Here is a 72089-nt window from a genome sequence, read left to right on the forward strand (position 1 = left end):
GCTTTACAAAGCTGTTATGAAGACCAAGATAAATCTGAAATATTGATTTTTTTTTCGAGAAAGACAAAGAAAACAACCAATTTACCACAGGAGGCCTACTGAAAAGTTTTAAATTCAAATAAATGATTAGTGAGAGAAACCATGTGAGCTTCATTTTCTTCCTTATTCTGATCAATGAATGTATACAAATCACATTTAACCTAAAGATTTGAAATTCTTTTTTTTAAAAGATTTTATTTATTTATTTGATAGACAGAGATCACAAGTAGGCAGAGAGGCAGGCAGAGAGAGAGAGAAAGGAAGGGAAGCAGGTTCCCTGCTGAACAGAGAGCCCGATGTGGGGCTGGATCCCAGGACCCTGGGATCATGACCTAAGCCAAAGGCAGAGGCTTTAACCCACTGAGCCACCCAGGTGCCCCTAAAATTCTTTTTTAAGAGTTAAAAATTTAAACCTTCATCACCAGACTTATTAGCTTTCTATTAAATGAAATGCCACTTTAAAATCATGTCCTTAATGCCTTTCATTACCTATCTCACTAAATGTCTCTTCTTTTATTTTCTCCCTCCAACAGGGGATAGAACATGTGAATCCCTTTCTAGCAGCTGTACTCCACTTTCACTAACCTTTGAAACTGTGGTTACGGAGTAGAAGTGGGTTTCATTACACCATGCGTTAGTAGGAACCCTTCTAGGTATAAATGGTAGAAAGTCAACTCAAACTGTTTTTTAAAAGCGGGAAGTGGTAGCGGTGGGAATTTATGGCTTCTGTAACTGGATTTGATACTGTAACGTGGCCACCAGGCTGAACTTCAGGAACCAAAGATTTACTCCCCCGCTGTCAGCAGCTACAGCACGGACTGTTTCAATGAAGACAACCATCTTGTCCAAGAGCATTTGGAGTCATCCTGGCTTCAGATCTCCCCACAGGGCTGCTGAGGGCTTACTGGGACCACACACTGATCTTTCAACTTCCCCTTCTGCCCACTCCCGCTTTCTTATTTTTCCTTCCTTTCCATGGGTGTTTACCTCCAGAGGCATTCTCTAATAAAAGTCCTGCATGTTCATCTCCAGCCCCAAAAAACCCAATCTTTTAGGAATAACAAAGATGTCCAAGTGTCTTGGGCAGATAAGACTGGAGGATTCAAACGACTCCTTCCTTAGGCAGGGAACTCTAAACAGCCTTCTTTGGATCCAGTGCCCACCCCTGGGACAAATACTGTGTTCAGGGAGGTAAAGTCCCCTCACGGGTCATCCTTAGGCAAAGAAAGTAGGGCCACATAACTCATAGAAGCATCCAGAGTGGGAGCATGTCAGTTCTTGAAAGTACAGCATAGGCAACCGAGAAAAAAGGAACAGAAGTCAAGGTACCTGGGTGGCTCAGTTGGTTAAACACCGAATTTTGGCTCAGGTCATGGTCTCAGGGTTCTGAGACCGAGCCCTGCCTCTGGCTCCACACTGGGCTGGGAGTCCAACCTGCTTAGGATTCTCTCTCTCTCTCTCTGTGTCTCCCTCTGCCCCTCCCCACCCTGTGCCCCACCACCCCTGCCGCCCCCTCCCTGCACCTGTTCTTTCTCAAAAAACAAACAAACAAAAAAGGAATAGAAATCCATTTCTCCCATCACCAGGAACAAAACACATTGGGAATCTTGGTGTGGTAACACACATCCCTTTCTCCAGCAATTTCACACTTACTTCTGGGAATAAATAAGGAGCCTAATTTAATTTGAAAAATCAGGAAGGAATTATATTTGGGATGCACAGTCAGGGAATTTCCTGGAGACTTGGGTCTGCTTATCTCCTTTTTTTCTCAGCCAGAGGTGTCTAGGATTTCAGTCACATCTGAGGGTGTTACTCCTAACTGCCTACTGGGACGGTGAGTACTGCCTTCTTTTCGCCACAGTCTGGCTTGATACTAAGAGCTTAGGAAACAGTGGAAGCCAAAACGGCTGGGAGAAGATACAGGGGTTCAGTTTTCTTTATTCTTCAGGTCCAGTCAATCCCAGTCAACCATTCCCTGTTGCTTTTTATCAAACCCTCTGTCTTTCCAAGAGCGGTGCACATTGCAATTTGCTTGAACAGTGTTCTCAGAAGGGAAGGAACTTTCCATAAAAGAAAGCTTTTACTCCCCCCTCCCCCCCCTTTTTTTTGCAACTGATCTGTCTTCTTCCAGCTGTGAAACTGATTGAGGTCCTTAAGGCCCTCCAGAAATCTCTACTCACAGCCCTGTGATTACTTTTACAAAGGGGGAAAAAGCAATGGGAGGGAATGGTTGATTACCCACGGAAAATATCCTTTCTCTTTTGCATTTTCTTTCAACTCATGGAGGGAGGGGAAGGGAGTTGGAAAACATTCAGGAAAGAGGTTTTTGTGAAACAAAGAGCATTATTTCTTAGCACATGTGCATTCATGGTCCTCTTGCCACGGCCTCCCCAGCAGAGCAGAGGCATCAGGAGGCCGAAGAGAAAATGTGGGAGCCGCTTAAAGATTTCGATGAAATAAAGGAAGATGGAGCAGCAGGCTGGGGAAGAGAAGCCGTGGGGCGGGGCAGGGGAGAGGAGGAGATTTTGGTAACTTTCACACAGCTTGAAGGAGCTGCAGTTTGCAGGACCCACCCCACCCCTGTGGAGGAGCCTGAGCGGGGGAGAGAGCAAGAGAGCAGATGTTTAAGCTGGTGTATCCCTCCTTGCCTCACTTCTTTAATTATATAAGAAAATGAGTACATGCCTCAGTTACATTTTGTGTATCAGGCAAAGTCCAGCCAGGAAAAGAAGACTGCATTTTATTTTATTTATTTTAAAGATTTTACTTATTTATTTGAGAGAGAGTGTATGTGTGTGTGTGTGTGTGTGTGTGTGTGTGTGTGTGTATACATATACACAAGCAGAAGGGAGGGGGCCATGGGAGAGGGAGAAGCAGGCTCCCCGCTGAGCAGGGACCGGATGCGGGACTCCGTCCCAGGACCCCAGGATCATGACCTGAGCCGAAGGCAGGCGCTTCCCCAACTGAACCCCCCAGGTGCCCCCAAAGCACTACATTTTAACACAGGGAATTTCATGCTAGGAATTTGTTGCACGGATGATGGGAAAATGCAGAATCCCCACATGGGTGTGGAGGCAACACAAAGATGAACAACTATAGGAAGTGGTTACTACCCTGGGGGTACACCAAGAGGAGGGGGTATAACTCAAGCCCAGAAGGCAGGGCCATCTGGCAGGAGCCAGAACTCATGTTCTTTTCTTTCTTTTTTTTTTTTTAAGATTTTTATTTATTTATTATTTGACAGAGAGAGACACAGCAGTGGGAACACAAGCAGGGGGAGTGGGAGAGGGAGAAGCAGGCTCCCCGCTGAGCAGACAGCCCGATGTGGGGCTCGATCCCAAGACCCTGAGATCATGACCTGAGCCGAAGGCAGACGCTTAACAACGGAGCCACCCAGGCGCCCCCAGACTCATGTTCTAGAGGGAAAAGCTGGCAGAAGCTGGAGCCTTGGTGGAAATGCAGCCGCTTCAGAAATGCTACTTGAAGCAGAGAGCTGGGGGGAGAAACAAGCGGGTTTCTCTCCTGCTCCTCCTCCTCCCGGTTGGCTGACCACACCAGAAGCGAGAGGGCCAAGGAGCCCGGCACATGCAATTCTCCCTGAGACGGAGCAGCGCAAGGAAAGGGTGGGGAGTAGAGCTCAGCACAAAGAGGTGAATAACGGGCACATGTTTTCGTTGTCTGTGTTTCTTCAAATTCAGCTCTGTGTGGAACGGAACCATGAAGCCGGCTGTCCTTTACGTGGGTTGCGCATGATCCAAGAGCAATGGAGAAGGTCACAGTTTAATACCTTTCCTAAAATATTTAAGTGCAAAATAATGTTACTTTACTAATTGTCCTAATTCTGTAGGCTATCTCAAGTGGTTCATGAATAAACAACCACCAAAACGGTCCATGCTTCTCTTGCTGATTCTCTCATTCGCCCTTTGGCCCTGCTGTTTCTGCTTTTACCTCTTCATTAACTGGATCTGTTGTACAACCGCCCTTGTGTAATTTGTCAGCTTTCATCTCATACTGGGGTTACCATCCTATCCTCCTGTATCTTTCATGTCCTGAAGACAGAGTAGTAGTCAGGAAAAAAAAAATGCTAAATCTGGCTTTTGGCATCGGCCACATCTGATGTACCTTTATACTGACCCTGTGTACATATCTAGCCTAGAGGATGTCATGTCTTCCTAGGAATCCTATGGTCATCCAAACATTTTGCTGTATTTGTTATATTTTTATTTCCTGTAGTTGTATTTGGAGTGATTTTGGATGGGTTTGACACAGTTAGGCCTTTTTTTTTTTTTTTGGTATCTGCTTAGAAGTATAGCCAAAGTGCTTGGATTTCAAATCCCAGCTTTACTCTTTCCTAGTTGCATGACCATGGCCAAGTAACTTAAGTGCTCTGGGTTTCAATTTCTTCACCTGTTAAGTGTAATCATAGTAATAGAAACTAGTTTAGGGGCTCCTGGCTGGCTCAGTCAGTAGACCGTGTGACTCTTGATCTCAGGATTGTGAGTTCAAGCCCCACATTGGGTGTAGAGATTATTTAAAAATAAGATCTTTACGAATCGCTAAATTCTACTCCAGAAACCAATATTGCACTGTGTGTTAACTAACAAATTTAAATGAAAAATCAAAAAATCTTCTGAAAAACTACTTTATAAGGGTTGAATTGTTAGAATCAAGTGAATTTACTTGTATACTAAGTTTAATACATGTGTGTATGTGTTTACACAGACATATGTATCAATTATTATGTAGCTATGTTTGTATATGTACGCATGTGTGTATATATGTGTATGCACGCACATGTGTCTTAGAAAACTGGCATGATGTAAGCATGCTATAAATATCAACAATCATTATTGTTATTATTTTTCTCAACAAGACTGTAAAGTGCTGCTCAGCCTGTCAAAAGATATTTATTTAATGACTTTTAACCAGTACGAAGTCATGGCTAGTTGAGTGACTTTTTCAAAGTGGCTACTTAAAAACTGATTAGTCAAAAAGTTAAGTCCATGTGTAAAATACATCCCATCATTCGTCTGTTGTCTCTCAGTTGTAGAAATTGGTTTCATTTCCTACTATGTTTAGTTAGGATTGAATTATTATGGACCCTTTTTCCGCAGCTTTTTTGTGGTTTAAAGATTTAAAGTTCTTATGGAAACAAGATTTTCAGTTGACCAATGATTAGCTAATTTCTGATAATAGAAAAGGAAACTGATTGCCCCAGGCTGCTGTTTTCATTTCCTCATGGGAAGAAGAAGCAGAGCAAAGAAGAGAAGCAGGCGCAAAGCATTGAACGTCTGTCACCATGGGGAACTGGATTGAGAATGAAGGGCTCTCCATCTTTGTCGTCGTAAGTACCAATGAGAGAGAAATGATAAATTCTCAAACTTGTCTGGGTTCTCTGGGAAACTAAAAGAGGGCAATGTTTCTTGTTTGTTTTGCTTCTTTGTGAAATTGCACTGAAGCTGATTTACCATGTGAACATACGTCTATCTGTAAGCGGGACCGAGGGCAGTCTTCCAAACTTATAAATGAAAAGAATATATCTAGGGTCTCACTTCACCTACTTTATTTCTTGAGACTTTGGGGGTACTAAATCAGCCAGCATTTCACAGAGGGGGTAGAAGACATTTCATGCTAATGACCTCTGAGTCTAAGTTGTTTATCAATATTTACTCAGAGGCAAATTCTCTACTTTTTATGTGCTTATACCATTAAAAATAGACAATTGTAATTTTACAACATTTTCCAAATAACAGGTACAAGATCGGCTCATGTATGGGAGATGGCCTTTATTTCAGTGATTACAGCAAAAATAATTGAATTTGTCAACTTTCTTTTTTAAAAAGTACCTTTTCTTCCTCTGAGGTAAACTTGAGTTATTTATGAGGTTTATAAAAATTCAAGAGGAGGAAATTGAAATAAACTAGACTCATATATACAGTGGATATATTATATTTATTATATGTGACTATATAAATCAATCTAATCTACCTTGAGAAATAATTTTTGTAAGTAAAGGTAGGGCTAATTTTCAAATAGACATGCTAATCTCTTCAGTTTTTTTTTTTTTTTTTACCATAACAAGGACCAACTATTATTTTAAGATGGCAGTCTCAGCAAAGCAATCACAGACAATTGGGAAAATAGAAATGTGATTTTTAAATAGCCTTTCCTAATAGCCAATGAAAGTATTGTACTGATGTTAAAAAGAACACTTGTCAGTGGAATTTGAAAGAATTTATCATGAAGTAAATATTGAGTCTTTGAGTTGTAGACACAGAGAGGAAGGGGGGGCACAAATAAAAGAAAAACAAGAAAAATTGTGCATTAAAAAATTATGCCAAACCAACATGCTAATGCAATATAGAATTCTTCTGAGGACTCAGAGCTGTAAACTTGATTTCTTATCACCGTTTAGAAAACAGACTACTCCCATAGAAAACAAGTTCATATTATACTTTTGGCTCCTACCACAGTTTTTCCCAGGAGATGACCTCCTCCTAAATTGCACACTCATACGTTTGACAATAAAGACAGTCTGGAAAGCAAGAGTAAGAATGACAAGGTTAGAGAATGGAGAAGTTGTTTAAATAGCTTCTTCATAAAGTGATCGTTCTCAGGCATCTATGGACCTTTAATGGCATTAAAGCACAGGTAAGAAAAGATCACTATGAAGCTGAAGGTTCGAGACTGAGCAGTGCCTCACTCAGTGCAGTCAGTGCTTGGGATGAAATGAGCAGTCAAAAGGTAGGAGGGTCGCTTTAAAAAAAAAATCCCATGCCCCTCACCCCCTCATTCATGTTCAATAGTCCCTCTTTGAAAAGTTAAGCTAAAGTTACCAAATAGAATTAAAGGCTTGACATTTTAGCTGATGTGACTCCCACTAGCTGGGGTGGGGTGCTGTGTGCTGGAGGGAGGTGATGGCATCCCTGAGAGTAGAACACAGTGTCTTGTGGGCACAGGGGACCACACAGTAACCTATTCCTTTCCCTTCTCTTTTCGAAAAGACTCACCCGCTACTCATTAAGAAGAAAAGAGGAATAAAACAACAGAGATGAGATAGATTGATAATAACCTGGCATCCTGGCCCGTAGTAAAACCATCACAGGGAATGCCACCAGGTGGAAAGGTCACAATCACGAAGTGTAGGGGCACTGTTGTAGGAAAGAGCTGACCCGCAGGTGGTCACACCCAGATGTGCAACTCCCTTTGTTGAAGGCTAGACTGGGGAAGTCCTGACCCTACTCTGACTCCAATCTTACGTGAAATCTATCCATTGAAATGTGGAAACGTCACACAACTATTTCTCTTTTTGCAGCTGGTATGGCTGGGGATGAACGTCTTCCTCTTTATCCGGTTCTACAGGTTTTATGACATTGAACCTCAGTACCATTACACTCGCAAACTTCTTGGGGTAAGTATGGGTTCCATCTCACGCAATATTGACTGGCCTACATTTCTAATCAAAGATTCTGGTTCATACTCCTTTCAACACTTTAAATAAATGTTCTCACCAACCCAGACGGCACCATTACCTTGCTCCCTCCACTGCCACCACCTGGGCTAGAGTCTTTAGGCCTTCCAGTGTGAGACAAACTAAAGTGTGTCAGAGAATCCCAGAGGCACCCCTCCCCTCCCAAGAACTACTGTGCCACTGTTTAGCTTAAAGAAGAAATCTAATGCCAACCCTGGAATGGGCAGGCAGATTTGGAGAGATTGATCCAAGGGTGACACAGGTGGGACAAGTGAGACTTTCCATATCCTTTAAATCATCTGATTCCTGACAACTTTTGTGCACGGAGAGCCCTGCGTCTTGTGACATGTTGTGAAATGACCTTCAGGAAATAAGACTCTCCCTCCAGATGGAGCCTTTGAGGAACCTGCCCAAGGGTCACATTCATTGACTAGGCCAGCAGCGTGAAGGCCCCCAGCTTTCCTTGGGTCCATTAGCATTCTTGTTTTCCTTGAACTGCCAGGACTCTTCTTCATGACAAATGGCAACAATTACAATGACAGCTGGCCCCCACGGGATACCATTTTTTACATCATGCTGAAACCCGTGAATTCATGACGTAACGCTAATTATAATATGTATTATATATCGTATGTATACATAATTATACTACATAATAATACTGTGCTATTATCATTGTTGTTAACTAATTCAGGCTGATACTGAGAAGGATGATTTCCCTTTGTTTTCCCCTCCAAAGTATGCAACTTCTTTAGGCGTTACAAAGAACAATTATAATGCCAAAGCATTACAGCAGACCAACCTAAGTTACTGCTGAAGTGAGTCTAAGAACTAAGAAAATCTTCTTTAGAAAGCCCCAGTTTCTATACTGAACTCTAACAAATGATACACATGCTTAAGTATTTAGGAGGAAGTAAACTGATATCTGCAATGCATCAAAAAAAAAAAAAGATGTATTGACAGATGGCTGGAGGGATGGGCAGATGGATGGACAGCTATGTGATGGGGGACCCTGGGAGATGGGAAACGGGTGTTCATTGTGAAAATATTTCAGATTCTCTTTACGTTTGAAAATTTTCGTAGTAAAATGTTGGGGTGGGAGAGAAGGGCCAGGTTAAAACAAAGGATCCCAGCAGGCCCTCCAGGTAGACTCTTGGTTCTGAAGGACCTTCCTTCTCAAATAACTTGCTGTCTCTGGTGGGCCTCACGCTAGGAACCCTGGAGAAGTGGTGGTGGGGGGGGGGTGTTCTGTGCTCACAGGAGTTACCTGTTTCCTATCCCACATCTTCCAGTTTGCGCTGCCATTGGCCAGGGCCCCTGCAGCCTGCCTGAATTTCAACTGCATGCTGATTCTGCTGCCAGTCTGTCGAAATCTGCTCTCCTTCCTCAGGGGTTCCAGCGCGGTAAGAGCAAACATTTACAAAGTTGACGCTTCTCAAAATTTTCAAAGGCCATTACACTAAGTGTCCTTTCTGAGGAAAAGCAGGCTAATGGTTTGCGAGGATTCCAACCTCTCTCCAGTATTTGCAAGCTGAACTAAGCTTGATTCTCCATTTTATTTGTATATCAGTTGTTGATGGAGTTCCCTGGGACAATCATTTAACTTGGAACAGACATTTAAAAAAAAAAAAAAAACAATCAACCTACAGCTCAAGAAGAGCCGTAAAACACTTGTGCATGCACACACACACACACACACCAGACATACGTAATATAATATATTATGGACTTTATGAGGCTGACATGGGATTTGGGAATTAATCCTACAGCACCATGTTTTTCAAAATTTTTAAGTCAGAGAAAATCTCTTCGTAGATAACATCCCAAGCAGGTAGAATCAAGGAGTGATGAGTCACAGTATACCGAGGGTGACTAAGAGGTACTGAGTCCATGGAATTGAGGAGTTTGGTGCTTTCCAAATGTCCAGGGCGTTTTTTTTTTAACCCTCATTTCAACAATTTGGTGAACCCCTAAATGTACTATGTTAGAAGAAAGAAAAGATTATGTAAGAAGAAATTTTGTGACCTATAAAATAGTATATGAATTTCTTTTTTAATTTAATTTAACTTTTTTTATAATTTTAGAATTTCTTTTTTTAAATAGGCTTCTTTTTCTTTTTTTTATCGTGTTATGTTAGTCACCAAATAGTACATCATTAGTTTTTGATGTAGTGTTCCAAGATTGTTTACATATAACACCCAGTGCACATGAATTTCTTATAGCTGTTATCACACAAAGATGAGAAACAAGGAACTTAGAATCTACTTAATCTGTGTACTACAAAGCCAAATCTGATGGGTTCCACAGAACATTAGAAATAAGGAGCTCTGGGGAATCAAAGAAGGCGGGATTAGGAATGAAGTTGGGGCAGGGAATGAAAAAAGTCTTCTTTGAAAAGGTGGCATCAAATACGGGCATATAAGGAGGATCAGACAAGCCACTAGGAGATATAAATGAGAAAGACATTCTACCTGGAGAAAATGGAATGGGCCAATGCAAAGAAAATAGCGAGGAAATTACATTCGTGAAAGCCCCATAGAAGCACGACACGTGGCTTCTCTTTGGATTTGTTTGCGGTTCCTGATCCCACCAAAGAGGGTAGCTTGGAAAAGCTAGGGATTGATGTCTTGGTGAGACCCATTCTACTGGATCAGGAGTAACTACTAGCCTCTGTTTTTCATCTTAGTAAAATGCATGTGTTTTATATTAACCAGCTTTAAAAAATCTATTTAGTGGAGATAATTTATAGAGGAGAGAAGTGAGCAATGTACTTTGATGGGGATGTAGGGATTGTAAAGGCCACGTGTCTGAACTAAGGCTGCAGAGGACAGCTGGAACTTTCCTGGTAAACTAGGACCTTAAATGTAGATCTGAGAAGTCAATACTTAATTTGGCAATCGTGGACTATTGGGAGGAAGGAAAGTGATCTAAACTGTCAATATCAAGTAGAATTTGCCTTGAACTCTGCCTTGTTTTTCCTAATCTTAGTAAATTTACTAGTTGATTAACGAATATAGGATTAGTGGGATACAATTAACAGTAGACACTGATTACAAGGGTTTCTAAATAATTTTCCCCATCTAAGAAACCACAGAGGTAAAATTCCATTCAATTTCAAGTTGTAGCAGTGAGCCACCTCTTAAGTCCAAAGCCTGGCATACTGTAGGTGCCCAATGAACATTTGCTAAATGAAGCTCATGTATTGTAGCTTTTTGTTTTTAGGAAGGCACGATTCATTTTTTTGGCCTTCCTCCCTATGCCCTGTTTGAATACTTTCTATTTAGAGGAAGTAAACCCTGAGAAACAGGCAGCGTTTTCACCAGGAGGGCCCGTTAAGAAATCCTTGTTACCGCCCAGGCCCAAATTTCACTGCTATTGAGCTGCCCTGCCTCGTGAAATGCACATGTTGTAATGGCCGCTTTCAGGCTTCCTGTGGCCCAGGAGGGAAGATCTTCATGAGCGTCTTCAAAGACAGGGACGAAATAAGTCTGCTTTTCAAATTGCAGGGATGCTCTGCTAATATGGAGAGATCTGTATGTAAGAGAATATATTTTATAAAATTAGGAGCAAGCAACATTCTTTTAGAGACCGGGAGCGTCCCTCCTTCCGGGTTTCCCAACCTGAAGTGGCAAACGAAACTTCTTTTCTGATTGGGATTAAAATGAGTGACCATCCTGTGACCAGTGTTGGAACTCCTAATAGCTGCCCCCTACCGAGTCTTCGTAGAGCGCGCCTCATAGAAGCTGCACGTCAAGTCAGCGACACGGGGATGAAATGAGATGGCGACGTCGGAATTGAAACCTGGTTCTTTGTGCCCCGAGAGCCCATTCACTTTCCTATGTGCCACCGAAACTCAAAACCGCCTTCGCGTCATATGACGGTCTTCAAAAGTCCGTCATATATGTGAATGCTGGAGCATGCTGAATAGCACAGGCCAGAAATGACAAGGTTGTTGCCACTTCAAGGATTTGCCAGTAGGACGTCCCGCAGACTGCACAGTCACAGAACTTCCATTCAGTTTCTAGTGATCTTAACCAGTTAGACTTTGCTTTATAACCCTTCTGATTATTTGAAGAAATAAAGCCCCAGTATTGGCCCACCCTGGAGAAGGTAAAGGCAAAGTCTCTCAACCTGCTTTGTTGCGCGGAGTGGGGAATGATGGGGCTTAGCACCCCGAAGTCCCTAAGGAACACTTAATAATCCCTACCTTGCCATGTAGAAACTGCATTCTAATCGATTGGAGTCCCAGTCTTCAGATCAGAAAGAAAAAGGAAGGTGAGAGAGTCAGCTCTTATCTGTAACCTTATATAGTCTGACAGTCAGAGGCCTTCAGTGGGGCTCTGTACAGCCACCTGGTGTAGGGAAGTCTCTTGGACTTCCTGTTGCACAGGTTTGGTTTTTTGTTGTTTTTGGTTTTGTGTGTGTGTGTGTGTGTGTTTAGCTGAAAAGCAGGTGAGACAATGCAACTGTAAGAATGAATATAATATTCCAAAAGTATATTAATTGACTAAGCGGTCAACTGTTGAATTGTCAGTCAACAAACATTTGTTGACTGCCAGCTGTGTGCTAGGTACTGGTGACACATGGTGAGTAAAGAGTAAAATTCAAGGAGCTTAGAGTTTTATGGAAGAGATAGAGAAGAAACATGCGACTTCAAAGCTATCAACAGTGCTATACAAGTAAACTGAGGTTCTTACTCATCTCATACCCTACTGCCACCAGGTTTGGACATCATTGGCAACTTCTTTGCCTGAGTTCTATAGACTCAAGGGTGGATTTTGTAATTTCCCCCAAACTGCTTATAAACATCAAATTTAAGTGAATTTGTGGCATGTGTGGTGAGACCAGGTGTACATAAAATAGAACTTTTAAGTTTCTGTAATGGTCATGTTACAGAAACTCATGTTATACCCCATTAAATATGCACTCCTTTTTGGTTCCATTTCTCACTTGAAAAAAAAAAAAAGTATTTTTTCGGTGCACCTGGGTAGCTCAGTGGATTGAGTGTCCAACTCTTGGTTTCAGCTCAGGTCATGATCCTGGGGTCCTCAGATGGAGCCCTACATTGGGCTCACTGCTCAGCAAGGAGTCTGCTTCTCCCTCTCCCTCTGACCTTTTCCCCACTCTCCCTCTCTCACGTTCTCAAATAAATAAAATCTTTATCTTCAAAAATTTTTTTTTTCTCTTGTGGTTTGAACACAGCATAGAAATTTGCTGAGATGATGCAATAATCTCCCTTACACTTGAATGTTAGCCTAGTGAGTTCAGGCTAGGCTCTAGGTGACAGTAAAAGAGAAACTTCCCTTTAGAAGTCAATGGCAAAGGGGTAGTTCAGTGAGGAAGCTATGGGACATCATGGCAACTTGCGTAATTAGGAGGTAGCTGGCAATAATTCAGAAGCGACTGAAAAGCATAAAAATGGTATCTGTGTGATGAGGAGGAACAAACAGGCAGCAAAGCTCTTCCTTCCCACCCCACCAACCACCTGCCTTACTCCCATTTTAGGAAATGGTGAGGAAATTGTATTTGGAAGCCCCACATAAACATGACTTGTGACTTCTCTTTGGATTTTTTTTTTTTTTGGCAGCGGGGGGCATCCTGAGCATATCATAGAGGGCAGCTGGGAAAAACTAAGGATTTGTGCCTCAGTGAGATCTGTTCCAATGACCCATTGGTTACTAGTGGCCTATATTTTTTCATTTTTTGAGATGTATGAGTTTCATATCAATTAGCTTTTTAAAAAATTACCTATTATGATCAGAGGATTACCAATGGACCTTTTATTTCTCAAGCATTCAATTCAATTTCTGATGGTTGCATCAGAATCTGTTGTTCCGCATTTTTGATGATCTATATTGATGATGATAAAGGTAGAACTATAGAGACACTGTAGAGGCCACATTAAAACCATATTCTTTTCTTCAAATTCAGCATGCAGAAGCCAGTGTATTACCCCCCACTTCCAAAATTTCAAAACAGTTTGTCAGAAAGTAGAAAAGAAAACCGTGTGGCAATTATAGATATATGGGTAAATACATCACTATAGATTTAGAATAATCATCTTAGGTTCTAGAACAGTGAAAATGTAATTCATTTAACCAAATAATTATCAAGGGACTTAAAAAAAAATTTATTTATTTATTTTGGAGAAAGAGAAAGAGAGAGAGAGAGGGCATGTAGAGGGGGGTGGAGGGGCAGAGGGAGAGGGTGGGAGAAACTTAAGCAGACTCTGTACTGAGTGTGGAACCTGATGTGGGGCTTGATCTCACGACTCTGAGAGCAGGACCTGAGCCACACCAAGAGCCGGACACCTAACCGACTGTGCCACCCAGGTGCCCTAAGAGATATTTTTTTGAAGCATATGATACATTGCTCTGAATATAGGAAGCTTAATTTCTAGCTGGGGAGCCAAGCCATACGAGCTGAAAAGTTAAATAATGATACCAAAAAAAACCCTCAAATATTTATTAAACACCTCTTTTTGAATCTAGGAAACAGACTTATGAGAGAAGAACTATGATAAATACATAGTTGAGGAAGTTAGAAACTGAGCATATTGGTGGTAGGACTGAGATCCAACACATGTATATCTGATGGCAAGTTTTGCAGAACTTGCCCTCTGAACTTTAATTCAGTACTGATTTCTGATCCTACTGTTCCCATTCTCTCCGTCTTAAGACTCCAAGTGTGTTCCATCACTCCAGTAAGGACTATATTAATTATATGTTGCTGTGTAAAAGATTTCCACAAATTCAGTGACTTAAAACAACCACAATTTATTAGCCAACAGTTCTGCCAGTGAGAAGTGCAGCCTCCTGTGTTTGGTTGGGTTCTCTGCTCAGCATGTTACAAGGCTGAAGTCAAGGTGCCAAGTGGGCTGAATTCTCAAATGGAAACCCTGGGTAAAAATCTTCCAAACTCATTCTTGTTGGCAAAATTCAGTTCCTTGCAGTTGTGGGACTGAGGTTCCTGTCTCCTTGCTGAGAGCCATTCAGGGCCTGCTCTCAGATCGTGAAAGTCTCTGTATTCCTTCCATCTGGCCTCCTCCATGTTCAAGCCAGCAACGTTGCACCAAATACTTCTTGTGCCTTGAATCTCTGAGTTCTTCAGTCTCTGAGTTCTGGACCCAGATTTGAAGGGCCAAGTGATTGGCTCAGGCCCACCCAGATAATTTTCTCTTAAGGTCAACTTGGAACTTTCATTACCTCTGCAAAGTTCCTTTTGCCATATAATGTAACAAACTCACAGGAGTGACATCCCATCATATTCACAGTTCAGGTCCCAGCCCCACTCAAAGGGAAGATATTATATAATGTCATTGGGGATCATCTTTGAATTCTGCCTGCTACAAGGAACTCCAAGAAACTATGGAGGAACCTAGCAATTGGGAAACAGGAAAAAGATATTTCTTTAAAATTGTAAAGAACATAAAGTAGTAAAACAATGTACAGCATTTGAAATAAACAGAAAAGATGACAAGGCTATATAAAAAACCAAAGACAATTTTTCACCAACAGAAATGTGAACTAAGTGATTTCAAACAGGAAACCCTTGTTTTGAGAGCCTGAGTCATGGCCCACCTTCAGCCATGGACACTTAGTTGTAGCTGATGCTGTTGGTTTTTCAGTCATGTTCCCTCCACACTCTTGGTTCTATAGTGCATGGGCTCACTGCCTCCTGCAAGCCCCACTCGTTCTCTGCCTGAGGATTTTCTTTCGGCCTTCTCCTGGGGCAAGCCTGAAATGCCCGGGAATCTATGCCCTGGGACCAGCCCTTGGCCTGTGATGATTGGAAGTTGAGGGATGAATTCCTAAGCTTTCTAATGCCTCAGGTTAAAAGAAAAAAAGAAAAAAAGAAAAGAAAACCTCTGGAGCATTTTCTATAGCTCTCAGAATCCTCTAATCAAAGAGACCATGGTATGATATGATATATGATATGGTAGGATATATGGCAGTGGTAGCTGATCTGATAATATGCCCTTCTTTGGCTGCCTTGTCTTCCTAGTCTCACTTCCCCTGACCTTGTTTTCTGTGATCACCTTGCGGCTGAGTACTTACACTTAAAGTCTTGTCTTGGGTTTTTTTTTTAGACTTGTAAAGTAATAGTGACTATATCATTGCATCTGGTTTGGTGGAAAAGGGTGTGAACCTTAAAGACAAAGAGACTTGCATCCCAGCCAATGTGAGATTTAACTTTAATTTTTTTTAATCTTAAAATGAGGACAATCATTCTTATCTCGTTGCCACTGAATGAGATAATGATTATGGGTAAACTGCCTGGCTCACAGAAAGCATTCAGTGAAGCCTAATTCTTTCTTCCTTTCTCTGGAATCCTGTGTCTTCCTCCCTAGTAGTATTGCTGTGGTCCCAGGAATCTGCTCTCATGGTGCCATGCTCTCTGTAGATGTAGTTAACTGAGAGATAGTGGAGTAAGCACAATTTCCCACACAATTACATTTTTTTCTATAAAATCAGAACATTTTATTAAAAATAACTAAGCCACCAGGCGCCAGGGTGGCTCAGTCAGTTAAGTGTCTGACTCTTGATTTCAACCCAGGTCTCCATCTCAGGGTCGTGAGTTCAAGCCCCGTACTGGGCTTCATGCTGGCCGTGGAGCCTACTTAAAAAAAATAATAAGTCAAATATTAAACAACTCTAGATTAAATATAATATGTTTAGAACCAGATATACTTAGATTACTTATACTAAGTACTTATACTAAGATTTTTTTTTCTTTTGTTTTGCACTTGGCTCTCCTTAACAATTCTCTGTATCTCTATGGCAGTACATTTAGACTTGGGAACAAAGCAGCCAAAGCAAGCATTTGACCAGTTTTCAGAAGGACAAAGTTTGGATTCAATCATAAGGCAGAGTTTGTTTTTTTCTACTTTGGGCATTGACCTGAATCAAGATTCAAATCCACATCTTCTAACACATATCAGGAGGATAGTCACACTTGAGTACTGACCAAAATAGTATTTTTAATGTGAAGGTAATCATACAAGGTATGAAAAATCAGAATATTGATACTCTGGCATCTGATAGATTTAAATCCCAGCTCTACCACTTATTAACTATGTGACCTAAGGCTACCTCCCCACAGGTTTTTCCCTAACCTGTTATACAGTGATAATAATGGTCCCTCCCTGCTAGGGCTGATGCAAAAATGAAGAGTCAGAATGCATATAAAACATTTAAAACAGCTCCTTGCACAAGCTCTTTGTAAATACTACCTATTGTTCTTTTTGCTATTAGTATTTGGTTAATGATATCTCCTTGTGATATTGTCTCTGTCAACAGAGGTGGGTGGATATTTTTTTTCCTCCCACAGTATATGTCTTCGAAGGGTGTTGTTCTAAAACTATTCACTTATTCTAGAGCTGTTCACTAGTCTGTGTCCCCATTAGACTTTCAGGGCCATGTGAAATGCATACACTTTTCCTATGACGCCGCCGGTATTCCAGGGAGAGCTGACTCTTGAATCTCTCACCTAACTAACACTTAACTTACTGGTTGACACCTTCACAAGGATGAGCCTTTGCTACCTGCCGTGAGGAACTGTAGGGGAGCTCACAAACATTCTGGGGTGGGAAAAAGTGATGGAGAAGACACAGAGACAGAGAGTTTCTCCTTCAGGTCCAGACAAAATATGCAGAGACTGGTTGTAGGGACCTAACACTTATTGTTCAACGAACTTCTCCAGGCTTCTGGGGCTGAGCTGGTTGTGCTTGTGTGTGGTTGCTCAGGAACCTGTCAGGTAGGCTACTCACTGGCTGGTTGACCTTGGGAAGATGACTGCAAGTATCTGAGCCTCTGTTTTCTCATCTATCAAATGCATAGAATGACAGTGTTTTCAGGGTGGTTATGACAATTAAGTGAGATGATCTGTATCTACTGTCTGGCACACAGAAAACCTTCTTGATAACAATTACTGTTTTGTTCTTTTCCCCTTAATCCAAAGTGCTGTTCCACGAGAATTCGAAGACAACTGGACAGGAACCTCACTTTCCATAAAATGGTGGCATGGATGATTGCGCTTCATACTGGTGAGCTGATTAAGATATGTGAGATTGCAAAGAAAACTTGAAACCAGACAGTTCCCTCTTCTCCTAGATACCTTTCATTTTAGAAGAGGTCAGCCTTTTTAGGTAGATCAAGTGGTGATTGGCTATGTTGTATTTTTTTTAATTTTTTAACTTAAGTATACTTAACATACAGCATCCTGTTTGTTTCGAGTGTATGACATAGTGATTCGACAATGACATACATTATAAAATGCTCACCATGATATACGAAGTTATCGTCTGCCACCACACAAAGTTAGTACACTATTATTGACTACATTCCCTGCGCTATACTTTACCCCACTGTGAATTATTTGTTTTATAACTAGAAGTTTATATCTCTTAATCTTCTTCACCTATTTTGCCCATCCCCTCACTCCCAACCCCTCTGGCAACCACCCGTTTGCTATCTGTATTTATAAGTCTGTTTCGGTTCGTTTGGTTTGGTTGATTTGGTTTTTAGATTCTACATATAAGTGAAACCACACGGTATTTGTCTTTCTCTGTCTGATTTATTTCACATAGCATAATACCCTCTAGGTCCATCCATGTTGTTGCAAATGGCAAGGTTTTCATTCTTTTTTATGGCTGAGTATATTATGATATATATATTATATACCACTTCTTCTTTATCCATTCACCTATAGATGGACACTTAGGTTGCTTCCATATCTTGGCTATTGTAAATAATGCTGCTATAAACATGGGGGTGCATATATCTTTTTTTCAAATTAGTGTTTCCATTTTCTTTGGGTATAATTACTAGATTATTTGGTATTTCTTTTTTTAGTTTTTTTTTGAGGCAACTCCGTAGTGTTTTCCATGGTGGCTGCACCAATTTACATTCCCACCAAGATATGTTGTACTTTTTGAATGAATTCTGTTAAAAAATATTCACCACTCTTTCTTCCATTGCCATATTAGGATTTATTACTTCAACTCTTTTTTTTAAGGATTTTATTTATTTATTTGACACACAGAGAGAAAGAGAGAACAAGAAGGGGGAGCAGCAGAGGGAGAGGGAGAAGCAGGCTCCCCGCAGAGCAGGACCCTGTTATGGAACTCGATCCCAGGACCCCGGGATCATGACCTGAGCCAAAGGCAGACGCTTAACAGACTGAGCCACCCAGGCACCCTATTCTTTCAAGTCTTAAAACTTTTTTATCTTGGGGTCTTCTGACAAAATCCCAGTGTCCTCACCCTTCCCCATGCTTTTTAATATAAAAAAAAAGTCCACAACTGAGAGCTTTTATTTATCCATTAACAAAAATACTAGGGTTGAACATGTAGATTTGTGGATTTCTTGCACAAACCCTATGGGGGCCACAACCCATAAGCTGAGAAGATATCTTATCTTAAGGGTAAGATAGCCCTTATCAGCCAAGCGTCTCCTTTATTATTATTGTTATTATATATCTACTAGGTATACATATGTATATATGTATTCTTTATTATGTGTTGTTATTATAATTACTAAAGTGGCAGTGTTGGCAGAAGGGATGTATTTGGGACCCTAATCAGATCTTCACTAATTCACTTAACAAATAAGTGATGTGCTGGGCAATTGGCAAGCACACATGAACAGTGATGAACAAAAGAGACTTTTACTCTGCCGTTAAAGAGTTTCCCCATAATTTGAGTAAAATAGGCTTCCATTGCAAGTGTTTAACTGGGTTTCTCTTCTATTAGTAGATCATGCAGGTTTTCTGAGCTTTGGTGAATAAGATGGTTCAAAAGCAAAATGCATGATAAAATCTTATTAGAAAGCAACATAGTGTAATGGTGAGGAGCAAAAATTTGAATACCAGATTGCTCGGATTAGATTCTTAATTCTGCTGCTTCCTAGCTTGGTGATCTTGGGCAGGATATTAAAGCAATCTATGCCCCAGTTTCCTCATCCGTAAGTTGAGATGGTACTAACAGTACCTACATCATTGCCTCCACATAAGGATTAAGTAATTATAAAGCACTTATAACAGTTCTTGGCACCCAGGAAGTTGTATGTAAGCGCTTGTTAAGTAAGGAATGCAATATTCAAGAAGATATTCACTCTTGTGGCCATTGGTTTATATCAGTTCAATAAAATGTTGTTGTCTCTCTGGAGTAATATCAGAATCAGGTGAATGGGCCAGCCAAAGGCATACATTGCACGAGAGTCTTCTTGTTTGAGCATAAACATATCAGGGGGAGAGAGACAATGAGAGCACACCTAAATATTCTCAGAGACCACGGTTATTTTGTAGAATCTCAGAACTTGATTGGATCTTTAGGATAGTGTCATTTAACATCTTCATTTTACAAACGAGGAAACCAAGACCAGAGAGGTCAAGTGATTTGCGTATGATCACACAACTAGAGAATAGCTTACCCACTAGAGTTCTAGTCTTGCCTATCTGGCCTGGAGACCCAGTTCTTGTTTCTAAGTGTCCTGGTCCATCCTTGTGTCTCCCTGTATCTTATCATAGAGTCAGGGGCTATAGCCAGAAACCCAGCTTACACAAAAATTGACTGCACCCTTCTCTTCTCTGTCCTCTTCAGCGATTCATACCATTGCCCATCTGTTTAATGTGGAGTGGTGTGTGAATGCCCGAGTCAACAAATCTGATAGCTATTCAATAGCACTCTCTAGACTTGGAGATAAACCTGATGAAACTTACCTCAATTTTGCTCGAGAGGAAATCCCGGTAAGTCTATTTCTGGATTCAGACTAGGCCGTTAAAACTGAGGACTAGATTTCAGTGAGTGAAGAACTCTACTTGGGCAGAACACCAACAATGATAAAAGTTGACCATCAGTGGGCGAAGTTTGTAGTTTCTAAGAATGTGGGTACAGAGAAAATGCCTTCCCCACTCCTGATCCCATGTGTGGAGGGCCTCTAGATGTTTTCCAGTTCATTATGCTCACCTGTAGAATCTGGAGTAACTCGGGCTCACCCATGACAAAGAAAAACAAGAACACACATCTAGTCAAACAAAGTTGAGTTTATTACTTACTGCAGCAAAAGAGGCCTTGCACCATGAGAAAGTCTGGGACATTCCAGGAAGGTGCTCATGGAGGCTTGTTATAGGACATGGACTTCCATCAGGTGGTTTTAGAGGGTTTTTTTTTAAACATTTTATTTATTTATTTGACAGACAGAGATCACAAGTAGGCAGAGAGGCAGGCAGAGAGAGAGGAGGAAGCAGGCTCCCCGCAGAGCAGAGAGCCTGATGCGGGGCTCGATCCCAGGACCCTGAGACCATGACCTGAGCCAAAGGCAGAGGCTTTAACCCACTGGGCCCCCCAGGTGCCCCGGTTTTAGAGGGGTTTAGGGAAGCAAGGATTTGCTCTGCATCAGGTATGGTCAGGAACTGGGGGTCTTTCTAGGATTGGGTATCTTAGCAACAATCACTTGTGTTGTTGTCTTGGCTCTGACAAAGTTCCGGAGTGGTCTTGTTTTTGTCCCACTCCCTCACAGTCACACACCGACCTCGTCTGATGTGGGTGTTCTATGAGATTCTTTATGTGAATTAGGGAACACTCTGGCCTCGGGGTTCATACCAGGCTAGCCACCAGCTGACAGCCGACAGAGGTGCTTTTCTTCCTTCTTGCCTACAACATCCGAGGGGTGGCCTATGTCTGCTGATTATCATCCCATGGGAAGCACAGTGAACTGGGAGTAACTCCAAGGTCTTCCAGGCGAAGCCATTTGAGGTATCCACAGCAAGGACTGCTTCCCTTCCAGCAGTTGTTAGAGCTTCCTACACTCAGACGGAGAAGCTCTGAGTCATCTTCATATGCCCAGTGGCTTGGGAAGATGGCCAAGTCACATAATTATACACTGAATTCCAAACATGTTTCCTCGTGTTTAGAAAAGATGAGAAAAAATGTCCCTTAATGTTGCAGAAATAATTCTCCTCAGACCAACATGGAAACAACTTGCCTAAGAGAAAACAGAAATTCCTTTTCTGTAGCTTCTGGGATAATTTTTCTTTCATATTGCTCATTGTTGGTACAATGATATAGAAGGAAGGCAACATGAACATACTAGGTGAGCCGACGCTGTCATGCTCTTTGGACCTCTTGTACTATGTCTGTGCTCCCCCTACCTTTCCATGTGTTTTCACTTCCAATTGCTGATACCTGCCTTTCTTCCTCAGAGGACGACCCTGGGGCTACAGAAGTTCCTTGGCCCACAAGCTCAGAGATCTGGAACGGCCTGGATGGCCACCTCTTTGTGGGCAGCCATTAGCCAATACCTGTGGGGTGCAGGCCATGAAAGGCCAGATTCCTTGCCTTGAGTCAGGATGAACTTTGAAGCTACCTTCACTAAAGACTTGGCCTGAGCTCACCCTCTTGTTTGACTTCTTCCTCTTTCCTGTCCTGTTGCCCATCTTCTTACCAGTGTCTTTTGGAGCGCACCTTTTTAAAATCACTTACTCATGAATCCTCATCTCAAGGTCTGTCTGCTTCAGGGGAACCCAGCCTAAGATGGGGGGCATGTCCAGAATACATTTGCCCACTAAGCACTGTGGCCCTTTCCAAACCAAAGGGAGAAAGAGCCTCAGGCTCTTTTAGGACATCTTACAGTTGGCTTCCTTAGAACTATTTGTTCAGTACTCCCTTAGAACTATTTCAGCCTATCAGTTAGTACTTCCTATGACACCTCGACCACATAAGACAGTTTTAAATGGAGAAATATCTATTCCAAATCTATTTCACTCTGTGAAGGGTGGTTAGGATTATTGAAAGGGAGGAATGAAAATACCTATTGGCCTATACACCAGACACTTCATAAATAGGTAGTCTTGCATTTGAGAGCCTATGGATAATGTGCGTGTGTGTGTGTGTGTGTGTGTGTGTATTTGTATTTTGCAGAATCCTGAGGGAGGCCTGTATGTGGCTGTGACCCGCGTGGCTGGAATCACTGGTATCGTGATCACCCTGTGTCTCATACTAATTATCACCTCCTCTGCCAAAACCATCCGGAGGTCTTACTTTGAAGTGTTTTGGTACACGCACCATCTTTTTGTGATCTTCTTCATTGGCCTCGCCATCCATGGAGTTGAGTGAGTGTTTAAATCCTTTAATTTCCAGTCGCGATGCTGTCAGAGGCACCGTGACCTAGTCTGTGTGTGGCGAGTCTGTCTGCTGAGGGAATATGAGGGGACACCAGAGGTCAGCTGGACAGAGACCACTCAGCAGCATTTCAGTTTCTTGCACCCGATGAATAGCTATTATTTCTGCGGTAATTTAACAATAGCTATTATTAAGGCAGTTCATTCTAACAAGCTTGAAAAATGCACCAATGTTTGAGTACCTCTGCAAGGGTGTGAAACATGTTAAGGGTGCTGGAGGGGCCTTGGATGTCTGCAGTGATGTTCTTATGGCTCAATCTCTACTAAATTAGACAAACTCCCAAACTAGAGGGGCACCTGATTAACCAGGTGACAGGGTTTGCTGTAGTTCAGGGAACTTCGATTCAAGCTGGACAGGTATTGATTACCTACGGTGCATGAGGACTGCTCTCTGGCACGGTGGGCAATACTAGAAGGAAACATACGCGGTTATTGCCTTCCAGCATTCTAACACAATAAAGGTAAGAGCTCACTTCTATCGGGCACTCATTCTAGAGATACACTCACACCCCCATGTCCTGGGGGACTGGGGCCCAGGTGGTCTCAGGCCAGCGGTGACGAATATCCTCAGAGAGAATCACAGTGCCTGCACGTGTGGTTGGCACAGTTTGTCTTACGGGGAATCTTGTTTTATACCGGGTTTCCTTTTTATGCTGTTTCACACCAGCTGATTCTCCCACCTGCACACAAAAGCAGGCCTGGGGAAATCCCCTGGTGGGTTTGGGGCTCCACGTAACTAAGCATCAGGAGAGCACACGCTCAGGCTCAGTGACTCTCCTGGGAGCCAAGTTGGCCTGGAGGTGCCTAAGACCTAAGTGTGAAAAGGGAAAGGGTGGGAAGAAGCAGCCTTGGGCAATTACTCATATGCATTCTTGACCGACTTGCTGACTCTGACCCCTGATTAACCCTTTGTAAGCTCTGAAAAATCTGTGTAGACAAAGAACTCTGGTCTCTCTTAAAGCAAATGAGTATCTTTAAATGGGATTTGGTCATAACCCAGCTGTTTCAGAGAATCCTGACACAAAAAATGAGTCTCTTCCCCTCCCTAGCTTAGTAATCCCACCACTTTATGTCTGTATAGTTTCACAATGATGCATTTTCCTTTGGAGCAGGCAGAGGACGTGTATTTGCCCCACTCGCCATCTGAAGAGAATCTGCCACCTACACTGGCTGGCTGATTGCTCACAGTCTCATGGCCAAGGCAGCAGCTGAACTGGGATTAAAATCCGGGTTTTCTGACTTCTGGTCCTGGCGCAGAGAAGAGGGGAGAATCCAATTTGTTTTCTCTCACTTACTCCCCATGTGAACCTGGGCCTCAGGAATTTTGACAATTATCATTTGTGGGACTCTTACTTTGTGCTGGCATATCTTATGCATCAGATCAATTGATTACTGAAATACGTGTTTAGTTAGGTATTATTAGACCAATTTTACAGCTGAAGAAGCAGAGGCACAGAGGAACAACTTGCCCAAGGCCACCAAACCAAGGCTGTCTGACGGGCCCAAAATTGTTTTCTCCAAATCATTCTGCTTTTCTGTTATAAATAATTTTCTGTTACCAGTTTTTCTAAGCCTCGGCATTCTCATATGTCAAGTGGGGGTGCCAGTACTTACCATTCAGGCTTGTTATGGGGGTACAACTGAGATAATTTGTGTAGAGTAACTTTCCTTCGACCTGGCACATAATAGATGCTCAGTACAAGGTAACTCTCGGCCCCGAGGTCTAGGGTAGAAAAGGATGGTTGACAGCCTTGGATTAAAACATTCACAGAATATACCACGTGGCACACCACATTTTAGGTCCCCCATACAACTACTACACAGGGGGCCTTCTGTGTCTCTTCATATATTTTCTGAAGACCCTGCCGTTTACGTTCCTTGAGGTCAGGAACATGACTCACCTGACTTTGCATCTGCCTTCCTCTGGTCCCACTACATCCATATTGTCTTGTGTGTTAGCAGTTGCTCAGCTGAAATCTATGGAATGTAAATGACCAGGCTCTTAGCGCCTCCAAGGACGCACCATTAGTGTTGATATCTGTGAGAATGTCAGAGTCTCTGCAAAGTCTCCTTACATTGATTTCAACACTTTCAGTTTCATTGAGACAATTTCAGAACATCAGATGAAGTGCTTGGATTAAGCCTCAGAGCTTCTGTGTGTGATGGTCAACCACACAGGGGCGCCTCTCCGTGGCGTGTAAAATTCACCCGTGCTTTGCTGGCCAAGCTCTTTGCTTCTAGGACTGTCCTCACAGAAGGGACATCTCTTTGTAATTCCCACAAAGGCACTGTATGGACAAGTACTTGCTCTGTTAGATTTGCAGTTTTCCTGTTTTGGTCTGTTTGTTTGTAAATGGAAATAATACTTGAAACAGAAGCACAAATGCTCCCTTTAAGAAAACAGGTATCGATGATCCAAAACTTACGTATTCTTTGTGCCATTGCACTAATGTTTTTTTCTATTGCTGAAGAAGACATATTTTCTTTCCCTTCCTCGGATCTACTCAGAAAGGTCAATGAGATATTATTACTCTTAAGTAGGAAGTACAGGATCCATACTAGAATACTTGAAATATGCCCAGATTCTCAAAAAACGAAGAACTTAGTTTCTTGCTACTAAATGGTCTGGACTTACATTTCCTCCCCAGGCGAATTGTTCGCCAGCAAACCCAAGAGAGTTTAGACAAAGACAACCCTGAAAAGTGTGACAAAGACCCCTCAGAATGGGGAAAACCAGGAAAATGTGGAATCCCACAGTTCGCTGGGAACCCTCCTATGGTATGTATAGTTCACTGTTACAATTATAATTTCATTACCAATAATCTTCCAGCTGTGTCTCAGAAATATGTACAAATGTCATAGAGCTGTCTGTTGCAAATGCCATGGAACTGTTAGGATGTCGTAAGTATCTACTTTTTTCTCCTATACTTATTGTCTAGAATTATTTCTTGAAAAGTAAGGATTGCATTGGTCTATTACGAACAACCTGATATAAAACTTGGAAAAGCATTGTTTTTGGAAGTGCTGTTGGGGGTCAAGAAATTCCTTCCTTTCTCTTCTGGATGTGAGGGCCACAGTAATACCAGTTAATGATTTCCAGAAGGATTCCATTCTGAGCTGAGTTGGATAGCTCAGATAATCACTCATAAGGAGCTTAGGGCCTTTTCAGATACCACGAAGTAAGACTTTCTGTACAGCTTTCAAAGCTGGGAAGGAAACTGATGAAGTAACACATAGGGCTGCCTTTAAGCATCAGGGGGCCATGTCTGCACCACATAAAGGACACTGGACAGCCAGGTTTATACCAGCACAAGAGTATGTCAAGGATGACCAAGGGAAAACATGGTAGAATATTCACCTTCCGTTGGGCGCTCCTGTTGCGTGCTCTGCAAAGTTCTATGTATTCTTTTTTATTTTTTAATATTTTATTTATTTTTTCGACAGAGAGAGATCACAAGAAGGCAGAGAGGCAGGCAGAGAGAGAGAGAGAGGAGGAAGCAGGCTCCCCGCCAAGGAGAGAGCCCAATGTGGGGCTCGATCCCAGGACCCTGGGATCATGACCTGAGCCGAAGGCAGAGGCTTTAACCCTCTGAGCCACCCAGGGGCCCCGAAAGTTTTATGTATTCTTAATATCTCCTCTCCATTGAGCAGTGTGTCCTGTGTTCTTCATGTGTTTTCCTCCATTGACAAGCAGTGTACCTTATTGGTTACCATGCAAACCACTGGTATAAAGCTAGGCAAAAATCAACGTTGGTACAGGGCTTCCGAATAAGATTATTCATTTTTTTTTTTTTAAAGCACAGCATAATGTAAAGGCAAAAGTCCTACCCCATTTTCTCCTTTCTTTTTTCCTACTCTCTTAACATAGGAATTTTCTTCTTCTAAGACACAGTCTGCTGTCCAGGGACTTAATATCTTTAAGCATCCTTGCTCATTAATGAAAGCAACCAGATGTATCAACAAACTGCCCCCAGTACATGCGCACATCGATGGAAAGGGTAGAAAAGGAACTGTATTGCAGGTCCTCTTATGGGTTAAGGGAAGGCACACTTCCTTGAAGACAGCTGGAATCAGGGCATTTAACAGGCATCTACCTCAAAGGAGCTTCTGGGTTTCTGCGAGTAGAGGCGATGTCCAGCACCTCATTCCATTCGATGGAGCACCACTGCAGTGCCCAGGAAATAGATGGGTGGTGCCAGGCTATTTTGAACACCTGTGCCAGGAAAACAAAGGCTAGCAGCAGAATATATCTGACTTTCAGGGCAGATAGTCTTCAACTTTGGTGGGAGGTGGGGACATCCAGGTGCTCTCAACTTCCAATCTAAAGTTACCTCGAAATATTTAATAGAAAGATCATAGGTGAGACTGTAGGAAGCCCTTTGTGATTTCTTTTTCTTTCTTGGAATCCATTCTGAAATGCCATCTTTTAAATGATATCGCCTCCTGGGGCGCCTGGGTGGCTCAGTGGGTTAAAGCCTCTGCCTTCGGCTCAGGTCATGATCCCAGGGTCCTGGGATCGAGCCCCACATCGGGCTCTCTGCTCAGCAGGGAGCCTGCTTCCTCCTCTCTCTCCGCCTGCCTCTCTGCCTACTTGTGATCTCTGTCTGTCAAATAAATAAATAATAAATGACATCGCCTCCTAAAGCTCTTTCCTACTTTAGGTATTAAACTGGGAACCTAACTGACCAAGTCCCAGGATGGATCTGTTTACCCTAAAGGCTTTCATATAGCCAGTAATACTAGAGGGTAATTCCAGTGTGGTGAAGCATTGAAGATTCTGACAAGAGAGGAATCTAAAGAAATCTGAAAATCTTACCCTTGCCCCTGTTCAGCAGGTGCATTGCATAGCTCCCAGAACTCACAAGAATATTGGAGAAACAGCTAAATTCTTGCATGAAATTTCTTATCTTGCAAAAGATTAAGCTTTGACTACATGGTTGAGAGAAAGCAACTACAATGTTGCATTAAAAGATATGGTGTTGTTGAAATGCTATCCTTAAGAGAAATGTTAATTCTGAAACTAATCTTGTTCTGCTGTAGGGTTACTGCAACTGCTGTTGCAACACCAGGAGGAAATCCCATTCTTGTGGGCAGTTCCTCTTGGGAAAGTTTTATACTGTAGATAAAGTTCCCCAATGTGGCCAAGGACAATGCTCATTTCTATTGGCTTAAGATTTTATTTTAACTTTCGATATTTTTCGTGCATTCTGTTGTATAAGAAATTTACCTATCGGATATCAAATATTTAAACAAGCTTACAAAGACTAACTTGACTTTAATTTAACATTATAATTTAATTTTAACATTAATCTTTTATTCGCTCTTACCCCTTAATACATACCATTTTCATCTTTCGCTCTGATTACAGACGTGGAAATGGATAGTGGGTCCCATGTTTCTGTATCTCTGTGAGAGGCTGGTACGGTTTTGGCGATCTCAGCAGAAGGTGGTCATCACCAAGGTATTGTCTGGTTTAAGAATTACCAATTGTATCTAACTATATCATGGACAAATCTACCCAAGTTGTCTGTACCATTGATCAGAGCTGTCTTTCACTTGGTTTCTTTTGATTAAATGTAGATCAGAGAGAAAAGCTATGGTTGAATTCAATTTGTATACTTAGCTTGATGATGGTTGAACCTTTTAACCGGGGGAAGTACAAATTAACATTTTCTGATGAAAAATGAAGCAGACTGTTTTGGGTGCACGAATAAATCTCTCTCCCTCTCTCTCAGTATGCGGGTGTGTGTGTGTGTGTGTGCACATGCGTGTGCGTGTGTGTGTGTGTGTGTGTATGGAGAGAGAGAGAGAGAGAGGAGGAGCATCCAGTGGCATTCAGTGATGACGTGAGCAGGTAAGAGTGAAGAAGCAAAACACGTGAGTTCAAAAGTGTACACACTGAACCTTAAAATACTCAGAAGCCAAAAGAACCAGGGAGCCAAGGGCAGCTCTGATTGAGGTGGAGGTAGTTTTCTTGGTCTCCCTTTACCTCCTTTCCTGTACTGTGAATGTCGTCACAGAATATCATGTGTTTTGTTTCTCTGCTGCTTTTCATTACTAACTAAATAAATATCCGACTCAATAAATAGAAATAGAAACCCCTGGTTATAGTTTCAGGAAACAAGAGACAAAACCAGTTTCATCAAATAAAATTGAATTCAACTCAATACAGTTCAAAAAGTTTTTACGAAAAGCCTAGTATGGGTTATTCTTACAAAACACATGAATTCTCCCTGCCCTCCCTAGCTTTTCTTTCTTGGCATCTGTGGAAGTTAGTTAGTCCAGCTGGCACTGGAAATCATGAAATATAGGAAGCTATAGCAGTTCTCCTTTTATGATACTTATACTGTATGAAAAGAAAAAGCCCACGGAAGAGCAAAAAAGGCTGCCACAAAATTTCCCTTACTAGGCTAGATCTGACTAAGCAGGCAAGTATTTCCCTCGAACATATTTTAAAAACAAATCTGTTTTCCTGTGGAGAAAATAGATACTCGTTTTCTTCTCATAAAAACAAATATTCATTTTCTTCTCAAGAAATAAAAAAGTAAAAAACAACTAAGAAACAAGGTGTCAGTTCTGCTAGTGTGTTTTATTTCGTTTAATCCCAGGTTCACCTGGGGCAGCCAAAAGAATGTTCTCACCATACAAAATTGCAACATGGTAAACATCATTTTCAAAATAATTTTTGTCCATTTTTAGTTTTTGGCTTCAAAATGAAGCTTTAAGATTCTTTGTTTTGGTGATGAAAGGATGTTGGGTACTGCTTAATCATTTAAGATGGAGTGAAATCCCAAGTTTTGGAAATGCTTGGCAATATTTATTGAAAGGATTTCCTGTCTTACCCCTTCTCACTCACAGAAAGAAAAGCTTGACATTGTCAGTCAACATTTAGGGAGCTGCAATTTTGTTTCTATTGATTTTTCTTTGCCTTGATGTCCCTTGGTTTGTTTTTTAGTTGTACATAGAAAGTCCTTGGTATCTCAGGAATTGTCCCAGAAACGATGTATTGCTCTCTGTATTGTAATGACAGCTTTTCATTGGGCTGCTTTTTTTTTTTTAATTATTTACCACCTCACCAGCTGATGGGTGTTTGAACTGTTTCCAATTGTTTGCTGTTACAAACAAAGCTGTCATGAGCCCTTGTACACAAGGAGAATGAGGATGGCAATGGGTGGGTGGGAGCTGAATTTGGGATAGACCGATGGTGTACTTCCCAGATAGGTAGAGATGTAAACACAATGCATGCAATCAGACAAGTTCAAGGTATGACTCAGGACAAAGACGAGTACATTTGGCTTGGTTTGGGGGATGTTGCTATATTGCCAGCCAGTAGGGTCCCCTTCTTCTATCCAGCTGCCAAGGCTCTCGATCGTCCCCTGGGGAGACAGGAAGGTTGAGCAGGCAGCCATCTCTTCTTCCTGTTTCTAGCACGTGCCTTGACTTTTTGGAGAAAAAATATCACAGTAGGCTGATGTCTTAGGCCGGACTCCCTGGCAAAGACTTGGAGACAGAGAGTTGCAGACAGAGGGTTGATGGAGGCGTGTTCTGAGGAGATGAACCTGTAAAAGGAAAGATGGCCAGGCTTGGGGAGGAAATGAATGACTCTCAGTCGGTTGCAGCTGCAGCCTCAGTGGATCCTCCAGGGAGTGGGTTGGGAAGATGTCTGGGAGTTGGCAGGCCATGGGCTCCAGCTGAGGACAAACCACGAGAGATGAGACGCATGCACTCGAGGAAATGCCTCTTTGGGCTTGAAGAGGGGATGGGGGGGGAGCATCTTAGCTCAGCCTTTTGTCCATATGGACACTGAAAAGGCAAGTATTTGGGGGAAATTGTAGTTTCCAGAGACTTTTTTTTTTTAAGATCTTATTTATTTATTTGACAGAGAGAGAGAGATCACAAGTAGGCAGAGAGGCAGGCAGAGAGAGAGAGAGAGAGAGAGAGAGGAGGAAGCAGGCTCCCTGCTGAGCAGAGAGCCCGATGCGGGGCTCGATCCCAGGACCCTGAGATCATGACCTGAGCCAAAGGCAAGAGGCCTTAACCCACTGAGCCACCCAGGCGCCCCCCCAGAGACATGTTTTGTTTTGTAGGTGGTCACTCACCCTTTCAAAACCATTGAGCTACAGATGAAGAAGAAGGGATTCAAGATGGAGGTGGGACAATACATTTTTGTCAAGTGCCCCAAGGTGTCCAGGCTGGAGTGGCACCCTTTCACACTGACCTCCGCCCCTGAGGAAGACTTCTTCAGCATCCATATTCGGATCGTTGGGGACTGGACGGAAGGACTTTTCAATGCTTGTGGCTGTGATAAGCAGGAGTTTCAGGATGCTTGGAAACTACCTAAGTAAGTGCAAAGAGCATATTTACAGAAGTGTACAAGTTCACGAAAACTGTCCCCCGATAGCTCCCCTTTTCCCATCTCTCACTACACTGTCTCCGGGGCGTGAGCAAACGCACAAGTTCTACAAATATAGGTAGCTATCTTGGTGTTCCCCATTTTATGCGTGTGGTGCGTTTAAGCATATACTTATAAATCTTGTGTGAAATAGAAAATACTTGAATCAAATATTAGTAATGAATATTCCCAAATTCCTTTAAATATGTAAGGGTCAAGGCCAAGGTATATTAACTTTTCTAACAAACGATGTTATAGTGTATCAAAGATATTCTTTTTTTTTTTAAAGATAGAGGGAACACATCTCATCAGGATATGTTTGTTTTATTTATTTATTTTAAAAATTTTTATTTTTAGTTATTTGATAGAGAGAGTGCACAAGCGGCCAGAGTAGCAGGCAGAGTGAGAGGGAGAAGCAGGCTCCCTGCTGAGCAAGGAGCCCGACATGGGGCTTGATCCTAGGAACCTGGGATCATGACCTGAGCTGAAGGCAGTTGCTTAACCAACTGAGCCACCCAGGTGCCCCATCAAGGATATTCTTAAAATTTAATTGACCTATGTTACTTGAGGGTAAGTGCCATATATTATCCACTTTGCCCCCTTCTTCCCACGTGCCTGAGATGGTGCCAGGCACTTAGTAGATGCTCAAGAAAAGCTTGTTGCTTGACTCAATGAATAGACAAATGAAAAGTGAAGATATTAAATTCACAAGATGCCATGACTAAAAATTTGCACTTTACTTCAGCGTGCAATGTAAGCAGGAATTTCAACTGTGGGATGTCCTGGCAAGAGGTACAGGTGTGTGTGTATGTGTGTGTGGGGGGGGAGGGTGGTAGGTGAAAGGGTGGAGAGATGAAAATGCCCCTGAGAGTTACCACATGTTTTCAGTTAGCTAAAACTTCCTCTTCTTACTTCGAACCACAATGTTGACACCAAGTTGAAAGCCATTTCATAGAAGAGTGTGCCCCATAGATACATTGTCCCAGTTTGGTGTGACATAAGCTGTGCCCCGTCCTACTCTGCAGTGCGAGGTGACCCTCTAACCTCCTCCTCACACGCTTCCCTGCAGGATAGCTGTGGACGGGCCCTTCGGCACAGCCAGTGAAGATGTGTTCAGTTACGAGGTGGTGATGTTAGTAGGAGCGGGGATTGGGGTCACACCCTTTGCATCCATTCTCAAGTCTGTCTGGTACAAATACTGCAACAACGCCACCAACCTGAGACTCAAAAAGGTGAGTCCCTTCGTTTTGTTCGGAGGCCTGGGGACAATCATCCCACTCAGCCCAGCGAAGAGAGAGAGAGCCTTCCGGGCAGACGCTGGCGGAGACCAAAGGAAGTGAAGACAAGTTCCGGGTGGTTCCAGAGAGACAGACTTCTCATAAAAGGGCTGTCTGATAAGTCAAATGTGCTTATAAATAAGCGGGCCTATTATCGCAAGTAATATACTGCATTTGGAGAGCCTTAGAAGAAATTGGGAAGAAAGGTAGTGGGGACAGAAAGTGTTAGCAACCCTAATGTAGTGGTTATCCTTTTTGTGGATTCTCGTCCAATATTTTCTCACGTGTTTACATACTCTTGGAAAGTCATGAATATTGAGTATGTCTGCTTTTTCGAAAAAAACATAGTGTTTTTTCAGTGTTGTCACAGGCTTTATAATGATTCTTTTTAATGATTCCTTTATGTTCCATTGAGAGGGTACAGAATCATTTTTCTATCATCCTGTATTAGATATTGAGATTGATTCCTTTTCCGGTCCCCCAATACCTTTTTTTTTTTCTTTTTTGCAAGGGGAGGGCAGGAAACACACCCTTTCATGAAACTTGTACTTACTTTCTTACGGGTATCTCCTCAGAGTAAATTCCCAGGGCATTTTTTTGGTCACATGTAAATTTGGTTTCGTTGCCCAGTAAAGGACATCTTGAATAAAACGTGAGTCACTGAAATCACTTTAGAGATAACCTCGAATAGGGACATCGAGCATACGGTGACTTTTTATTCTCCCCTTTCTTTCTTTGCTACATGGAGAAGGTATGGGGAGAGCAGCTTCCGCCCCCTCCCCCCCGAGAGGAACTCAGGAATGTCTGGCATTAGCGGGCAGTGAAGCTAGTCCAGAGCCCGTTGGGCTTTCTGAGAGGTGGGACAAAGGAAGCCAGGGATTTGAGGTGGCCAAGAGCAGACCCAGAGGGAAAGCGCTGAGCTGATGTTGTTTTCCTAAGCCATGCATTTCTGAGACCAAGGTATTTACTGCCCCATGGGGTGAAGGCCTGTGCAGGTTCATGTGAGCTAGCTTGTGAGATGTCCAGAGCTTTCTGAAAACCCATGTTTCTAGGGAAACACGGAAAGGTTGCAGGGTTGGGTGGGGTAGAAACCTGTCTGTCCATTCTGATGAGGCCTTTTGCAGATATACTTCTACTGGCTGTGCCGGGACACACACGCCTTTGAGTGGTTTGCGGACTTGCTGCAGCTTCTAGAGACCCAGATGCAGGAGAGGAACAATGCCGGCTTCCTCAGCTATAACATCTATCTCACGGGATGGGATGAGTCTCAGGTGAGGGCGAGATCCCAGCTCTCGCATCCTTCCCACAGTTCCCCGGGGCAGACCGACTTCCCTTTGGTTACTGGAGTGTTCCGTATTCCGTTCCTACCAAGAACAGTTGATGGAGTTGGGTGATCCAGCCCGTCCGCTCTCACTCAGTGTCCGCACATGTTCAGACTCTTGAGACTAGATTCGAAGCTGGGATCTGTGGAACAGATCAAAGCTAGGGAGCCCACAGGAAATAAAAGCCATGACTTTGACCTTCTTAGAGTCATGCTTCTTCCAAGGGTCTCGAACCACCTGGACAAGATGATCCACAGGGTAATGAAAAGAAAATATTAGCTGTCTTTCTCCCTCTCTTTATGCCTATCTCTACCTCTATCTTTATATCTGTACACACAGACATATTCCTTTAATTTTATGTTCATGTCTATTTTACTATACACACAATACATTTAGTAAATGGTAATAATAAGTGTTCATAGTTATTAAGCATATCCCATGTGCTAGGTATTTTTATTAGTGATTACACGGATTGTCAAATTCAATCCTTACAACAGCCCTATGAAGTAGCTAGTATTATTCTCCACACTTTACTGACAAGGAAAGCAAAGCCCAGAACAGGTTAAGTCATTTGTCCAAGGGCACCCAGCTAGTAAGAGACAGAGGCAGAATGTTCCAGAGCCTGCACTCTTAGCAACTCCTACTAGTTCATGATTATCATTTATCAATAAATCAAAATATATTTAATGAAGATGATATATGTGTGCATATGTATATAGCATGTATGTCTGTATATGTGTGTGTAATATATAATGCATAAAACATAACACATTATATATGTATGTGTGTGTGTGTGTGTGTGTAGCTCCCATGTTAACAATGAAAACTTTCTACAATTTATAAGACAGCTCACCCACAACAAAGAATTATCTGGTCTCACATGTCAAAAGTGCTGAAATTGAGAAACCCTGAAACAAGTTAATGAATCCTAGGGGGTAAAATCTTTCTTTTTTTTTTTTAAGATTTTATTTATTTATTTGAGATAGAGAGCACAACCCAAAGGGAGACGTAGAAGGAGAAGCAGACTCCCTGCCAAGCGGGGAGCCTGATGCGGGACTCTATCCCAGAACCCTGGAGTCATGACCTGAGCCGAAGGCGGACGCTTAACTGACTGAGCTACCCAGGTGCCCCTAAAATCTTTCTAAATAAGCAAACATCAATGACTTGGCCTGGAAGCAGCAGAAGCAGCATGAGCTCACCCTGCATAAGGAGCTCAGACAAGAGTCTCTGCCTGTCCCTGGCTGGTGTCAGGGAGAAAGGTGGCCATAGCCACACATTGCCTCCTGCCTCCTGGGCAACTTTCACAAGCACCTTGGATTGTGAAAACTGACCCTTCATTTGGGTTTTGGCATATTGTTTATCATCGATCCTCCAAGTCTTAGAAGAGTCTTGTTGCAATTGTAGATCTGGGAACACATGACCGTGAACATTGTTGCTCCAGAAAAAAGGATTTTTTTTTAAAGATTTTATTTATTTATTTGATAGAGATCACAAGTAGGCAAAGAGGTAGGCGGCGGGGGAAGCAGGCTCCCTGCTGAGCAGAGAGCCCGATGCGGAACTCGATCCCAGGACCCCGAGATCATGACCTGAGCCGAAGGCAGCGGCTCAACCCACTGAGCCACCCAGGCGCCCCAAGAAAAAAGGATTTCGAATGCCACTTCTGCAATTTAAAAACAAAACAAAACAGCAAATATTTGATAAAAAATGAAACCCAGGGGAAAAAATCTATAATTTATAAATTACTTTGCAGTTTTATTATTTAAAAAACCAGACACGGTTTTTTAGATGAGAAATCTATTTGCATTGCAAAATAACTGTTTTGCTTTACAAAATTAGTCCCTACAGGATTATTAAACCGCAGTGGTCACCCTTCTTAACCTCCTCCATCCCCATCAACCATCCCCTGTCCGGTGAATTTAAAATCTGATTCAAGTTTTAAATAAATGTAATTAACCCCTTTTATGAAAACTATCTGTTGTTCAAACTGAGACCCCCTAGAATGGTAGCAGAAAACAACAGGTGACTATGTACACACACACACACACGCACACACACACACACACACACACACACACAATAGCTTTAGGCTTGATTTGTTGTCTCATTATGTTGCCAAGATATGAGTGCATTTTAGTCTGTGGTTGTTTTAGTCTTAGCAATTCTCCTAAAGGAGTGGGAGTCTATTAGGGTCAAGAGAGAAAGTCACATGTAGAACAGGGAGAAAAACAGTCAGAATTTAAATCCTACCCACACCTTCAATGCCCGATGCCAAGTGCTGCCAACCTCGTCTTCCAATATCCATCCCATCCCACCTCCCTCCTTCGCTCTCACTGAGATATTTGTACCTCTCCCATGGCACTCGTGATACCCTGTTCTGCAAAAAGGATTATTCATGCTCACACGTCAAGGTCTGCCTTTCTAGACTGTAAATTCCCTGAGGAGATCCAGTTTGTTCATCTTTGTGTACCTTCTAGCCCTCAAATATATATATGGTTAGAATGGGTAGTGAGAACTTGGCTTGTGAGATACGTAAATATAGCTGTGTTTTCCTTACAGCCTGTCTCTTTTTTGTGAATTCATGTCCTTTTCCCACAGGCCGATCACTTTGCTGTGCACCATGACGAGGAGAAAGATGTGATCACAGGCCTGAAACAAAAGACCTTGTATGGACGACCCAACTGGGATAATGAATTCAAGACAATCGCAAGTCAACACCCAAAGTAAGGAGTTGAGTGATCCAGCCCATTTGCTCTCACCGAAAGAGGGAGCTCCCAAACACAGCTAGATTTGTATATTCTGAAAACTAAAATACCTAGATTACTGCATTCACACCCAATAAAAGTTTCCAGATACATATGACTTTACACGGGAGGCTTTAGAGCACACCAAAATTACCTGGATTAGAATTATAATAAATAATTATAAGTAATTATAATAATTATCAAATTTACCTGGATTATAATTATAATAAGTAATTATAATAATTACTTATTATAAACAAAGATGCTGGGGGGAGGACTTACGTCTGCCTTTCTGAACCCTGTTCCTCCCAAGTGAGGCCATAACTTAGCTCTTTTCTTTTGGCTCCTAAATGTCTCTGGTGTATCTACTTCTTTTGATTCAATATGATTTAGACTTTTATCATTAAGGAGATATGGTGCCCACTTTCAGTTTTAGTTTTGGGGTCTAAAATCATAAGTTGCCAGACATCCTAAAGTCCTTTCTGCCTTCATTAAAGCTGTACCCATTCTGGAAGTTTGAGGAGATCCTCTATCTTGCGAGAACACATGATAAACTCAAGAAATCACCACAAATACACCCTTCACACCTTTGCTTTTTATCCTTTAATGAGTATATGAATCACTTGGGGATCTTTTCACAAGGCAGATGCTGACTGAGTGGGTCCGGGGTGGGACATGAGATTCTACATTCTTTTTTTTAAAGATTTTATTTATTTATTTGACACACAAAGCGGGGGAGAGAGAGAAAGAGAGAGAGAGAGAGCATGAGCAGAGGGAAGGACAGAGGGAGAGGGAGAAACAGACTCCCCACCGAGTGGGGCTCGATCCCAGGACCCTGAGATCATGACCTGAGCTGAAGGCAGACGCTTAACCCACTGAGCCACCCAGGCACCCTGAGAATCTACATTCTTAAAAAGCTGACTAGGAAGCTACTGGTCTGGGACCACACCTTGAGGAACTAGACTTTAGAGTCTAAAACAGAGAAGGATAAAGCCGCACCCAGCTGTTGGCAGAGTCGTTATAGAGCCCTGAAGGGAACCAGTCCACAAACACCACTTCGCCACCATTTTTTTCTGCAGCAGAGGTTTCTATGAACTCTCCTTGAGGGCTCTTTCCAGGGAAGTCAACAGCCTTTTGCAGCTGTCCCCACAAACAGGGCTGAACCACACTCTTGCACAGAGTAATCTGAACACTGCCCATACAGGAAAAGACAAAGGAGCAGGGGAGACTCTGCCCTAGAGCCTAAAATCAAGAGGAAATGCCCTCACGTGCTTTGTAGTCTGTCTCATCCGAAAGCCTGACACTGTTTTCTTTTTCCTTTCTTTCCCCCCGAAGTACCAGAATAGGAGTTTTCCTCTGCGGACCTGAAGCCTTAGCTGAAACCCTCAGTAAACAGTGCATCTCCAACTCTGAGTCTGGCCCCCGGGGAGTGCATTTCATTTTCAACAAGGAAAACTTCTAACTGCTGTCTTCCCGTGAGATCAGTGTGGGTTATGCCGCCAAGTACCTAACCCAATAATGCTAGTTGATCATGTAAGTGCCCCCCCACCCTTAAAAAAAGAGAGAAAATGAAGCTGTAAGGGGAAGGTTTTCCCTGAAAGGAATGTTAAAGATTGTTTGATAGTGATAATTCACATTCGTATGGGGCTTTATGGTTTTCAGAGCACTTTTACAAACTTGATTTCATGTCTCACTCACAATAATGGCAGAGAAAGGTAGGGCAAGGGTTCCTGGACTCAGTGTTTAGGATTTAAAAAAAAATAGGGACTCAAAATGGGGAAGTAACTTCCCAAAGATTCTGAAGCGTGGACCACATCTAGTCCACGCAGCCCCAGGTTTGGGGGTCTTTCTGGGATACCAGGCCACCTGGAGATAGGCTCATGTACTCCCCAAAAGAAGCAATAATTGAGGGAGTGGCCATTCATTTTCCATCTTGTGTTATCTTTGTAATCATTGACATCATAGTGAATGAAATCTTCCAAATGTTTAGGAGATAATATATGCCAAGAAGGATTGAACACTTAAGAGTGACAGGATGGCCATCGGAGCATTTACAAGGATGTCTGGCAGAGTGGATACTCAGTGAAAGTTTACTGAATGAATGAATGAAGGAAAAGACATTTAGAACCATATAAGGCCCGAGTTGAAATAATTTAAAGTCTCAAACTAAGAATTGTGCCAAAGATGTATCCGATATGCCCAGCTGCTTTAAAATAGCACCTACCCTTTGTTTTATTTAAATACACACACAAAATGGCTCTTACTTGTGTGAATACTGGTTTATTTTTACATCATCTTCATCATCATCATCATCATCATCAAATTTATGTCCTGGAAGCCAAAATCCCCAGCTTACTGTGTGTTGAATTCACACCCAGTAGAATGTTCTAGATATGCATGAGTTCAAGAGAGTCTCTAAATCACTGTTTGTGTGGCCAGGAACAGGGTTTTTTGTTTTTTGTTTTTCTTGGAACTGCTCTTATTTCTGGAAACTAAAAATAGCTTTACTTGCCCCACCCTGTGGAGCCACAGATATTTAGAACTACTTAACCTTGGTAATGAGGAAGAAAGAAGAAAGCTGGGGGAAGGGCACAAGACTGGGTTAGGAGAAAAGGGGAGGACAGGGGAGAAAGAGAACAGGAGGAGAGTGATTGAAAGTGAAAAAGACAAAAGGGACTGGGAGAGGTGGGGTGTGTCTCACACTAGTCACTTTCCACCCCAGATTCCACAGTAATCAACATAAAATGAGCATGTGGTATTGAACCTGAGATTCTGGCTGCAAATTTTGATGCTGGGTGGGCATATTCAGACGACCAGGATACAATAGTAAGAACTTGGTTGTTCCTTTGGGTAAACTCCCAGGATGTGCAGGTCACTGCAGGTCCGTCCTGACAAGTCAGGCTTGCCGTGGACATGTTGCCTCCCCAAAACGTCCCAGCGAAGCTTTTACTCAGAGAAACTTAGGTATGGCCTGTTCACACTGCAGCCAGGTATCAGTTCATTCATTCAGCAAATTTTCATTGTGCTATTACTCTGACACAGGCTCTGGTCCTCACAGACTCAGTTCTTTCCACCAGAATGAGATCAAGAGGGGGAACCACAGTTCTAGGCGTCTGAGAACCTTGGCCCTCTCTACCCTCCGTGGTCCATTCATTGCTCTGAAAGTGTGTCTCCAGGGTTTTTTTGTTTGTTTGTTTGTTTGTTTGTTTGATTTAAACCTGGATACCAACAGAGTTACCAGAACAGAGAGCGCTGTCCTGTGTTACCCTGCTAATGTGATGAAAAAATGAGTGTAAAAGTGCTTGTCATCACTCCATCCTTCTCCCAAGCCGCCAGCTGCCAGCTGCCCGCAGATCTCTTCCGGTTTCTAGTACTTAGCATTTAGTAACAGGTACTGAGAGCATGATTAAGCATTGTTTTTATCTCAGCACTATGAAGGCTTTTCTTAGTTCCCCTGCTTTTGCAATATTGCATTTATGAAATTTGAATACTTGTAGCTGTTGTATTTGGATAGTGGGGGGTGGGCAGGGCCCGGGGAGATGATTCCTAGGAAGAATTAATAAAGTTGTGCTCGACTGTTAAAATGAATGAGCTCTCTTGATGTCTGTGTTATTGATCTTCTTAGTATTAAAAGGGTGGATTCACACAGCAGAGATGGGCTCTGCCCCAGTGGGGCTGAGATTCTCTGTGTTTTTGCATGTGATGGGCCAAACGTGTCACTGTTTAGGGGCTGGGAGGGGAAAACTAAGTACCGAGTTTGGTGCTCATGGCCTGGTGACCCTCACGGCACTGGGAGGAGACAAGAGTGTCACCTCACGTTGTGGACAGAATCTCAGAGGCAAAGAAGATCTAGTATGAGACCTCTTTCTTTCACTTCCACTCGTTTTGTAGGCTCTAACTTTGCAGTTAGGTGTCGGCAAATCAGACTGTGAATATACACGTACGCTCACGGTTCTGTCTTGGCCATTGTTCGGAATGAGTCATCAGTTAGGATCTGCACGGTCTGGGAAATGGGTAGATGTGTGGGCATGCATTCTTCTGGGGGGTCAGCAAGAGCTGCCACAGGGGGAGAGGCCAGCACCCGAAACAAATGTCTGTAAGACAATTAGCTAACATTTAGCAAAACGTCCTCATCTAAGCCAAACAAATGATAGGCACAAGCCATCTCACAACTACTGTAGAGCTGTGTCAACATTAATGCACACCTTTCTGGTGAAAAAGTCCATGTTCTTTCTACCACATGAGCAGATTCACCAAAGTGTGAGTAACCAAGGATATTTTCAAAGCTGTTGTGCTGGGTACAGGTTATGCACTCTCACCGGGTAACAGCGGTGGTATAATCCTCCGGTTTATGCTGGAGGATTGGTGCCTGTCCCTCTGCCTCTCCCCCTGTTTGTGCTCAGTCTGTCTGTCTCTCTCAAACGAATGAATAAAATCTATAAAAAAGATATTTTGTCTCTTAGTTTAGAAATGCTAGCTAACCCAGTCCATGCTTATTTTTACTTTTATTTATTTATATTTATTTATAATATTTCTTCAGCTTCAATGAGATATAATTGACCAATAAAATTGGAAGATATTTAAAGCATTACAACATGATAATTCACCAAATGATGTTTTTCCAAAGAACAACTTTTACCTATATAACCACAAGGCAATGAACAAATCCAAGAAATTTAACACTGATACAGAACTGTCATTTACTCTGTCATCTATGTACAGGTGACTTTGTATCCTCAATGCGTTGCATTAGGGGGTAAGTACTCTCAGTTTGTCCTGTTTTTGGTGATACTAAGTTTGATCACCAGATTTCTCTGTTATATATGTAAAAGTTTCATTTTACTTTTGTAACTAGTAAGTCACATTTGGGGAGTACTCCATGACCATATGAATCTCATTTTCTCCAACAGCCTTTTACCCAGACATTTTAGCATACACTAATGAAATTTCACTGAATCAATTCTTATAACGTTGGTTACAAAAGAGCTGGATTCTTAAACCTCAGTAATCCGTACGATGTTCAAAGGGTTGATTTAATACGTTCATATTTTGCAAAATGATTACCACCATATCATTAGCTTAACACCTCTGTCCCACCACCTAATTACCATTGATGTTTGGGGTGAGAACATTTAAGGTTTAGTCTCTTAGCAACATTCAAGTATATAATACAGTATGGTTAGCCATAATCCCATTCCGTACCTTAGATCCCCAGAACTTGTTCAGCTCGTAACTGTAAATCTGTATACTTTGACCAATAGCTCTCAATGTCTTCCACACTCCCGCATCCGGTAGCCACCGCATTACTCTGTTTCCCTGAGTTCAACTTTGATAGATTCCACATACATGTGAGATCACACAGTATTTGTCTGTCTTTGTTGGACTTAGTTCACTTAGCATTATGCCCTCAAGTTTCATCCAAGTTGCCGCAAATGGCAGAATTTCCTTCTTTTACATGGCTGAGTAGTATTTTGTTTTATATTTATATATCATCTTCTTTATCCATCCACCTGTTGCGGGGCACTTAGGTTGTTCCACATCTTGGCTCTTGTGAAATAATGCTGCAGGGAACATGGGAGTGCAGGTATCCCTATGAGATACTAATTCCAAGTCTTTTCCATATATACCCAGAAGTGGGATTACTGGATTGTAAGATAGTTCTAGTTTTAGTTTTAACTTTTCAAGGAACCTACATGTTGTTTTTATAGTGGCTGCACCAATTTATATTTCCGCCAATACTGCACAAGGGGTCCCTTTTCTTTACATTCTTGCCAACACTTGTTATCTCTTATCTTTTTGATACTAGCTATTCTAACAGGTGGGAGATGGTAGCTCATTGTGGTTTTGATTTGCATTTCCCTGATGATGAGTGATGTTGGGTACCTTTTCATGGACCTGTTGGCCATTTGTATGTCTTCCTTGGAAAGCTGTCTACATAATTCCTCTGCCCAATTTTTTTTTTTTTTTATATTTTTATTTTATTTATTTGATAGAGAAAGATCACAAGTAGGCAGAGAGGCAGGCAGAGAGAGGGAGAGAGAGAGAGAGAGAGAGAGAGAGAGAAACAGACTCCCTGCTGAGCAAAGAGCCCATGCGGGGCTCGATCCCAGGACCGGAGATCATGACCTGAGCCGAAGGCAGCGGCTTAACCCACTGAGCCACCCAGGTGCCCCCCTCTGCCCAATTTTTAATTGGATTACTTGATTTTGCTACTGAGTTGTAAGAGTTCTTTATATGTTTTGGATATTAACCCCTTATCCAATGTATTTGCAAACATTTTACCCCATTCAGTAGGTTGCCTTTTCATGTTGTTTGTTGTTTGCTTCACTGTGCAGAAGCTTTTTGGTTTGCAGTCTGTCCTACTAATTAATTTTTGCTTTCATTGTTTGTGGTTTTGGTGTCATATCCGGGGAATCACTGCCAAGACCATTGGCAAGGAGTTTTCTTCTCATGTTTTCCTGTGGGAGTTTTATAGTTTCAGACCTTATGTTTAAGTCTTTAATCCATTACAAGTTCATCTTTGTGAGTAGTGTAATATAGAAGAATTTCATTCTTCTCATGAGGTTATCCAGTTTTTCTAGCACCACTTATTGAAGAGACTATCTTTTCCCCTTATTAAGTAGTCTTGGCTCCCTTGCCAAATATTAGTTGAGCACATATGTGGGGGATCTATCTCTGGACTCTCAGTTTGGTTCCATTGGTCCATGTGTCTGTTTTTATGCCAGCACCATACTGTTTTGATTACTATAACTTTGTAGTATAGTTTGCCTCTGGCTTTGTTCTTCCTTAGGATTGCTTTGGCCATTCAGGGTCTTTTGTGGCTCCATACAAATTTAAGAATAGTTTATTCTATTTCTATGAAAAATGTCATTGCCATTTTGATAGGGATTGCGTTGAATATATAGATGGTTTTGGGTAATATGGACATTTTAATGATATTAATTCTCTTTTTGCAGAATATGAAATATCTTTCCATTTGTTTTTATCTTTTTCATTTTCTTTGATCCAATTCTTGTAGTTGTCAGTGTACAGATATTTTATCACCTTGGTTAAATTTATTCCTAAGTATTTTATTATTTTTGATGCTATCATGTATGGGATTGTTTATTTCTTTTTTAGGTTTTTTTTTAAGTTATAAGAAGTAAAAAGAACCACAAACTTTATTAAACGTAAGTAAAGGTAACATATAATGTAGAGATGGCAGATGGTGCCAATTTTATTTGCAGTTATTATAGTTCTCCAACTCATGTTTACAGTTACACCTTTGCCGCAGCCTTGGCTAGACCTTGAACTAGTGCAGAATTTAGCTGTGCCAGAGTGCCAATCTTAGCATGCTTAGACGTGGCATACTTGTTCTTGATAGTCACGTGCTTTCTAAGCCCACGATTCACCATGACCATACCATTAGCCGGGTGTTGCCTAACAGTTAGAAGAGATTCTTCAGTGTATGACAGATAATGCTGTAGAGTTGGTGTCCATTCACCATTATCGAGAACTTTCAGTGCTGGTCTGACTGCTTGCTCTTCCTCAAGTTGTCTCAGATCAGCATAAACATCTTTCACATAATTCACTACGAAGCTTTGGATCAGCTCCGTCTTCTGTATCCACATCACTCACTGCAAAGAATTACATCGGAGAATGCCTGACACAGAGATTCTTCTGCAGGGAGCACATCCAGAAGTTTCCACTGGGCTTGGAGAGGGAGTACCAACCAAAATCAGCTCAGGCGAAAGTTTTTCTTCTTTAACGGGCTCAGGTTCTGGCTCTGGTTCTGACACAGGCTCGGGTGCCTTTTCCGGAGGTTTAGGTTTTTTTTTTTTTTTTTTTTTTAGGAATAACTTTTCCAGGAACCAAAGTTTTTGCTTCCTCTTTCAGAGGCAAACTGACCTGTGGTTGGTCATTGAGTTTGTGACCAATGTCTCCAAGAGCTGTTCTGGGCCTCAGCCCGGGCTTGGAGGCAGCAGTCATGGCCAGAGGCACGCGATTTGCGCCTGCCATACTGATCTTTGCCTTATTTTCAACATTAACTTTTGTGTTCCTGGTGACCCAGAGCGCCGTGTTTTCCTCTTCACCAGACAGCAGCTCAGTGGGGAGAGCAGAGCTCAGAAGCCACCAACCAACCAGGGGCCTGAACCCACCGCAGACCAACCGCCATCCCTCTGCAGCATGCTGCACTCTTTTTCAGATGTCTTGTTGTTAGTGTATAGAAACACAACCGTCTCCTGGATGTTGATTTTTGTATCCTGCAAGTGTACTGAATTTGTTGGTTAGTTCTAGCAGTGTTTTGGTGGAGTCTTGACAATTGTCTCATGCAAGACTGTATCATCTACAAACAAAGACAACTTCACTTTTCCTTTTACTATTTGGATGTCTTTTATTTACTTTTCTTGCTTGATTGTTCTGGCTGGGACTTCCAGTAATATGTTGAATAGAAGTGAAGAGAGTAGGCATCCTTGCTGAGGTGTCTTCATTGTATACCCAATTTGTGAACATTTTTATCATGAGAGGGTTTTTTATTTTGTCAAATGCTTTTTCTACATCTATTGAGATGGTCATATGATTTTTATTTTTCTATTAATGTGGTAGATTACACTTATTGATTCGTGTATGTACAATAATCTTTGAATCTCAGAGACAAATCCCACTTGATCAGGGTGTATGATCCTTTTCAAGTGCTGTTGAATTTGGTTTGTTAGTATTTTGTTGAGAATTTTTGCATCTGTGTTCATTAGAGTTAGGCTATAATTTTATTTTTCTTGTGATGTCCTTATCTGGCCTTGGTATCATGGTAAGGCCGACTTTGTAAAATGAATTTGGGAGTGTTCCCTTCTCCCCAGTTTTTTGGAAGAGTTTGGGAAGGATTGGGTTAATTCTTTTTTTTTTTTTTACAATTTATTTATTTATTGGGAGGGGAGAACGTTCATGCACAAGCAGAGGGAGGGGCAGAGGAAGAGAATCTTCAAGCAGACTCCCTACCGAACTGGAAGCCAGACTCAGGCCTTGATCTCAAGATGCTCATATCACGATCTGAGCCAAAACCAAGAGTCAGACACTCAAAGGATTGAGCCACCCAGGAAACCCAGGGTTAATTCTTCTGTAAATGTTTGGTCCTAGAGTTTTCTGTGTTGGGAGATTTTTGATTACTGATTCAATCTCCTCACTCTTTTTTTGGTTTCTTCAGATTTGTATTTCTTCATGATTCAGTTTTGGCAGAGTGTATGCTTCTAGGAATTTATCCATTTCTCTAGGTTATCCAGTTTTTTGGTGTATAATTATTCATAGTATTCTCTCGTGATCCTTTGTATTTCCGTGGTATAAGTTGTAATGTCTTTTTCATTTATGATTTCATTTATTTATGTCACATCTCTTTTATTCTGAGTTAGACTAGCTAAGCTTTTGTCAATTTTGTTTATCTTTACAAAAAATACTAGCTCTTAGTTTCATTGATCTTTCGTTATTTCTCTGCTATTTGTTTTATTTGTTTTTGCTCTGGTCTTCAATTCCTCCCTTCTGCTAACTTTGGGCTTAGTTTGTTTTTCTATTTCTAGTTCCTTGAGAATTGAAGTGAAACTGCTTATTTTAGTTGTTTCTGTAGGCATTTATTGCTATAAATTTCCCTCTTAGAACTGCTTTTGCAGCATCCCATAGGTTTTGACATGTTGGGCTTCCATTTTTGTCTCTTGGATATTTCTTGGATATTTTTTCTTGGATATTTCTTGGTTTACCTTTGATTTCTTTGGCCCATTGGTTATTCAGGTGTACTTGCTTAATGTCCACATATTTGTAATTTTTCCAGTTTCCTCCTGCTATTGATTTCTAGTTTTGTACCATTGTGGTCAGAAAAGACACTTAGGATTTAAATCTCCTTAAATTTGCTGAGACTTGTTTTATGACCTATCATTTGATCTATGCTTGAGAATGTTTTGTGTGCATTTGAGAAGAATATTTATTCTGCTGCTTTTGGATGGAGTGTTCTGTATGTGTCTGTTATTTCCATTTGGTCTAAAGTATGGTTCAAATCCAACATTTCCTTGATTTTCTTTTTGGATGGTCTATCCATTGTTGAGAGTAGGGTATTGAAGTCTCCTACTATTATTGTATTATTGTATTTTATATTTCAGATCTGTTAGCATTTGCTTAATAAATTTGGAAACTCCAATGTTGGGTGCATATATATTTATGATTATTATATGTTCTTGACTAATTGATCCATTTATTATTATATGACCATCTTTGTCTGTTATTACCATTTTTGGTGTTAAGTCTTTTTTTCTGATATAAGTATAGCTACCTCTGTTTTCTTTTGGTTTCCAATTGTGTGGAATATATTTGCCATCTCTTTCAGCCTATGTGTGTTCTTAAACCTGAAGAGTTCTTGTAGGTAGCATATAGTTGGGATCTTATTTTTTATCCATCTAGCCACTCTGCCTTTTTAAAAAATTTTTAATAAACATATAATGTATTATTAGCCCCAGGGGTACAGGTCTGTGAATCGCCAGGCTTATACACTTCACAGCACTCACCATATCACATACTCTCCCCAATGTCCATAACACAACCACCCTCTCCCTACCCCCCTCCCCCCGGCAACCCTCAGTTTGTTTTGTAAGATTAAGAGTCTCTTATGGTTTGTCTCCCTCCTGATCCCATCTTGTTTCATTTATTCTTTTCCTACCCCCCAAGCCCCCCACATTGCATCTGCACTTCCTCATACCAGGGAGATCATATGATAGTTGTCTTTCTCTGATTGACTTATTTCGCTAAGCATAATACCCTCTAGTTCCATCCACGTTGTCGCAAATGGCAAGATTTCATTTCTTTTGATGGCTGCATAGTATTCCGTTGTATATATATACCACATCTTCTTTATCCATTCATCTGTTGATGGACATCTAGGTTCCTTCCATAGTTTGGCTATTGTGGACATTGCTGCTATAAACATTGGGGTGCATGTGCCCCTTCAGATCACTACATGTATATCTTTAGGGTAAATACCCAGTGCTACTCTGCCTTTTGATTGGAGAATTCAATCCACTAACATTTAGAATAATTATTGATAGGTGAGGATGTACTAATGCCATCTTTGAAATTGTTTTCCAGCCATTTTGTAGTTCCATTTTTCTTTGCCTCCTTTCTTACTGTCTTCCTTTATAAATTATTGATTTTCCACAGTGCTATGGTTTGATTTCCTTCTCCTTATCTTTTTTGTATGCATTGTACATTTTTGCTTTGTGAATCTCATGAGGCTTACATAAAACATCATATATACATATATCAGTCTATTTTATACTGATAAGAATTAATTTTGATCACATACAAAAACTGTATGCCTTTATTCTCCCTTTTGTTTCTGATGTCATCATTTGTATCTTTTCATGTTGTGCAATCATTAACAAATTGTTGAAGTTATAGCTATTTTTAGTACATCTTTTCCTTTAATCTTTACACTAGAGTTAAGTAGTTAACAACACATCACTATACTATAGTATTGGAGGATTCTATACCTGACTCTGTGCTTACCTTTACCAGTGTGTTGTACATTTTCACATGTTTACATGTTGCTAATCAGCATCATCTTGTTTCAGCTTGAAGAATTCTTTTCAGCATTTCTTGTAGGGCAGATTTATTGAAGAGGAATTCCTTTGGCTTCGCTTATTAGGGAAAGTCCTTATTTTGCCTTCAGTTCTGAAAAAGGAGTGTTGCTGGGTAAAGTATTCTTGGTCTGCACTTTCTTTCAGCAATTTGAATATAACATCCCATTCTCTCCTGGCCTGTAAGGTCTCTGTTGAGAAATCAGCTAATAGCCTTATGGGGGTTTCCTTGTATAAGATAGTTTTTTTTTTTCTCTCTATCTCTCTCTCGCTGCTTTTAAAATCCTCTTATTGTTTTTTGTTTTAGGCGGTTTTGTTATTATGTGTCCTGAAGAAAATTGTTTTGGATTAAAATTTTAAGTGACCTATTAGCTTCATGAACTTGGATGTTCAACTCTTCCAAGAGTTGAGAAATTCTCAGCCATTATTTCTTTAAATAAGCTTCCTATCCCTTTCCCCATCTCTTTCCCTTCGGAAGCTTCAGTGATGTACACGCTATTTCTTTTTATGGTGTCCTATAACTTACCTAGGTTTTCTTCATTATTTTTCACTCTTTTTTTTTCTTTTTTGCTCCGTGACTAGATAATTTCAATTGATTTATCGTCTAACTCACTGATTCTTCTGCTTGCTCAAGTCTGCTGTTGAAGCTCTCAATTGGATGCTTCGAGTCAGTCATTGTATTCTTCAGCTCCAAAATTTCTGTTTGGTTCTTTTTTTATTTTTTTTTTAAATCTCTTTGTAGTGCTCTTCATTTTGTTCTTGTATTGTTTTCCTGATATTAAGTTGTTTATCTGAGTTCTCTTGTAGCGATCTGAGGAGCATCTGTAGAATAATTACTCTGAATTATTTGTCAGGCAATTCCTGGATCTCCATTTCTGGGGCCAGGTGCTGGGGTTTTATTGTATTCCTTTGTGGTGTCATGTTTCCCTGATTCTTCATGATCCCTATAGCTTTGCACTGGTGTCTACACATTTGAAAAAGCAATCAGCTTTCTCAGACCTTATGGATTGGGTTCAGTAAGGGAAATCTTTTACCTCTGGTTGGGGGTACTTTGGATCCTGTTGTAATCCACTGGCTCTAGTGGTGCAAGGTGCCACATGTGGGGGTGTGTGGCAGCACCAGGTCTGGGGAAGTGTGCTGTCTCTTTGGCTCAGGCCACTGGGACCCACAGCATCAATAACTATGTGGTCCTTGTGGGCACTATGAGGAGTCTGCAGTGGCTGCTGCAGGGGCTGTTGGCATCCTAACTAGCGCCTCCAGGTCTAGTAGTTAAGGATCAGGGTAGGCAGGTAGGGAGCTGGTGGTATGCATACACTTAACTATGGGGGCCAGCTGCAGGGGCTTCGTGGTGGCTGGGGCCAGTTGCAGGCAAAGGTGTAGTGATGGACACCGGGGCAGGTGGCAAGGGCCAGGCTAAGCCTGGGGTCACTAGCAGCTGCAGAGGACCTGACTAGTGCTGTGCTCCCCTGTGACTGCTGGTGACAGGTTCAGGCTGGGGGTGTACGCCTGCAAAGCTGGAGGGGCTAGCTATAGGGGGCCATGGTGGTGCTGGCCAGGGCTGGAAGACAGGACTCGATCTGGGCAAAGGCCCTTGGTGTTGGTGCACTCAGCCATGGCTGTATACACGCCCCCGTGCTTGCTGGCTAGGGTAGAGGCCAAGGACTGGTGTCAAGCCAGTGGTGGGCAGGTGCACACCTGAACGGGCTAGGCTTCAGGGCAGGCATAGCAATGGGCTCAGCTACGGGAGCCTAGACTGAGGTCTTGCATTTGTGCAGCTGCAGAAGCTAGAGCGGGCTGGGAGCATGGCTCCCGGGCTCTGCTGGGGGTGGGCAGGGACTCTAGTGGGCGGTGTCTTTCAGTTGCCGGGTCGCAGAGCCTTCAATGGCTGCAGGTGCTGGTCCCAGACCCAGGGCAGGGGAGGAGCAGGAGAGACTCAAGCAGCTGGCATCAGCCAGAGAATTCCTGTGGGGCAAAACCTGGGGCCACGTGCAGGGGGGGGTCTGTGGCCGCTGTGCTGACCTTTGGCTTTATCAGTGGCAAAATCGGCTGCGTTTTTCTGCACAGCAGGTCTCTATGAACAATGATTGCTGCTGCTGTGTGTTTGCTAATAACAGCCTCTGTTTTTCTTCCTTATTCTTAGCTGGCTCAACACATCTCAGCTTTGCAGGTCTGGGTGGGGTGAAACTGAAGCGGAACCTTCGTGCAGTGTCCCAAGAGGCTGTGGAAACTGGTCACTCAACCCACTCTTTTCGGGCAGAGGAACTCTTTCTGGCTGGGGAGTTCCTTCTTGGTGTTGAACAACGCTGGGCTGGGAGATGGGATGATGCAGGCAAAATGAATCTGTTTTCCTTCTCTTTTTGTGTGACTACTCTTAGTGTTCCTTTTGTTCCACTGTGTTTCTAAAATGTCCTGCGTGGATTCTAGTGTGCTCCCAGAGCTGGTTTTATTCATGGATAGTGTCTATTGAGCTTTGTGGGGAGGGAGACTGGGAAGCCGGGTTCTCTGATGTCACCATTTATTCCATGGAAACTAATTTTTACTTTAAATTAAGATCGGACCTGTGCTCGCTTTGGCAGCACATATACTAAATTAAGATCGGACCTATCAAGCACTGAAATTCTTTTGCTTAGAGAAAAGAAGGTTCTAGGATGACTCAATAATATTTATGAAATCTAGTTTTTGATATTTATCTTATTTATAATGTCTATCTGGTAGAGAATGGCCAGTTACTGTCCATACCATGTGGTGTGTGCGTGTGGGTATTATGAAATAAAATCATATGAGGAAGAAGCTAAGTTATAAAAGGACAGAATTTCACAGCTGTAAGTGTTGTTGGCTAAAAACCAAATTGCTGATGAAGGCTAGGATGTCTGATCCCTAGAGATTTCTAAAAATTCAACAAAGACCAACCAGCTGGCCTGAGATTCTTTTAAAACTGTCATCTTTACCATCTTGATGAGGACTGAGGCGGTCTCTGCAATGGGATATTCCAGTTAATACTAATTATCGCTAACGTATGATCAGTTTTCAAGAAATCAGGATGCAGGGGGCGCCTGGGTGTCTCGGTGGGTTAAGCCGCTGCTTTCAGCTCAGGTCATGATCTCAGGGTCCTGGGATCGAGCCCCACATCGGGCTCTCTGCTCAGACGGGAGCCTGCTTCCTCTCTCCCTCTGCCTGCCTCTCTGCCTACTTGTGATCTCTCTCTGTGTCAAATAAATAAATAAAATCTTCAAAAAGAAAAAAATCGGGATACCATAGTCTAAGAAGAAACTAAATTTTGATGTATACTGTGGGGGGGGTGGGTAAAAGGAAGTACTAAAAAAGGCTGCTGTGGGTTTATTTTCACAATCCTACTCTGAGAACTAATGATCTAGAGACTTCGCCTGTCTGACTTTTGGAAGCACCCCAAAGGATTCTATTCGGAAATGTATCCTTCTGAGAAGACTACTGCAAATATAGTAAACCTGATTTATAAGACAAATCGGGCTCAAAATTTCTTCATAAATTTTAGAATTACATTAACAGATTAAGGAATCACTAAATTTACCATTATGTTAGATCACTCGATTGCTAAACATTGCTTCCTCTTCTCAGTCATGCATTTCCCAATTAAGTAACAATAAAATCTCTAACCCTCCCACTCACATGGAAACAGCTAAACCTCACTCTTTCAGGTCAGATGGGGGGAAATTCAGGGCACAAAGAATGAGTCACCTTCGTCCTTCCTGAGGGATTTTAGAGCAGATTTCAGAGCTCCTTGCATTGGTTGATAAGAAAAAAAAAAACAACAACAACCCACCATGCTATCTAAACATGGCCTGAGGTTAATTAACACACTTGGCACACAGGGCACACCCTTCCCGTGGTGGTTTATTCCTGACCCAGCTCCTGAAGTTCAGCAGAGCTAGCTGATCGTTCTCTTTCCCAGCTGGAGGCTCTGCATCGCCCGCAGCTAAAATATTAAGCTCAGATATCCGTGTTGTCAACTTCGTGCTGTGTCTATTACCTGGTGTTCCATTCCGTTAGGGCAAAGGTGCAGCCGCCTTTATAGAGATCAAAGGCAACAGCAAGTTTGAATGTGTCCAACTCACAGTGGACGTAAGCTGTACAACACCCTTTAAGAATATGAGTTTTCGGGGGTGCCTGGGTGGCTCAGTGGGTTGAGCCGCTGCCTTCGGCTCAGGTCATGGTCTCAGGGTCCTGGGATCGAGCCCCGCATCGGGCTCCTTGCTCAGCGGGGAGCCTGCTTCTCTCTCTGCCTCTGCCTGCCTCTCTACCTGCTTGTGCTCTCTGTCTCTCCCTCTGTCAAATAAATAAATAAAATCTTAAAAAAAAAAAGAATATGAGTTTTCGCACTTTTTTTCTTTTGTAGCAAATATTCAGCCAACTTTACTTTCCATCTGGTGTATATAGCAACACATTTTGAGACATCTTCTTTAAGGTATTGTATACCATGGGGCGCCTGGGTGGCTCAGTGGGTTAAAGCCTCTGCCTTCGGCTCAGGTCATGATCCCAGGGTCCTGGGATCAAACCCCGCATCGGACTCTCTCTCTGCCTGCCTCTCTGCCTACTTGTGATCTCTGTCTGTCAAATAAATAAATAAAATTTAAAAAAATGTATACCAAAGGGTGAGGAGATGGGAACAGGGAAAAAAAACCATAAATAGATGATATCAGCATTAACTATAGGGGGTGAAACAAAATGGGGAATATTGAAATAAAATGTAGTGGTTATTTTTCCTTGCTCTTAAAAAGGTGAATATTGGGGGCACCTGGGTGGCTCAGTGAGTTAAGCCTCTGCCTTCGGCTCGGGTCATGATCTCAGGGTCCTGGAATGGAGCCCCACATCGGGCTCTCTGCTTGGCGGGGAGCCTGCTTCCTCCTCCCTCTCTCTCTCTGCCTGCCTCTCCGCCTACTTGTGATCTCTGTCTGTCAAATAAATAAATAAAATCTTTTTTAAAAAGAAGGTAAATAGTGCTTCATCTGATGGCAGCTTGGCCCCACTTTTCTACTTCTCTCTGTATCCACGTCCTCTGCCATGTGACTTTGCAGTTCCTTCCACCAAGAGGAGTCTGTTTGCTCAGCCCTGGAACCTGGGCTATTCCTGTGACTCGCCCTGACCAGTGGGATGCAGCAGAATTGACATGTGAGTTCCAGAGTCTAGACCTCAAGAAACCCAGCATGCTTTTGCTCTGTCTTTTGCTCTTTTGCCTTTTCCACGATAGTGTGTCTAAGCTAGCTTGCTCGGGGGTAAACGTGTAGGTAGAGCACATACAGCCTTGTAGTGCCCACCAAGACACCAGACATATGGGAGAGAGCCTGAGATGAATAGAATTTTCTAGATGACCTACAGCTGACAGCAGATGCGTAAGTGAGCCCAGCTCACATCAACAGAACCACCCGGATGACCTATAGATGCATAGAAAATGTAAATAATTGTGGTTTAGAGCCTCTAACTTTAGGGTAATTTGTCATGCAATAAAGCTACTGATATAAATGGTCTCAAACATTGATGAAAGAGCTGGACGGGTCCAGTATGAGAGTTTCAGCTGATTATATTCATGGTTACATTGCATGGCAAACTTCTCTGGAATCGTCATGGCTTATATGGAATTATGCTTGCTTTGAAAACCCCAGGGCTCAGGGCGCCTGGGTGGCTCAGTTGGTTAAGCGACTGTCTTCGGCTCAGGTCATGATCCTGGATTCCTGGGATCCAGTCCCACATCGGGCTCCCTGCTCGGCAGGGAGTCTGCTTCTCCTGCTGACCTCTCTCCTCTCATGCTCTCGCTCTCTCTCTCAAATAAATAAATAAAATATTAAAAAAAAAAAAAGAAAACCCCAGGGCTCATAGAGCCTAAGGGCATTGCCATCTAGAAAATAGAGGTCATTTATATTAGACAATTCTGTCCCGATAACTAGCACATTGTTTCATCCATGTAGAAATAAGCTCTCTGGAAATCTCACAATCTGACATAGAAGTAAAAACTGGGGATGAGGGCAGGAGGAAGTGTCCGGGCAACCAAAACGGAACTAAATTCCACAAACAGTACATTAAACTCTGGCAAAACCAATCAGAAAATCACTCAGAGCTTTTCTAACTTGCCATAACGAGCTTAGTGATCTTGGTCCCAAATCCATACTTAAGAAACGGTGAATTAAAAGGAAAGAAGGGTTTTTAGAGGTAGGTATACACACAATGGTAACAAGATACATAGAAGCAAGAGAACCTAAGAAAGGGGCAAAGAAGGAACACTGTAGGCAGATTCAAAAACTCAGAAGCACAGGAGTCTGGGGTCATTTAATATAACAGAAAATAGTCTCATATGCCTCAACAGAACCTAAGAGCATCATCGTACTGCATTTCTCCCTTCCTTCCTTCCTTCCTTCCTACATTTATTCAACAAATGCTATGTATACTGAGCTTTTTCTCTGGTCAGTGTACTGTCCAGGACCTAAAGGACTGAAAATATTAATTAGAACTTACAATTTGGTGCAATAATACATGCAATGGCAATCACGTTTTAAACAGTCCACTGACAAAACATGTTAAATCAACTAAAATATTCATACATAATGGTTAAGATTTTTGTTCATGCCCATGTTTAAAAGGTACATTTTTAGTCATCCGGAAAGTGCAGACATTGAGAATGACTTTTTTTTTTTTTTAAAGATTTTATTTATTTATTTGACAGAGAGAAAGATCACAAGTAGGCAGAGAGGCAGGCAGAGAGAGAGGGGGAAACAGGCTCCCTGCTGAGCAGAGAGCCCGATGCGGGGCTCGATCCCAGGACCCTGAGATCATGACCTGAGCCGAAGGCAGAGGCTTAACCCACTGAGCACCCAGGTGCCCCTGAGAATGACTTTTGTCAAGTGTTCCCAGATGGCTTAAGTTTTGTATCATTAGTATGTCTGATTTTTTAATAAGTTTTGTATCATTAGTATGTCCATTTCCAGTACAGTAATGTCCAGATTTCTGGGGGAGAGGAAAAGAGAACTTGGGTAGATTCTGCCTAAATAAGTAAAATCTGTTGGTCCCTGGGTGGCTCAGTAGGTTAAGCATCTGCCTTCAGCTCAGGTCATGATCCCAGGGTCCTGGGATCAAGTCCCACATCGGGCTCTCTGCTCAGCAGGGAGCCTGCTTCTGCCTCTCCCTCCCTCTATCTCTCTGTCTGACATGAATAAATAAAGAAAATCCTTTAAAAAACAAGTAAAATTTGTTTATAGATAATTTAAAGATAAAATAAGGAATTAGGTTGCTTTAAGGTCAGGGAGGGAAAATCAAAATTATGTGATGTTTAAGGCATCAAAAGAAGAAAAACAGAGTTTTATTTTTCTAAAAATAATTCCTTAAAGCTTCTCCTGGGAGTGAAAAATACAGAACATACAAACAACTTTTTCACTTTCCGCTTTCTTTATGATATTTAAAAAACACGATTTATTTTCAGAAATAAAGATGTGTTGACCTGCGGATAAAGGTTGGGGACAGGTGGTGTTGGTTGCTTTGAGATGGCAGATAACTATTAACTTGTCTCTAAAAGTTTACACAAGCCAAATGAATCAAAAACGTGCCTAACTTTTAGAAAAAGATGGTCCTGTTAAGCAGTCATGAAACACACAAGTCACATGGCAAAGACAGATTCAAATATGTAATAAACATTTAGACACCTTAGTTCAAGGTGGCGAATTGACCCTAAGCAATTTTCCTTCTCTCTCCCTGAAGGCTCTTAGAGTGCATTAAAAAAAGATAATAGTATAACTCCCCATGCAAAGAGACTAGATGAGGACCTCAACGGATAAAAGGTTTCAACGTATTCCTAGAATACCAATTCCTAGAATTGGTAGAGAAATGATAATTCATGAATTAGGAGGAAGGAAACCAAAACCGGAAGTATCTGAAGAGGAGGCCAAAGTGTAGACAGATGCCATACTTATCCTAAAGAATGCCAGAGAGTTTAGGGACATGAGAATGCCGGATATAAAGGAGGAGGATAGTGACATGGAGCTGAAAAGACTAGAGTCCATTATCCAACCAAGAGAAGTTCCAGAAAGACAGTACAGAAATAGCAGGTGCAAAAAAAGTATCAAAGAAAATAAAAGATGATTTATCTGAGCTAAATAACACAAAGCATCATATTGATAGGGTCCATTGGGTAACCAGTAAACATGACATATATGTACATATATACATATTAATAACATATTATCTTTAGTTTCTGACTGAGTTGCGTACTAGGATTATTGTTCCTTCTCTACAGATCTAATGTCATGACTCTAACACTGAAAAGGGAATATTCCTAGAGTGATATTTAAATGCATTCCCTTTAAAAAAAAATCTTCCTAGTGTATTCTTGTCTGTTTTCCATCGGCCAACTTCACTTCAAGGGACTATAACCCTTTGTGATATTGGGATATAATAAGAAATATACTTACTTTGGTTTTTATTCCAGGCTTCTGGCCAGAGCTCCTAAAACCTTTGTAATTTCCTAAGCAGTAAAGGTGCTAGAAGCATCTTTTGTTCTAACATTTGGTCTTGACCCAGTTCCTGACAGAGAACTCCTAAATCTCTTGGAATTTCCTGAATGATAGGAACACGTTTGGGTCTAAAGAAGCAGACCTGGATGGGCTCCTGGATGGCTTCAGGATGGGGACTGGTCACCTGAAACACCAGGCCATGATTAGAAGCTTGGAACTTTCAGGCCTACTGCCCATTCTCCAGGGAGGAAAGAGGGGCCGGAGACTAATAATTGATCCAGCCTATGTGACGAAGCCTCCATAAATATCTCTGAACCACAGATTTCAGAGAGTTTCCAGGTTGCTGGACTCCTCAAGGTGGTCAGAGGCTGACACAGCCCGAGAGGACAGGAAAACTCCTCAGCCCCTCCCGCAGCCCCGGCCTTACGCGCTTCCTCCACCTGACTGTTTCTGAGCCGTAACCTTTTATAATGAACTGGTGACCTCATAAATAAATGGTTTTCCTGAGCTCTGTGAGCCGCTCTAACAACTGACCGAACCTGAAGAGCAGGTCGTGGGAACTCTGACTCACAGCCGGTCAGTCGAAGTGCGGATGACAACCTGAGACTCGTGACTGGCGGCGTCCGAAATGGGAGCAGTGTTGTGGGACTCGGCTCTGAACTTGGGAGATCCGAGTTAACTCCAGGTAGACAGTGTCGGAACTGAAGTGACTTGTAGGACACCCAGCTGCTGCTGGAAATTTGGTCAGTTGTGGGAAAATGTCCACACATTTGGTGACCAGAAGTGAAGTCATGTGGAGAGGAATAACGGTTTCTCCTTTTCATCGCTGCACCCCCCAACACAACACACACACACACACACACACACACACACACACACTTTTGGGTAGCCTCGTCCAGCCTTGGTGGCATGTCAGAAACCAGACCTCCTGTGCTGTGTTGAGAGATTTCATGGAGGTCTGACAGAAAAGGAGCAATCCCACACAGACGGGGCTCTGTCCAAGAGGGCCATTAAGGAGGCCTTTGAGGAAATGCGAGAGGAAGCACACAGTTTGTGTCCTTTAACCCAGCTAAACATTCAACTGTGAGGCAGAACAAAAATATTTTCGGACTCCCATCTCCTTTTTTAAATGTATTGATATATGACATTGATAAAGCAAAGCGTATAATGAACACTTACCTTAAAATGTACAACTCAGTCCATTTGTACATGCATAGGTACCTGTGTAACACCGCCCAGACCCATACACAGAGCATTTCTGGAACCCAATTTTCATCTTGCCCCTTGACAGTCAATACCCTGCCCCCTAGAGGTAACCACTATTCTGACTTCTAATCTTAGTGTGTGTGGTTTTGCAAGTTCTTGAATTTCATAGAAATAGAATCTTGGGGGTGCCTGGGTGGCTCAGTGGGTTAAAGCCTCTGCCTTCGGCTCAGGTCATGATCCCGGGGTCCTGGGATCGAGCCCCGCATCGGGCTCTCTGCTCAGCAGGGAGCCTGCTTTCTCCTCTCTCTCTCTGCCTGCTTCTCTGTGATCTCCGTTTGTCAAATAAATAAATAAAATCTTAAAAAAAAAAGAAATAGAATCTTGTAGTATATGCAGTTCTGTGTCTTTTGCTCAAAAATATTCATGAGTTTCGTCCATGTTATGGGAAGCAGGGATTTGTTCTTTATTGTAGTGTAATCTTTGATTGTATGACTCCACTAAAATTCATTTATCCATTCTCCATTAATAACATTGGTTTACTCTCAATTTTTGGCTCTCATGAATAAAGCTGTACAAACATTCTTATATGTCATTTGGTAAACCTATGCATTTATTTCTCTTGGGCAAATATGTAGGAGTCAAATTCCTAGATCATAAGGTAAGTGTATTTTTAGCTTTACTAGACACTAGACTTTTCCAAAGTGGTTGTCCCAATTGGTACTCCTACTAGCACTATGAAGGTATAATAATTAAGATAGTGTGGTATTGGGGCAAAAATAAAAAAGTCAGCAAATATATATATATTTATATATATATATTCAAGTTAATATCATATATTATAAGCATATATTAATGTGCCATTGCAGTTAAGTCAAGGGAAAGCTTGTCTTTTTCTATAAACGGTGCTGGAGCAATTATATATCTGCATGGAATAATATTAAATCTTGACCTCTACTTCACACCACAGCCCAAAATTAGAGAAATCATAGACCTAAGTGACCTAAATTGTAAAGGTAACAAACAAAACTTCTAGAGTAGAACAGACGAGACTACGTTTATGATCTTGGGGCTAGGCAAAGATTAAATAAGGAGTATACAATGATCACTCACCATAAAGAAAAAAATTAAAATCAGACTTCATAAAATTGGGAATTACTATTCATCAAAAAATATTAATAAGAAAATGAAAAGACAAGTCACAGACTGGGAGAAGATGTTTGATAATAAATATGTTCATAATGGACTCATAGTCTGAATATATAAAGAACTTGTACAGATCTATAACCAAGAGACCAAAAAAGTGAAAATGGACAAACCACTTGGACAGCCACTTCACAAAAAGACATATCCAAATAACCAGTAAACACGAAAAATTCTCCATATCATTAGCCATCACAAAAATGCAAATTAAGATCACAAGGCAATACCACCTCATACGAACTATCGCTTTATTTGGAGAGGCTTGATGGTGGTGAGGAGGTAGAGCAGCTGGAAGTCTCAGACGTTTTCAGATTTTTAGGTGCACTAAAATTAACCTCCCATAACTCTTTCATGAGAAGTCACTTGAGGCTATATTTTTGAAAAATAAGGAAGTAATCTCAACCTAATGAGGAAATAAGATCTAAAGCGAAATGTCTCCAACCCAGGGGAGCAGGGAAAGAATGCCTCGGGATTATGGCCGTGCAGTTTTTCAGGCTGAGCTGCTAATCCAGATAGAAGCAGGAGGAAAGAATGCTCCAACGTGATCTCCAGGAAATAAAGAAACATGGTGGAATAAGCAGGGATAGAGAGTTGGGCTTCTTAAGCATATGGTGAAAGCATTTGATGGGAGTTTCAAAAAAAGGAATCCATTCAAACATCAGTCCAGGAATATCACCTTTTTTGTGGTATGGTCATGAGCTTAGATCCATAGAGAAGGAAAAATAATCCTAGCATGCAACTTGGCTTGAAGTTACAAAATATAGATATAATTATCATCACGAAATATATTATATGTCATAATGATGTAGATGTTGTCTAATTGTTTTTAAATTTTAGAATTAATGAATAGACAAAGCACAGAAGAATTAGCTGTGCTTAAACACTGGAAAGTAAAGTTGTCAACCTTGACAATATAAAATTAAAGGTACAATAGAAGATACAACAGAAGGGGAGGGGTATTGGCAAGACCTGAGGGAGAAAAGGGATATGCCATCCAGACATGTGGATATGCCCATGGAAAATCTCCTAGAAAGAATTTCATGTGGCCAGATGCAGGACAGGACCAGCTGAGAGATAGCAGATATGATGGGGAAAATGGACAGATGGAGGGGTGGGAAATGTCCAAATGCTCCAGCCCTCTTGGCTTGTGTAAGGTCCTGGAACTGTGACCCAAATTCCATAGCAGTCAGTAAAGTCATAACCCTTAAAAGACTGGTTAGTTTTACTTCTATATAATAGAAGGGGCTTAACAGAGAAATTAAGTTTTGTTAGAAGGAGTCCTACATGCTCTAAAGTACAGGGAGTCATACACTTTGGTTTGGAGTCAGACTTTACAACTATACTAGATGTATAGAAGGATAATTATGCAGTATTGGAAACATCATACTTGTACATCAATAATAAATTATAGTGTATCCACACACTGGAATACCTATTATACAGTAATCTATGTAGATCTATGGGTATGATCCCATTAATGTAAAAAAAAAAAAGAAGAAGAAGAAGCCTCTGTGTGTGTGTGTGTGTGTGTGTGTGTGTGTGAGTTTAGGTGCATGGCAAAGGTCTGGAAAGGTGCACACCAAAATATCGATACAATAGTGTGAAGAGGTGAGAGAGATCTGGGGTTAGGTGAAAGGGAATTCTCACTTTTACTCTATATTATATTTTGTTATATTTTATGTTATGATATATTATGTTAGATTATGTTGTGTTAGGTTTTGAGTATTTAAATGCTTTTTCACATAAACAGATTTGTGCATATTTATTGTTGACAAAATGTTTGGTGGAGGATACAATTCTGGCCAGCCTGTCTTCCATCATCTCTCTTTTAAAACCCCGTTGGGGTGCCTGGGTGGTTCAGTTGTGAAGCATCTGTCTTTGATTCAGGTTGTGGTCCCAGGGTCCTGGAATCGAGTCCCATGTCGGGCTCCCTGCTCAGCGGGAAGCCTGCTTCTCCCTCTCCCACTCCCTCTGCTTGTGTTCCTTCTCTCTCTGTGCTCTCTCTGTCAAATAAAGAAATAAAATCTTTAAAAATAAATAAATAAAATAAAAACTCTTCAATGTTTCCTACTGCTCCAGGATAGACCCCAAGGGCTTTTTGTTTTTGTTTTTGTTTTCAAAGATTTTATTTATTTATTTGAGAGAGAGAGCACAAGTAGGAGAAGGAGAAGGAGAAGGAGAAACAGGCCGCTACTGAGCAGGGCTCCATCCCAGGACCCTGGGATCATGACCTGAGCTGAAGGCAGACACTTAACCAATGAGCCACCCAGGCGCCCCTAGAGCCCTCAGTTTTTAACATGACTTCAAAGTGACTGTGTCTTCTTCTGTGCCTTCCCTATACTTAATGTTAAGGGCCCTAGAAAGTGCCATCCTGCCATGTGCTTATAGTCTCAGCGAAGAGCCAACAACACATTCCTAGCATTAGATGTTCCATCTTTCCCACCTGCACAGGATTCATAGACAAAGGAATTTCTTCCCAAGTGACTATAGGCAACATTTTTAACCCATATTTTGTTTCCGCATAACAGAGATCTTCACCTTTTCAACCTTTGATATCTGTTTTTTCGCTACCCACCAAGAGATGACTATGTGAAAGTCACTAATTTTAGGTTTTGGTACAGTATGCCCTACTTCCAATCTCAATTTCTATGTCAGTCAGTCAGGATTATGTCATGCTGCAGTAACAAACAATTCCCCACCTCAGTGTCTTAAAGCAATGGAAGTTTACTTCTTGCTATGCTACACGAGCATGGTATGTTGGTTGAGTGTAAGAGGCCCTGTTCAACATGTTCCTTCTTTACAGACCCAGGCTGGGGCTGGTTCCATCTCCCTGCTTCTACTATGTGCAGAGGACTCTATATGCTTCGTCTCATTTAGTCTTCATAGTTCTCATTCCTGCTTTTCAGAGGAGGAAACTGAGGCATGGAGGTAACAAGCAATTTTCCCAGTGTTACACATCTAGGAAACAAAGGAATGAAGATTTGAATCTGGACAGTGTGTTTCCCACAAAATTTAAGTACTACCTTATATCTTCATAGAACAATGGTGATCAAGGGAAATGTACAGAGATACTGAAATTCACTGGGATGCAGGATAGGCATCTACCTCAAAAGATGATCTTGCATAGGGAGAGGGTGGTGGGGTTATGGACACTGGGGAACATATGTGCTATGGTGAGTGCTGTGGAGTGTATAAACCTGGCGATTCACAGATCTGTACTCTTGGGGCTAATAATACATTATTTGTTAATAAAAAATAAAAAATTTAAAAAAAGATGATCTTGCAAGATAATTCCACTTTCAAAACTAGAATCTTAATTAGTGACAGCATATAAAGACAAAATTAGCTTATGGTGTTAAATAAACAGTTAACAATTGAGAATAATGTGCATCTATTTTAGTAAGTCCATTTACTTCAAAAAATGTTTAAAGCATAATCATTAAATAAAGTACAGTATGGTTTCCAGATCCAGGGCCACTGTAAGCCCTGGAGTGTTTGAGATTATCTAGGAAGACAGGACGTGAGGGTGTAACGGCCATGGAGGGGGAGCTGAAGTACATGGTCAACCTGAAGCAACATTCTAGGTGGAGAAAAACCACTCTGGATGGAGAAAGCTGGGTTCTTCTTATTAGACTTGCTCTGAGAGCTGAACAGGGTGTGCTGGGGAGGAGCCTTTTGAGTGTAGCTCTTCATGGTGTCTCCCTTTGTCTCCTGATGCAAGACGAGAGCTCCATTGTCCATTTCTAGTGGAGCTCCAAGAGACTAGGAACTGAGAACGGAACATAGGGGACCATCATCCTTTGAGGTCAAGTATGAGAATTGTCTCTAACTGTCAGGAAAGGAAGACCATCTTCCAACCCAGCAAGCACTGGACATGGCAGAAATGTCCACTGATGTCAGGGAGATGGTGAGTCAGGCAGCAACTGTAGCCACAGCTGCAGAAGAGATGTCACCTCCTCATTCGTGTGTGACACGTTGATCACACTTTCCTCTGTACAAAACTTTCTTTCCTTGACTTTTCAGGAGCCCATACTCTTGTAGTGCTTTTCTTATTTCGATGCCTATCTCACAGTCTTTCCCATTGCAGTAAATGGAAAACTCCATTCGTTTTGGCCAAACCATAACCTACCCCAAGTCTTCTTTCTTCACAATGCCACAGGCAATATATTATCAAATCCTGTCAACACTACCTTCAAAATGTTTCCAGAATTTGACCACTTCTCAGCCCCTCCCCTACCACCGTCTTCATCTGAGCCACCATCTTTCACCAGACCTATGGCAATGGCCTCCTCACTGGGCTCGTTGCTTCTGTCTTTGTCCACCTATAGTCTCCTCTCAGTGCAGCAGCCACAGAGACCCCATCACCTCAGGGCTCTATCACCTCACGCAGAAACGGTCCTATGTGATCAAGTCCTCTATTACATGTTTGGTCTTATTCCCCATTGCTCGCTCCCTCTCTCACTCAGCTCCAACCACACTGGCCACTTTGCTGTCCCACAAACATACCGAGGTTGGTTTCACTTCAAGATCTTTACACTCGTGCTTCCCTCTGCCTGGAATGCATCTTGTCTCACAAGTCTGTGTGACTCACCCCCACACCTCCAGATCTCACCTCGAATATTCCCTTCAGTAGAGAGGTCTGCTCTGACCACCCCATCGAAAATAGCAACCTTGCCACTGTCCCTTCCTTGAACCCCTCCCTACCCCCCTCCGCTGTGTAACAGCACTCCAACAGGTAAGCTTATGCAGTCCTTGCCTGCTGGCCTAAACCCCATTGGTTGTAGCAGAACTCACCTACTTCCCTTGAGGTCCTGCTGACCGCCGGCCTTGAGGACCAAAGGACCAGACTTTCTGGAAGGTAAGGCTTGACTGCCCTCAAAAACAGCCACTGCTGGCCATGGTATCTTCAATAAGAGACACGTGGGAGCCCTGATGACTGGCAGAGTGGAAGAATCTGGAAGCCTTGCAAAGACAAATGATTAACTACAGAGCACCGGCCTCTCCTGCGTGTAGTCCCATCACCATTTCCCATGCCGTCCCCTTTAAAAACCTCCTGCTACTCCCAGACAAGCTCTTTGGGATATCAGTCCGCCATCTTTCTAGGCTGTCCCCTTCCAGAATAAAGCTGCCTTTCCTTTCTGACCACTGCTCTTCTCTCAACTACTGACCCTCGGGCGGCTGGCGAGCAGCAGAATCTGAGTGTGGAAGCAGTCCTCTGTCTGGTAAGACCTGCATTACTTCTTATTTATTATTACTTCTGTGTAGCGTTGATTACTGTCTGTACACGTGTGTTTCTTGTTTGCCTCTCCCCTGGAATGCAAGCTCCGTGAGGGAAGAGTTTTGTTCCTCTGTTCCCCCAGAGCCTGGAACAGTGTCTGGCCCCTAGTGCATGCTAAGTAAACTTTTACTGCAGGATTTACTGACCTCCCCCCTCTCCCGTGTTCCATGTTGCACGTGGGAAGAGACCAGGGAAAGACAAGAGGCGTTGGGAGGCTGGCAAGAGGAGGCCTGGAAGGGCCACTGAGGAAAACAAACGAGACACAGTCGAGAGACCTCCGATGGAACGTCAGGATTTGGCATTTCAGGGACTTCTCTGAAGAAGAGTTGCTGCAAATCAGACTGTCACTGTTTCTCCAGCTTATATGCTCAGAGGCCTGGAAAATGACGGTTCCAGCATGACGGGCTTAAAGCTTGACAGATTTTAATCGTTTTAACAAATGGATATGTTTTCTAGGCGAAGCTGGAGCTGTCTAGGGCTGCACGTCTTAGGTGAGAGATCGAAGCCAGCAGAGCCATTGTCTGAATCTTGGGGAAAGCACAAACTTTCAAGTTCACAATCAGGACAGGATCAGTGGCTTCCTTCTGTCCCCTGGTGGCAGCACCGCTAACCTGCAAGGGAGTTAAATTTCCTTGAAGAAGAGAAGGCAAAACAAGAATTTCAATGTTCTATCTGCCAAAGCCCGTACCAACCCTAAATGTGTGTGCACAGGTGTATTTGCTCAGGGTAAAGACGTCCCAGGGTTTCTTCTCCATGAAATCCGACCATGCTTTGATGTTTCTGCATCAAAGGGGACCAGTTCAACGAAAGACATTACCCTGCCCGGTAATGGATTGGGATGTAGAACACACCCCCTAATCCAGGCCCTCCCTGACCTCCCTCATAAACCATCTGCCAAATGTGTTTGTAGATAGAATTTCTATTGGGGTCGGAAGGTTAACACAGGCAAACTCAAAGTTCCCTCCAACTCTGGGATTCTACGACTTTACGGCAAGCCCTTCTCACCCCATTCCTTTCTAGTCCGTGAGTCTGGGCATTCCTAACTTGTCCAGCTTCCCCTTGCCAGAGCCATGTGCTTCTTCACCATGTGCTCTTCCTTCCACCTAGTAACACATTTTTTTTTCTTTTTTGCTCCTGAGTTTGTTTAAAGGGCTGGCACGGGATCGCTTTAGCCATCTATGTGTACATTGTACGTATGTCCATGGGAGGAAATGTTCCCTCCCGTGTGCAAATATATTTGCTTGCTATTTTCAAGAGTCTGAATTGTTTTCTGTCTCCTTAAGGCAAATGATTTTTTGATTACAGAAGAAATGCAATATATTAATATTTAAAAGGTGTGCATGTTAAAACCCAATAATTCTATTTCTGAAGCGTTTTTAGAGAAACATTTGCACACAGACACAAGGCAGATTGGGCGAAGGTACTCATGTCAGTATTGTTGGTAAGAGTGGAACATTGGAAATTACCCAGTTGCCCACAAGGAGGAAAAGGAATAAACTATGGCCGATCCATACTGTATGATGTAATACGGCAGCTAAACTTAACAAGGTGGCTCGGTGTGTGTTCACATGAAAACAAACCCCCAAGGTATACTGTTGCCTGAAAGGAACAGTCCGCAGAATCATCTCTATTATATACAATTTTCTGGTGGTACATGTATATATGTATATAAATGTGGGAAAAATTACATGCATCAAAATGACAGCAATGATTACCTCTTATTACCCTTGGGAGTGGATGACAAGGTGGGGAACCAAAAGAGAACAAGGTGGAGGGCAAGGGCCTTGTTAAGCTTTTGTTATATTAGAAGGGTGACCCATAAAAATGCATTCATGTGTGACTTAAATTAAGTTTTAAAAATTAATATATAACTATTTATCTGTTTCTAACCTATAATCTATAAAGCCCAGTGTGATACCTCCTCTTTTCTTCTCCATAATTTATTTCTTGTCCTAGTGGTGGTGGTTTTCTTTTTGTAAATTTGCTTTTACGAACAGTATGGCAAGGAAAATTCTTGTTTTTTTCTTCATCCATTAATGCTATCACTTCTGTTGTATAGATTCTAAGAACTGAGGTCATGGGATGTAACACTTAAACCTTGGCTAGATGCTGACAAACGGCCCTCGGAAGAGAGCATACTAACGATTCATGGAACGGTAGTTCTGTGTACTTGTAGCTCACGTCAGCAAGGTTGCCGTGATAGCAGCCACTCCCAGACATACTGACTTGGCCTTAAGTCCAGACAACAAAATTAAGGCTGACTTAATTTTCTCCCCTTGCCTGTTGACCATCGTGGAATAATTGCAGTGTCTGGCCATTAGCCAAACGGGGGAAGAGACTGGGAAAGAGTGGGAGGGGAAGGTAGGGCCTGGTAGGCCATGAAACAGAGACAGACTAATGACCCATGGGCCATACTGACCCACAGATCTGCTTTCTTCGGCCTGGACAATGTCAGTCTACACAGTGTTTAAAAACCTCAGAATCTGAGGGCCTGGGTGGTACAGTCAACTGAGTGCCCGACTCTTAGTTTCCACTCAGGTCATGATCTCAGGGTCATGGGATCGAGCCCCCTATTTTCTGATACTTAGATCAAGTCCATTGACATTCAGCATATGAATGTCTAGTTGTACTAGACCAAATAATGACTACCCCAACATATCCACATTCTCATCTCTAGAACCTGTAAAAAATGTTACATGTCAAAAGGAACTTTGCAGGTGTGATTAAGTTAAAGAATTGGGGAGGGTGAGATTATCCTGTGTGGGCCTGGTATAATCACAAGGGACTTAGGGAGGGAAAAGTGGAGGCTGGAGGCTCAGAGTCAGAGAAAAGGACAGAAGCAGGGGTCAGAGAGGAGAGAAATCTGAAAATGCTACACTTCTGGCTTTGATGATGGAACCACTAACCAAGAAATGTGTGTAGACTCTAGAAACTAGAAAAGGCAAAAAAAAAAAAACAAAAAAAAAACCAGATGCTTTCCTAGAGCCTCCAGAAGAAATGCAGCCCTGCTTAAACCTTGATTTTATCCCAGTAAGACCATGTTGGACTTATGACCTCCAGAACTGTAAGAAACTTCATTCATTTTGTTTGGGGCCACCAAGTGTATACAGCAATGGGAAACTAATATAAGAATTAAGGAGAAAGTAAAAAATTTCTTATATGCATTATCTATCCCTAGAGGGAAAATGGAAACTATATCAAGATAGCTATATATTTTCAAGTAACGTGGGAGAGCATTTCTTTGTGGAAGGGTAATGGGCATTGCCGATTTCTTACTGGCATCCCGTCCAAGCCCTACTGCTCCTTTCACAACATATGACCCAGCAATTACCCTCTTAAGCATGTACCCAAGAGAAACTGAAAACGTATGCCCACATAGAAACTTGTTCACAAATGTTCAGGACAACACTTTCATAATATCAAAAACTAAGAAACTATCCAAATTTCCATCAACTGATAAATGGATGCTGATGAATATAGTATGTAAAATAAATACAGTATGCAAAAAAAGTACCCCGATTTTTTAGAAATAATTCAGCCATCTTCCACACTTGTGATAGACTCTATGGAAAGCTAACACTTGTCTGGTCTAAGTGTAATTGTTTCCTTGCTACAACAAATCATTCAGGAGCCCAAATTTAAGGGAATCAACACGGAATTTTCCTGATTAAGAGACTAGGTTCTTACAGAGCAACTTTTTCTTTTAGTATGTCTTTACCTAGTGGTATATCCTGGGAAGTAGTGTGAGTGGTCTTCCCCAGGAGCAAACAATAAGGGAGCATGCAGTTGGTAGCGAATTTTAAAGATTTTTTTTTTATTTGCCAGAGAGAGAGAGAGAGAGAGAGTACACATAAGCAGGCAGAGAGGCAGGCAGAGGCAGCGAGAGAAGCAGGCTCCCTGCCGAGCAAGGAGCCCGATGCGGAACTCGATCCCAGGACCCTGGGATCATGACCTGAGCCGAAGGCAGCTGCTTAACCAACTGAGCCACCCAGGCATCCCAGTAGCGAATTTGAGAGTAAAAAAAAAAAAAAAACCAACCAAAAGTTGATCTGCATTTTTACATGTTTTTTTTGGTATGAAATTTTGTTTCATCTTCATTTTTAATTGAAATTTAATTGATATAATTATAGATTCATATGTAGTTATAGGAAATAATACAGATAGATCCCCAGTGTCCTTTTCCCAGTTTCCTCCAGTGGTAACATTTTGCAAACCTACACTATAATATCACAACTAGGATATTGCCATCGATGAGTCCATCAACCTCATTCAGATTTCCCTATTTTTCCTTGTACTCACCTGTGGGTATTCATTTCTACACAATTTTATGACCTATAGCTCTGCATGTCCACGACCACAGCCAGGATGCCGAACAGTTCCAACCCCACAAGGATTCCTCATGTCTATTATCTCTATACTCTGGCACCCCCTAATCCGTTCCCCAGTTTTTAAAGTGCTGTTTTAAGCAGGGCCTGGGTGTCTCAGTTGGTTAAGCGTTTGACTCTCGGTTTCAGCTGAGGTCATGATCTCAGGGTCATGAGATTGAGCCTTGCATCAGGCTCTGAGCTCAGTGGGGAGTCTGCTTGAGGATTCTGTCTCCCTCTGCCCCTCCCCCCACTCAGGTGCTTTCTCTCTCAAATAATCTTCAAAAAAATAAAATATTTCAAAAATGCTATAGAGATGATATCATATATCATGGGCTGACTTTTTTACTCAGCCTACTTCTCTTGAGATTTATGCAAGTTCTTGTACCAATAATGTATTCCTTTTTTCTGAGTATTATTCTATGTAGGAACCACAGTTGGTTAAAACATTCACCCAGTGAAAGACCTCTAAGTGGATTCTAGTTTTTTTGCTATTATTATTAAAACTGTTATGAACCTTTGTGTGCAGGTTTCTTTATTCTTTTTATCACCCTATGCTAGTGATTCTAAGCCAGACCATTCTCACTGACCTGCTCCCGGCCTAATACACCACTCTGGTACTGGAGTTTGGTCTGTCTTCCTGGGATTGAAGGATGGTAGACAAGGCAAGCTGTGGTGACACTTCTGCCACCAATCTTTGACAAAACTTTTGCTTCTCTCTCTGCTCTCTTTTCTTCCTGTTGACTAGTGCTCACTATTTTCTGATCCGCAGAGGGAACTACTTTGCTTGACTTAATGTACCCCAGCCATGTTGTGGATTAAGAATCAGTCTATGGATAAGCCATCATTGGGTCAGGTGTTCATGCCAATGCAATACACAGCTATTCCTGGGTAAAGAACATCCTCTTTCCCAAATTATGAGGCAAGGTTATTTCATCTGTGGGCTATGTACTTTCTCGTATGTGATTTCTGCTAACAGGAGGCATTGAATGGGACATGATTACCGTGTCTGGTCTGCATGGAAGATTCTCTAGAATCCTCACACAAAACCCAAAAACCAATAAAACCAAAAATGTTGACTTTTTACAATAATGTTCTTTAAGATATGGTGGTAACATGAACTCCAACAAGATATAAAATGATCTGCTGACCAATGAAAAGTTAGGGGATATATATACCAAAAAAAGAATGCTTTAGTTTTGGAAAAGTTGATTTGTAGCCTTTCTTTTCGTAGGGAGAGTACAGATTAGGCTTACTGATAAGGTCTCTCTGAGACCAAGAAAATAAAAACATAATATATAAAAAATGCTTTGTGTCCCTTTGTTTGTAACTGAGAACAATAAAAGGAAAAAAAATTCTTGGATCCATTAACATCTAATTTTTTTAAAGAAATTTTTTAAAAGATTTTGTTTATTAGACAGACAAAATCACAAGTAGGCAGAGAGTCAGGCAGAGAGAGGAGGAAGCAAGCTCCCCATGGAGCAGAGAGCCCGATGCAGGGCTCGATCCCAGGACCCTGAGATCATGACCTGAGCTGAAGGCAGAGGCCTTAACCCACTGAGCCACCCAGGCGCCCCAACATCTAATTTTTTAAGTGGCCAGGAAACACTTCTTCCTCTAATGCAGGGGTTGGTAAACTCTGCCAGCAGGCCACCTGTTTTCGTAGTTTCCCTGGGACACGGCCATACCCATTCACTCACTGTATGGCTGCTTTCATACCATGCCGGCATACCTGAATAGTTGCAAAGGCCTGCAGAGGCTCAAATATTTACTAGATGACCCTTTACAGAAAAAAATTGCTTTACTTTGATTATTAAGAAATCATTATTCTAACCCTGATCCTTTTGGGTGGTATTGTATATGAGCATTAACTATGAAAGGCTATGTTCGCTCATGCAGCTTAACTCAAATTCCTGGCCTATGAAATGAAAGGTCAGTACATGCCCGAATCTAATAATTTTCCTGCAAATTTTCTCTGTAAGGTATTAGAGGGGATGAAGATGAGTTGAGAGAACTTTCATTACTGGCTCATGTAGAACTCTGCCCTGAGAAACCCAGACTGAAATATCTCATTAAAAGCTGGTGTTCATTAAAAAAAAAAAAAGTATATAAAAAGATGCAGCATTCAGTAAAATAAAAAGGCACGTGTTTTCGCATGAAGAAAGTCGAATATACATTACTGGATAAGCCCAGGCATCAAATTCCCTGACCTGGTGAGGCAGAGCTGCAAAGAAACTTCCCCATACAGTCTACACCTTTAAAGGATCCCGGAGTGTGTGTAGGGGGGGAGTTGCCCATGTTTCGTGCCCTGCAGGGAAGATACGCATCAAACCAGTGGTGCTGTAAGCGTCTATTCAAAGTCCCAGCTTCGTCCCTGAGATCCTTAGAAACCATTTTGGAAAGAGACACTTTTCATGAAGCAGTGCGGGTCATTTCTAAGTGGTCCTGGATTGTCCATTTATCCTACATATCCAAGGATGACATAGAGGGACACTAAGTGGACCTCAGTGGGAATGATTGAGTTTGCAACTGGCATGGCGGACAGGAATCTCCTGGGCCACTTGACGTATAAGGATGATGGCCATCTGAATCTTGCAAGAGCTGAGTGTTTAAGATCCTTTTACAGGGAATTTCACAAATATACAAAAGTCAATTTTCCTCATTTTTCTAGCCACAAATGTAGCTCCACCTTCTGGATTTTAAAACAAATTCCCCTTGGGTAGATTCTAACACATGGGGTGCAATTTTCAATTCATCTCTCAAACTGCTTTGGTGTCCACTATGTGAAAAGACTACTTCCTTTGTCATAAAAAGCCAGTTTTCTCTCACTTTTGAGAGACTTGTCAGGAACAGTCAAGGTTTTTGTTTTTGTTTTTTGTTTTTACTCAACCTTTGAAAATAAAATCTGCAGTATCTTTTTTTTTAAAGATTTTATTTGACAGAGAGATCACAAGCAGGCAGAGAGAGAGGGGGGTAAGCAGCCTTCCCACTGAGCAGAGAGCCCCATGTGGGACGCGATCCCAGGACCCTAAGATGATGACCTGAGCCGAAGGCAGAGGCTTAACCCACTGAGCCACCCAGGCGCCCCAAACCTGCAGTAAATTAAGATTACTTTAAATATGTGATGACTATACGTGGTGAAAACGCTTTCAGTAACTCATAATTAGATAACATCCAGCTTGGGAAGAGCAAAAAAGTACTTTTTACTAGAGAAAATGTAATGAGAGGTTACCATCAACTTAAGGCAGCATACCACCACTTTACAAACATAAAATTGCAGCTTTACAAAAATCTGAGTTAGTACTTACATTTGAATGCACTAATTTTACATACTTAAAGTCTTTAATTAAAAAAAACAACAGCAACAACTCAATTGAAAGTTGACAAACAGGACAGAATTCCTTGCCACAAACAGTCATTAAAAGCTAATGAATAGTTACAGAATGTATTTTACATTGACTTTTTTAAAGTGAAATTTTCTGTTAAGGTCACAGAGTAAAAGGCATAAGATAGAAGCTATTAATTACGTTGTAATGTTGAATACTGGGTTTGGGTTG

At 41.9% G+C, this 72089-nt stretch overlaps 1 protein-coding gene across 1 annotated transcript; it reads left to right on the forward strand.

The window, feature by feature from the left end:
* Positions 1 to 5338: 5338 nt before the first annotated feature.
* Positions 5339 to 39996, forward strand: CYBB (cytochrome b-245 beta chain; the record flags this gene model as incomplete). Its single annotated transcript, XM_080795483.1, has 13 exons — positions 5339 to 5383; positions 7355 to 7450; positions 8803 to 8913; positions 17471 to 17555; positions 20112 to 20257; positions 22431 to 22621; positions 25339 to 25468; positions 28059 to 28151; positions 30778 to 31031; positions 32152 to 32314; positions 33484 to 33630; positions 36277 to 36401; positions 37758 to 39996. 13 exons carry the CDS (start codon positions 5339 to 5341, stop codon positions 37882 to 37884), a joined length of 1713 nt encoding a protein of 570 aa, XP_080651609.1. The 3' UTR covers positions 37885 to 39996.
* Positions 39997 to 72089: the final 32093 nt, after the last annotated feature.

This window comes from Martes martes (genome assembly GCF_963455335.1).
Source record: "Martes martes genome assembly, chromosome: X".
In the NCBI taxonomy this organism is placed as follows: Eukaryota; Metazoa; Chordata; class Mammalia; order Carnivora; family Mustelidae; genus Martes; species Martes martes.